Source organism: Onychostruthus taczanowskii, unplaced genomic scaffold (genome assembly GCF_017590055.1).
Source record: "Onychostruthus taczanowskii isolate IOZ18803 unplaced genomic scaffold, ASM1759005v1 scaffold58, whole genome shotgun sequence".
Lineage (NCBI taxonomy): Eukaryota > Metazoa > Chordata > Aves > Passeriformes > Passeridae > Onychostruthus > Onychostruthus taczanowskii.
Genome location: NW_024503457.1, coordinates 7,034,788 through 7,095,735, shown reverse-complemented (window position 1 = coordinate 7,095,735; position 60,948 = coordinate 7,034,788). Strand labels below are relative to the sequence as shown.

The following is a 60,948-nucleotide window of genomic DNA, read 5'->3' as shown; positions in this document are numbered from 1 at the left end:
TAGATGGACAGAGCCATTGCAACTCCATATCCACTGGTGTTGATGCACCAGCTGCAATAATATTTCAAGGCAATCCCTGATTAGTTAGGGGAAGGTCAGCTATTTCTGACTGGCCTCGCCCAGAGAGCGAAACAGAGCAAAGCTCTGCCATCAGTGTCCTAAAATAGAAGGCCCTTTTCATCTGTCAGACTTGAGTCAGCCACATGGAACACAAATTTGGAGACACAAATCGACTCACAGGGCATTGGGAAGAAGGACACAGGCAGAAAGTCAAGTGAAGAGAAACTTCTTCAGATATGAGCTGTTTTCTCCGTACAATTTTTTAGTTTCTTTCCCAATAATTTGTTCTAAATCTATTTTACTGCTAATCTTTTAAGTAATTAAGGTGTTTTTTGGTTTGTTTGTTTTTTTTTTCCTAATAACTTCAATAATGAAACTGAGTGTGGGGATATTTTTTGGAGGCTTCTTTGCAGCTTTGGGGGTTTTGCTTTTTTTGGTGGCATTTGGAACAGATTATTGGCTTCTTGCTACAGAAATAGGAACTTGTTCAGAAGCACCTGAAGGTGCTGGGGTTAGTATGAACTTTTTATTTATAATGAGAATTACATATGTAGAATTCTTGGATGCGTTTATTTTATAAATTTTTGTATATACTATTTTTATTTTCTAAGAATTTACTTCTGTATATACTTTTGAATATACTCATTTTGACCTTCTGGAGGCTTACAAGCCTGCCTCAAAACCTCTTATAATCACTCTAAAATGAATCTTTATTTTGTGATACTGCTTTTGCAATATGATATTCTTTCAAAAGAAGAATGACTGTTTATAAATGTTCTAGCTGACCTAAATTCAGACAGGTTGTGTGTCATTATGATGGTGGTGTTTTTTACATCAACACCTAATTGAATTGAATACTTTCAGCCATTCAAAAATTGTATGATAATGGCTTTCTTTTTCTTTTGTTCCTTCCTCTGTAGGGAGACAAGGCCACTTTCCATCATGAAGGTTTCTTCTGGAGGTGCTGGTTTAGTGGAAATGTAGGAGATAATAATGGCAGCATGTGGAAGTTTTGGTATAGTAAGTAATTTTTTCCTTTTACTTTATCTACAGTAAAGATCTCATAATTGTTCTCATATTTGCTGGGGTTTTGTGTGTTTTTTGTTTTTTTCTTCTGTCTTATGAATCATTAGATTTCATATGGCTTCTTTGGGGATCAGGTTCTTCAGCTACCCTAAAATAAATTCTTGACACACACTTTTGTAATCTATAGGAAACCCTAGGACAAAATGATACAAGTTTAGCTATCAGATTACACTGTGATTGTTATGGATGCCCTGTTAACCTGAGTCCATTCTTACCTACAAAATCTTTTACCACTTACTGTTAAACAGTTGGTTTATTTCTGTTAAGTAGGGAAAAAAGAGCTTAGTGGTTAGCCTGGTCCATGAATGTTTGCTTGGGGAGTTTCTCCACCTGTTCTTAACTGACTACAAGTGGGTTAAGAAGGGAATGGGCAACTCCACAGTGAAAATGGTGTAGGACACACCATCTCCAAAAGAGTTTCTTTATTACATTCACAGATAACCTGTTGCTTTCTTTCACTACATCCAGGATTCTAAGATAAATAGAATGACAAGATCAGATAGTGTTTTACAACCAAAATCTCCCATTTAGAAGTCAAGCAAAATTTCTTCTCCAGTCTTTGGTGCTCCCTCTGAGGTAGGGGGCTCCCTCACCTTATTGCAAAATTTCCATAATCCTTGTGAAAAGCAGGTGCCATCATACAAATCTGACTTCAATAGCCCATATTTTGCTAAATATATTGCTTTGTCTTGGGTGGAACATGTAATATTCACTGTAGTTAATTTCCCCTTGTTATTTGTCTGGAAAATTATGTGGTCAGGAATCTGAAACTTTGATGGGGTTTAAGTTATAGTCAGCTTTTGTCTTTTGTCAGGAAGAAGTTGATATTTTTAGAAGTATTTACTAAAAAGGGTGAAATTATCCTTTTCTGGAGGATATTCATTCCATAGACGAGACTCTTGCTTGTGGCCATTGTAAACTCTCTGAAGATGCTTGATATTTTCATTGTTCTTTCACAAAAGAAAAAGTAATTGCCTGGATTTTGTTTGTTTCATTGGTTTTGTTTTTTTGTTTTTTTTTTTTCCCCTGCACATGTAATAATGAGAAGAATATAATTAACCTAAAAATGAGAAAGGTACATATGCATGCAAAGGCATACATATGCATCACATATCAATTGCAGTGTGCTTTCAGCAGGACTCGTTTACTGTCCCAGAGTACAAATCTATATGGCTCTTTAAGGAATATTCTTGTTTGGATAACAAGGCTTGTATCTCTTACCAAACCAAATTCACTGTAAGCTGTTGCCTAGGAAAGGACCTGAGATCTTGACCCATGAAGCTCACTTTGACCATTTGAAGAACAGACATACAGTGTTGTTAAGGCAGTAAAATATTAATCTTTAGTTTTCTTTCATTTTTAGCCAACCAGTCACCTTCTAAGAATTGTACACATGCTTACCTGTCCCCATTTCCTCTTCTCCGAGATGAACACAACTCCACCTCCTATGACTCTGCAATCAGTAAGTATTGTTTGGTGCAAATGAATACAATGCCCATAGTTTCAAGAAAACAATTTAGATGCTTCAAAATAAAACAGCCTTGTTGCTCCACACAGTTTAATTAACAGAATTTTGGTATTTCATACGTCTCATAATTTTAAAACATGAGTATTTAAGCCACTGTTTAACAAAGCACATAAAGAATGCTTGGTTTTAAGCATGATGGCAGCATGGAGGTAATTTCTGAAAAAAAAAAAAAAAAACACCCAACAAAAAAACTGGAGACGTTTCCTTTTTAGTGCTTTTTTTCTCCAACATAGTAATTATCTTCCTTGGGCTGAGCGCATTAAACAAGTACTTTTTGTCATGTATTTCAATAAAACTGGTTTTGGTTGGAATTTTTTATTTTGTTTTGGTTTTGGGGTTTTTTGGGGGGAGTTTTGTTTTTGTTAAATAAATAAACACATATGGAAATCTACTGCATTTTTACTTTATGTGGAAGGAGGAGCAGAGCTTGATGCTATCTGAGTTTATTTAACTGACTCAGATATACTTCACTGAGAAACTCTTGTACTGCAACAGAGATACATGTAAGTATATATTTATATACATGTGAAAGATAAGCATTAATAGAAAACTGTATGTTTGAATAGTGCCTATAAAGCTCTGTCTTTACAACACTTAGGACTAACTTAAAAAATGTCAGGAACATTTATTCATATTAAGAGCTTTACACAAACATATTTGAAGTAAATAACTTCTGATATCTATTTCCCATGACTTTTTAAACAACCTGTGATGTGTACATGCTACATGTCTCTGAGCTTGCTGACTAAGGGACTTAAGTGATCCCTTCCTGTCCTGAAGCTGTAATTATCCTTTTGCTAACCTTGAAGTGTCTTTAGAATCCAATTTTTATGCTGCAGACATGAAAAAGAAAAAAACCTAGAATTATAATGATTCTGTTAATCTTTAGAAATTATGAACTGTTTGTCCAGGAAGAATTCAGACCTCACCATTCAGAGATCTAATCTGTAACTTCACAGCACATCTAGAACAGTTTATCTTTCCATTTGAAAGTGACAGAGTCATCAGCTCCTAATAGCCTAGACAGAGTTTGTATTCCACTATTCACTCATACATTCACAAAGGTTCCTCAAATTATATTGTATGATCACACAGAAGTGGACAAACAAAGGAAAAGAAAAGGAGAAGAAATATCATCAAAAGTTTAATTAATTTTAGTTAATATTTGCCAAAAGAACCACTGCTCAAATATAATTTTCCTATCTATATTTCATATTAGGAGATTAAAAGTAGGCAGAACTGTACTATAGATGCTGGCCCAGGTAGAGTATATTCAGAGCCATTCCTGCTATATAAATAGATACAGTTGGATTGCTTTTGAGCTCATTAAAACTGAAGATGGTTTGGGGGTTTTTATGCCTACATTTCATTTTCAGCATCCAAGCTGAGTTATTTATTAGAACAGTTATGATTGTTCAAGAGTCTTTCACAACTTTTTATGAAGAAGGTTATGTCATCATCTCTTCTGTTGGTTCAAAACTTGTTTCTCCTTTAGTCTAATTTGACAATCCTGCCCATGATATTTGGCAAACAGGTTTTAAAAACCTTTCTTCAACTGCAGTTGCTAAATTAAGACATGCTAGGTTATCCTCTTCTTCCTGATTCCCAGTGCAGGAAGTGGTTCTCTATAAAGCCAATGGCAAAAGGCTCCAGTTTGGTTTCAGGAAGAACAAGATTACATTTATGATTTGTATATCCAGTTGCCTGCATCTAATACTTTGCATCAGCAAAGCATAGAATAAAAGGGCACTACCAAAAAATTGAGGTTATTGTCCCCTTTTTTTTTTTTTTTTTTTTTTTTTTTTTGTTCTGCTACTGTTTCTTGATAAAATATTACCATTTTCATGGCTCATAGCTTTCTTAACATATTCTCTTTTGGGGATGATAAAAAGCCCAAATCTTCTCCCCAGGTTTACAATTGTATTTTTAGTGAGTCAATCAAGTTCTTTTTTAACAAAATATAACAAGATAACAAGAAATTTTCTGTCATCTTCATTTGCTCTTTCATAGAAAAAGAAACAGCTGAATAAAGAGCTTTAAACTTCATTAGAAAAACTAAACACGTATACAACACATTTTCTAAAAATCCTTAACTTTCTGTTCAGTTGCCGAGCAAGCATGTGACTTGTTTACAGACTCTTTGACTTAAGAAACCTTTGGATCTTATCAGAGGAATTTGAATTCAACTTTAGCCCCTTGTGCAGTCCTTTGTGTGGAGACACAAGTGTGGTTTGTTGGAGTGCTGTGTCACCATCTAGCTAGAAGAGCTCAGACAAAGATAAATTGCCTGAGGAACATGAAATCTCTGATGCTTTTTGAGGGCAGTATCTGGACCAAGTTCTCTGTTGATGTAACTCCTTTGGCTTTAGTAGAAATGTGGCTCAGAGCTTTTCTTTGCCAGAATTCAAAACAGGCTCACCTATCCTCTCAGTTTGTTTACGTATTTTTGTATGTTTGGTTTGTGTTTGTGTTATAGTTCCCAAAAATCTTAAAGCACTGAGGACAGGGAACTTTAGTGTTTCAGTCTGCCTTCCAAAGCTTTAGACCAAAGGCTGGGTTCATTCTGGTGTAGAAACCTAGACTATGAGCTCTTGGTGTCAAGAGGACTACAGCCTTAGATGGAAATGTAAAGAAGAAAAGCTTATGGGGTGCTTATATTTGAGGTTTGAATACATGCTTTAATGTATCAGATATTTTTTAATCATTACTGTTAGATGCATGACGAGGTTCACAGGGTTAGATAGCACTGCTTTGAAATTGCAGTTTGCTATATCTTTTAATCATGGTTATAATGTTTCTGTGCATTCATTGGTTTTGTTAAATAATCTTAACAGAGTGGGGAGGACTTCCCCTAGCTGTAGTGTAAGGTATCATCAAAAACTGTGTGATCCATCATTTATGGTTAATGTACTTTAAGAAATTTGTAGGCCATGTCATTTATCTTAACCTGAAACAGGTTCTAAATGAACTCAGGTGAAGCCTGACTCTAGTGACTTTCTATGATGGTCCAGAGGTTTAGAGTGACAACTTTTATAGTGTGCAGCTCTTAAGTCGACTTAGCACCTCACTGTGTTGCTAGCAGATTAATTTTTATGATGATTCACATATACAAGTGCAGTAAACTACAGCCTAGGAATAAAAACATTAAATTAGCCCATGCAATAGAAATACCACAGCAACCTATATATTTTAAAATAGACATATTATTGCATAATTATAAACAGATTAGTTGCCCCATCAGGCTATTCTGAAAACATAATAGTATAGTATTTTTAATGTTAATTCACTGCTAGCTAGATTCATGCATAGTATCATGTCTTTAGGTTACTTAACACTGATGTTCAAGGGCTATCACACTTTTCTTAAGTTCTTTTACTACAGGACAATACTAGGGCTGTTTTTGAAAAATGTGCAAGTTCTTACTCATGGAAATAGTTCCATTTGCCATAGTGAGATTATTGGTAAGAAAAAGAAGTGAAAAATCAAACACTTAGTCACTAATTCATTATTTTTATTTTTGAGGGGATTTTTTTCAACTTAATTTGGAAATAAACAATAGTGCCCTAACTGTTGTATATCACCCCAACACCATTTGAAGCTGAAGTGGAAGCATTTTAATGGGGCAGCACTGGCACATAAGTTTAATACTCTGATTTGTAGCTGCCAGTACTTTTTTCCTGACTATTAGTATCTTATTTTGCCCAGTACTGGGCACATTGCCAGGATTTGAAGTAATGTCTAATGGATAATACACAATGTTTATGGAATTGAAGCAAAAATCTGATTCAGCAACTGTTAAATCTAAAATGGGGAGATCACATTTCTTGGCTGGTTTGTTAATGGGTTGAAATTAACCTAAAGTAATCTGGAAAATATCAGCCATGAAATCTGAAAATAAAAGTTGTACAAATGAAATGTTAGCAGTAGTCTATTTCTAGGGGGAAAAAATGCTCTTATGTAATAGTCATATAATTGCCCATGAGAGATTGTAATACAGTAAATTTATAAGTGTGATCTCTCTAGCATCCCAAGCAGCTATAAAGTAAGAAGCATTTTAAAAAGCAGTGTATCCATCTTGTGAATACTGTATTTGTTTTACTGTTAAAGTTATTTTTGAAGAAAATTATTACTAAGGGATAGTAAAGGGTGCTGAATGAAGCTGAGAAAATCTTGCAAGGTTTTGCCATGTGCATCTCCTGTGCTGCTGCTGAGATAGGTGATTTAATTTACAGCAGTTTATCTGCAGAGAAGATACTCCTGGTTGAGAGTAGTTCAGGCACTTTGCCTTTCACTGCATTGGCTCTGTGTGTGGCAAAACTCTTGTCAAAAGCATTTCAACATCTCTTTCATTAAATCAAGAGGTAAAAAACTACACATTCTAAAATACAATCCACTGTCAGATCACAGGAAATGTTCCCTTTTGGGTGTCAGCTTGTCCATGATAGTTCAAGGAAACTTTTCCAAGTAATTTTGCCTACTCCTGGAAATTTTTATGTGGCATTGTACTAACACATTCTTCAAGTGTGGATGTGTACTAACACATCCTTATAGTGCTTAATAATTCATATTGATATTAAATTTAAGATTAAGTAGCTGGGGTTTTTATGGTAGACCACAGTACTTGTATGGACTGATGGCTGTGTTTTGAAAACACTTTGAGTCAGCAAGGGCAGTGAAATGCTTGATATGCTTTCACAATGCTGATGTTAACATCTCCAGTAGTAGAAGGGTACTTTGTGACATTAGCTGGGCTGTTCCTGACTAACTGTTGTGGAGCTCCAGAGGTGTCCATGACTGCTACACAAGTGTGTGTTATAGATGACACAGCTCTGTAACTTTTCAAATGTATGATTGCTTCTCTTCTATATCATGTCTCAGTAGCACCTTAAAATATGAATCTGTAACTTCAGGTTGTAATCAATGCTGGGATCTACTATACTAGAAAAGAAGGCTTTTGGTAATTTTCACCCATTTCTCCAAAATTTGGGACTGCACAAACCCAGATACTTCTATTTTTCGAATAATGCAAAAGTCTCTGGAGGGACCTAAATTAGGATCTTTAGAGAGAAAAGCAAGTAGCAAGGGAAAACTAGAGGTCATGCAATTTTTGAGGAATATGATGTTTGAGGAAAATACAGGCCCAACAGTGGAGTTGTGTGTACTCCTGTTTTCCACTAAGTCTTTTTTATTTTTAGGCCTGCCTGTCACTTCCTAGGCAAATGTTGTATTCAACAAAGGGGTGGCTTACCAAGATGAGTTACGAAACCTTCTGTTTAGCACTCTTGCAACACAGAGCAATGGTATCCAAGATTCTAAACACTGCAGATATGTTTACTTTGCACTGTGCAATAGTGCTTGCACTTTATTTCTTCTGTTGTAGGAACTGCTTGGAATAATGCATGTATTTGAGGTGGGTAACTCTAACATATGTATGAAGTATCTGGAAGAGACAAGGTACTCCTTGTCATCTGGACCAGAACATGGGCTATCCTATGAAATACCTGGTTGGGACTTAAATTATGCAAACTTCTGTGAACACTGTGTATAGATACACTTTGTATGGGCTCACCAAACCATTATTTCTTGAAACAGACTGTTTGGATCAAGTGTCAGCCTTTTTCATGAGATGTAAAGAAGAGTAATTCAAAGCAGCATCCTCTGTTGCATTTTATCTACCATTGTGTCTCAACCTCAGAGCAGCAAAGACTTTGACTTGAAGAATAATTTTATTCTTAGGAAGATTTAATTTCAACCAGCTTTTTTTGTGTTCATCTATAGATGACAGCTAAGCTAAATGACAGCAGTAGGCCTGAGTTGTTATTTTGAATGACTAGCCCTTTAGAAATTGATCTTGCCCATCTAGGCAAAGATGATGGGGAATGTGATCTAAGCAAAAATGATCAGATTATAAAATAAGTGAAGCCATTTTTGCAGGAAAATTATGGCTTTTTAATTCCCTTACAAAAGTAAAAGTCTAAGTGTTCATAGGGTGTTTCCTCAGACCTGTGCCACAAATGAACCAAATGACTTTCTGCCTTGCAGATTAAAGGGGGTAATATTTTGCTTGAAAAGTCACAGATTTGTGAGCAGACTTTGTACCTGTCAACTACACCCTATTTTTTAATTGATGTTTAATGACTGAATTGGCTTAATGAACAAGTATTAGGATAATCAGACTTTATCCATGATTCTTTAGAGTAAATAACTGTTTTGGAGAAATAGAATAGAAGCTTCTTTCAGGGGATAGCTAGGTGAAATCAGTATTTCCCACATAATGTATAAAATAGTGTAGTCTTGTGGTCTTGTATAGTTACAGAGGTTGAACAAATTTTCATCAGTTGCATTTGTACTTTTTTTGTGCTCTGTGTTTCTAAGAATATTTGAGCATCAAATCAAGCTTTTCTCACCTCAAATCTCACTAAAAACAGACTTCAAAGCTTCCTGTATGAAGAGTAGATAATGAAAATGGATATTGTTTTTGTAATGCTGGAGAATCTTGTGTCCTCCTTCATTGAGAAAATAGAAACACTGCTCCATGACTTAAGTGACTGACCATAATAATATACAAGAAAGCTTTTTCAAGCTTCATTTTGGCCAATGTGTCCTATAATGTAGTATGACTTTGAAGTACCTTGGGCCACCCATGTAAAAGAGTTGGGTGGTTATAGATTGATTTAGTGGTATTAGGCTTTAAACGAGGAAGTAATGTCCCATGGACTTGGAGACTGCAATGAAGCTTATCAAAGTAGGCCCATGAGTAAAATAATATGAAATTGCTTCAGAAACCCAAGACTGAAGGACTTGAGAGATTTACCTTTCTAGGTCTCCATTTACTGTCCATTTGCATTAAGTGAATAATTTAACTATGTGTTTTACTTTAAACAGGTGCCTAAGTCCCATAAGAGGTATAGTACTTAAAGCAACACATTTAACAGCTTTGCTGAGCCATAGCGTTATTTCTTACCTACTACTCCAATAATTTTTTGTTTATGTGAAGTGAAGACTTGGATATGAACCAAACCACAATTTTAACCCTTCTGCCAGGTATTTTCAGAGACATTCATCCTTTTTTATGCCCAAATCTGCTCATCAGTGTAGCGGAAAATTATGTCTCTGAATGTTTGCCTGGATTAAAAAGGGTGTTATTTAAAAAGTGTGGCTAATGTAATGTGGCGAGCGTGATCTAGCTAATACATTTACAAGGCTGATGATGTATTCTTTAACTTGTGTTAAGCTGGTCAAGTTAAAAACCGTATACTTTTGGAATACATTAGTGGGAAACGTGAGCTGCTAATGCCTAGTGCGCCTTCAGATTTCAGATGAGAGTAAACCTGAATTATTACTGAATAGCTGTCTCTAACAAGCTGTATGAATTTGAATCTTTCAGGATATGAACCAGTATAATAGTTGCTTGGTTGTGTTTTTCCATAACAGTAAGTAGGTGCTGTCAGATGATAAGTGGCAGTTTCTTTTGTGATACACTTTTCCTGACTTGCCAGCTGGCTTATATGCTTTCCCTCAGTTGGGTGGAAATGTTTTTCACTGACTGAATTGTCAGTGCTTCAAGATTTTCAGATCTGACGATGGAGATCTTTACAACTCATAATTTTACTAATGGGTTGTGTTAATGTACCAATTTTTAAATTCATGGGAGAAATTTATGTCACTCTTGTAGCATTTGTAAAATGATGACTTTGTTAAATGGATGTGCAATTAACCAGCTAAAAACTAATTGTTAGAAAGACTCTTTTGGCCAGAGTATGTCACAAAACTCTCAGCTCATTTATCACCAGCTGCATCCATTAATTCAGCACTGCTTGGCACTGCCTAACGGGCTTCTGAAACATCACATTTTAAATTTAATAAAATACAAAGAGCTTTAGAGCAGAAATAGGCTGATTTAAGACACTTAGCTGTTTTTCAGAAATACAGTTTACATTTTTTTAGTTTCTCCCTGTTCCTAGCTGAAGTTTCTTTCTGCTGAATATGGCTATATATAAGGAGCATTATCCAGCCATAAATTGTAAAGAACTTAGATTGTTATTGGTGATACAGTCTGGGCACTAGGAGTGTCAAGATGTTGCTGTTCTCTGCTTCTTCCACACAATTTTGGTAAAATAATTGTATCCTGTCAGTCCAATCATTTATCCCAAGGAATCACTTCTATAGCTTTGTTGTACCATTTTCTAAAGAGTGTCAGTTTGGTCAGGTTGCTATCTTACAAGATATTGCTAAATATTCAGCAGATGGATTTCATCTACAATAACTTACATGTTGTTTTCCTTGATCATCAGGTAAGGACTGGTAATCAAACCTATTTTGATCCACATGATATATAATGTATATGCAAAATAGAATTAATGTTTCATTTTTTAATAAGGCAAGCGATAAGCGATGGGGAAAGGAAAATCTTTGTTAACCAACTTGAATAAGTTCTAAAAAGCATTGTATTCTTTTTCTTTTTTCTTCCTTTTCTCTAGTTTATCGAGGTTTCTGGACAGTTCTGATGCTCCTGGGAGTACTCACTGTTGTGGCGGCTAGTTTCCTCATCATCTGTGCAGCTCCTTTTGCCAGTCACATTTTATACAAAGCAGGAGGAGGCTTTTTCATCATTGCTGGTGGGTACACTGTTTGCTCAGTCAATTATAGAGTAGAAAGGAAGAGTTATTTCTTCCATTTTCCTTAACCAAAATTATATCAATCATGGTTAAAAGAAAGAGAAAGCATATACTTCTATCCTTTGGCTTGTGGAGTGCCTGTCTTGGAGACAATTCTTTGCACAATTATTTAGTAATCAAGCTATTATAAAAGCTATTTTTGGGTTAAGGTTAAAAAACCCCCACATCCAGGACAAATAATGGAATTACATTGCAATTTCAATCTACTTTTTTAACAGGAAAAAGAATGTATATTTAAGGACGTTGCCTTATAGGATTCTCAAGGGCTTTAGCTAAGGAGAGGGTTTCGTCCTTTATCAGTGATGCAAAAGATGATTACAGTGGACTCTGAAGAAGTTGGGAGATAAAACACATTTACATGACCAATACAGGAAAATGCTTTGGTTGTGATGGGACTAAACAAAGTAGTTGTCATATATGAGTAAGTAGGAAATCTAAACCTCTGCGAATGAAAGATAACAAATAACAGAATTCCCTCCTTCCTCATAACCCACACATATGGTGGAGGATGCACCCTCCCAGGATTCAACTGATACAGACAGCTCACTGGCATGCTGTTTGCTTAACCTTGAAAAGTCTGTGAAGATGTCACACTGGTGTGTAAGATATAAAGGATGTAAATGATAGTATGTGCTCCATCTCTGTTCTCCTTGGTTTAAAGTCTGGTAGAGGCAGCCCTGTGAGAACATATTGTGTTACAGGGCAGAGCCACCCGTGTCAGGACCACAAGGCCTGGGCTCTCTTTTTGCTTCTCATACTGACCCCCTGACCTTGCTTATCTGCTGCACCTCTAAGCTCTTCATATGCAGCTAGTGATCATTATTCCCTTCCAAAGGACTCTCAGTGAAGTGTGGGAAGTATTTTATAATGTTTTAGTTGAAGAAAATCCTGCATACTTACATTTTATCTCTTGAGGATTACTCCTCCACACTTCTAAAAGACATACAAAAAATATTCATAGCCTGACGGAGATTCTAAGACATTTCAATGCTTTTTGTCACTAATTTGCAGGGCAAGAGCCCATGTGAGTCTTGCTCTTTTTCTGCATTTGTAATGCATGAAAAACCTCAGCTGTCACTAGAAAGTAGCAGAAGCTGTTGGAGAGGAAAAGGGCACTTGAAAGATGTGGAACTGACTGGCAGAGGTGCAAAGCGACACTTGTGTTCTCCACTCTGGGTCAGTTCTTGTGCCCTCATTTAGGTAGGGGAAAGTTAGATCCCCAAGCCTCAGCTAGCCTCCCTTGGCTTCCCTAGAAGGCCTGCAAGAGGCAATAACATTCAATGGCAGTAAAAATGGTAGGTATGTAAGAAGTTCCCCCAGCTGGGGATTCATTTCACACTGAAAGAGGGGCCTAATTGGATCAGATGAATGTGCTATGGAGGAACCCTACACCACTCTTTCCTTTGCTAAGAGAATCTAGAGAGACTATTTCTTGAGGTATGTGAAGTTAAGTGAGCTTATTATCTCAGTGTGTGACCTTGGGTCTCTGTCTTTGCCCCTTTCACCTTTTGTCCCTATAGAGCAAATGTTCTTCAATGGAAATCCTGATTTTTTTACTCTCTCTATATGTAGCATATTTCAGCTTTAGGACTGTTCTCAATCAGGGCTTTAGAAAAAAGCTATGCTATTTCTACTATTACCATTTCTGTTGTTGAAAAGCAAAGGTCTGTAGCAAAATCCTGCTATAATTTGTCAAAAAAGTGGTGGTGGCAGGAGAAAATAGGACCCATTCAGCTTGCTCAAGACAGAGCAAGATAAGATAGACTCTGATGCAGAAGAGGGTGATGTGCTCTACTGTCACGCTGCTGCCCTGATCCCTTCCTGTGCCTATCTCCTTCAGGATTAGAGAGTTCATTTAACTGCCTGCCAAATCAAAGCAGGGCATGGAAGGGGAGAGTGACGAGAAGCGGTGCATATTTATCACTTCTCAAACATGTGATCAGGATGCAGCTAGGGTGTGCATCTACTTAAACAAAGACCTAATGGGAAAATGAAAAGATGTAATATGACTTAGATTAATGTGACTTAGATTTGGTGAAGTTAGAGTTCTTCTAAGACAGAAACAGGTTGTTTTGAAGAAAAAAAGGAATTATACACATTGTTTTGAAAGAGCATATATGATGATATCTTACCACAGAATTCAAGTATGTGTTATACTGTAGAGAGTAATCTTCTGAGAAGGAAGTTAGACAAGATGATTGTTCTTTGGAAGTTAGGAAGAAATTCTTAGGAAGAAGAAAAAGTAATTTTCCTACTTGTCTTAAAAATAAGTTAGATGAAATAATTTTGATAATTTTGATAAGCAGCAGATAAAAGCTCTCCCTCAACTGAAGAGTGCAGCTTGTAGCATGATCTGCTGTGACATCTTAGGGTTCAGGAAGTAGCTGAAGTTATTATTGGGAATGAGATTCTTGCCAGCTGTTCAGCCATCTGAAAGCTGCTTTGTATGAACCAACTGCTTAAATTTCTATTGTCAACAGTAAGAAACACTCAGATGGACACCTCACCTCTGTGATAAAGCTGACAGACCTGCCATTTGGAGGGACCCAATCAAGAAGCCTAAATAATGACACAAATAAGTTTATGTTGAAAAGGACCTCTTGTGGCAGTCAAGTCTGACATCCCATTTAGAGCAGGGTTGTCTTCAAAGTTAGATCAGGCAGCTCAGAGCCTTATCCAATCAAGTTTTTAAAATCTCCAATAAATGATGTTCCACAGCATCTTTGGGCATTTGTCCCAGTTTGACCAACTTCATTGTGAGAAATGTTTTCTTTTTTCTTTGTTTTTACCTGATATTGCCCTTGATGCAGTTTGTGACTATTACATCTCATCCTGTCAAGTCTGTAGGTCTCTGCAAATCTATCCCCATCTTTTCTATAACTCCATTTAGAAAAATGAAGACTGCATTCTTCTCTAGACTAAAATTCCCCAGCTCATTCAGCCTCTACTTGTTCTCCATTCTCCTAACCATTTTGGTGGTCATCACCTCAGTTTATCAGTAACTCTGTTTCACATGGGGACCCCAAACTGGACATAGTTTACCACATATGATATCACAAGTGTTGAATAAAGAGTGATAATAGTATTTTCAAACCTAATGACTGTGTTCTTGCTAATGCAGCTCTGTATGAGGTTAGTTTTCATTTTTGTGAGATCTGCTTGAATTCTTGTATACATAAAGGGACCATTCTTGTACTTTAAGGAAATTGTCTATGAGCAACACCAGATTCTTCTAGGCCCCTTTACTCTTTAAGGCAGCCTTTGCCCTTCAAGGCAGCCTCTCTTGGGATCTTGCCTACCAGTTCTCTGCACAGATTGAAGTGTGTTCTCCTAAGTTCTGGGTCTTACTTTCCATATTCCTCCTAGGATATTAACTTTTTCCATTCCTTGGCTATTGTAACTACAATTAACACCAGCTATCCTTTTCCTGACTCATTTTTCCTTAACTGGGAGTAGCAAAACTTTGTAACCTTATTAACCACCTGAGTCCACAGGTAAAACTACACCTGCAAGACCTGTGGGGAAAGGTGAGTATCAGTTCAATGATACCACAGTCACTGACTTGAGTCCTGCCGTTGCAGCCTCATCTCCATGTCTGCAACATCAGAGGATGGTCCAAGAGCAGCTATGGTACTGAAAACTGTAAGAAGCCTTATAGTTGCTTCAAAGGTCTTAGGAAAAGAAGGGAGCTTCCATAAAATGATCTCTTAGAGCAGCCTTCAATAAAGTTCATAATTACCTTGTTCCTCTCTTTCTGCCTGGTGGTGGTGAAAACTGTCCTCTTGTACTGATGCCAATAAGCAATATATCAGAGCATTACAGAATCACACCCTGGTGAAGAAGCAAGATTAGAAATATGATTGCTGCTTCCTGCCAAAAGACCCAAAAAGGATGGTACTTTAGTCTGAGATCCTAGATGAGGACAAAAATCTGTTTTCAGAGACATGTACCTACTCCCATAACTTTTGTATGGGATCCTCTGCATGTACTTCAGCAAAGAATGCCAAACATTATTTTTAAATAAAGATCACAATAGGCCAAGGTATGTGGTAGAATCTGAAATAAGGACAAGAACAGAAAAATGCACTTAATAAAAAAATACACACACACACACACACACAGAAGTTTTCCTCAAGTGAGATAAAGAGTTCTAAACTTCCAGGCATAAGTAAAAAGCTCACATCATTCTTTCCAGCACCTGTTGTCTTCGTGTCTGCATAGTAAAAGATTCATGCCATAAACAGCCATTCACCATTGACAAGTGAAAGGCATTTCTACGTGGGAAGAATCAGTACTAAAGGCCAGCAAACTGCTTCTTGAATTCAAAGACATTTCTAAAGGTTCTGTATTCTTTCTCCTCTACAATATGCACAAGTATTTGTTTGAAAGAAATTCAAAAGAATGAATGTGAAAGACAGAAAAGAGTGACCTCAGAGAAGTCCGTGTCTTATCACACTGCACAGAGCTGTGTTTCAAACATGTGTGTTTATAAAAAAAAAAGGAAAATGGACAAAAAGAAAGAAAAAGGAGTAGGAGGGAAGTATTTATTTGTCTTAATCTCTCTCAGACATATTTCATGTTCTAGGAATAATTTCCCTCATCATTACTGATTCATGCAACTGCTGTTCTATTTTTTATTCACTAAAAGGCAAAGGCAAAAGGATGCCTGCACTCTATGAAAAAGGTCTAAATGCCAAAAATGTAGAAATATATCATAGCACGCACTGTTCATAAAAATATTTGTTTCAAGAAATTGTGGATTTTTTTTTCAATCTCAGTAATTTTGTCTTGGAGCTTGCCTTTGAGAGTTCACAACATTCACAATAGATTGTCAGTGCAAGACTGCAGGAGCAGATTTCTCAGGATAAATATACATTCAGTAAACTGTCTAAGTGCTTAACTCCTGTGAAGTCATAACTCTGTGAAAATTAGACAAAAGGAGTGCTAATGAATGAAATACTGATGGTGGCAACAGGACATGGTCAGTTTTATACTTAGCCTTATTCTATTGTTCAAGATATTTATTGAACATGCTAAGTAATACACCTATTAATTAGTCTCCATTAGCAGGTGATGAGAACCCTTAAATACTCCTTTAGTGCCTTAATTAACTAAGAGGGTTTATATACTCTTCCTTTCTTTTTCTTCCCTTTTAAGGAAGGACATTTATCTCTGCTTGACATACATTTCTTCTGAAAATTTCCATACCCGACAGTTTGCCACTCACAGGTGTAACAGCTTGCTGTGAAATCACACCCAATGGATAATAGAGTCCCTGAAGTTGTTTTACCACTGGCAGCCCTGGCTTGCTATTTTGCACCTACATGGTGTTGATTCTAGTTTAACCACCTAGGTGTTGATTCAGAGTGCCTGAAAAGCAAGGGGTGCCCATTTTTAGATTAAAGCACCTTTGATGGAATTTTGTTTTAATGACAGATGTTTTTGACTAACTGCTCTACATAACTTTGCTTCCACCCAGGATGCCAGAGGGCTTTCCAGATGTGCAAGGCCTGGTTATACTTACCTGCTGCTATAGTATGGGAATATATATCACTACTTTTTGTAATTATTATTGTTTTGGACTAAGTTTTCACCAATGTAGAGATTAAATAGAGGACTAGTTTGAAAATGCATAGGCACAGCCACTTGAAGAGATAAATTCCAATGTCCTTGTGGATTTTTTCAGATTATTAATGTATCTTTCAAAATCTTAGTGCTATAATTTTTTTTTGTTCAAATTTTGAAACCTTGAACAAAATCCAGATATCTAATAACTCCATTTATGAATGTGTCTGTGAATCTTTCTACTTTTTAAATCAAAAGTTACTAGCTCTGTTTTATTCTAATTTTCCTGTATTGGCCACATTACCTGTTATCATTAGATGTTCTGTTATAGGAATCTTCTGCTCAATTTGAATTATATTTGAAGAGTTTTCAATTTAATTTCTTATTCTTCTTGTCTGGCCCTAAGGCGATCCTTCTCTCTGATAGTTTCAGTGGTTTTATGTTTAATACAAGCACAATACTAAATTCCATCAAAATTGAGTTTTACTTAGGTAAAATACTTTCAAAATTGAATTTATGCCTCTTAGAGTTGAGTGTTGGGTTTTTTCAAACTTTGTTAGGAATTTGAACCTTAGCAAAAAATGTAATCCTGAAAGTGTATTTCATAGACATGAAATGTGTCTGTCTCCTTCTTTATTTAGTTTTTGTACTATTATTTCAACCTCCTAGAAATTGCAGATCATTTGGGAATGTTTTGATTACGCCTCAGCCCTTTTTTTGTTGGCCTTCAAAAGATAACGTTTATAAGGATTGAGCCATGAGCTCTCACCTGTCAGGATGACAGAATGTATGTAAAAATATTATATTTTGTCCATAAAGCAGTAGCAGGAAGATCACCAGATCACCAGGTTAAGCTGATGCATCTAACTTGCCTGCATCAAGTGAGGGAATGAGGACAACAGCTGTTCCTTGGTAAATGGGCAGAAAGGGTGGCAAAGGAGGTTGTGAGGCAGCATCTCAGGTTGGGGATGGAGAAAGGTAACCATCAAAGGTTACCAGGACATGTGGATATGGAAGCAAATGCCTGGCCATGGGTGCTTACAAGTGCACTTGTGGTTTTTGCCAAAAATGTCACATTTGTTCAAGGTTGCATTGCAAGTATTTAGCAGAACGGAGAAGAGACCACAAATACCTTTGACTTACAGCCTGTAACCTCAAGTTTGTCAGTGAATGTTACCAGGACTGTGCACTGAATTGTGTTTTAATGAGGCACCTAAACATTCTGGGATAAAAACGTGATGGGGTGGTGTCTCAAGTATTTGGTCCTACTGCTACAACTTTGCTGTGACAGCTGGAGCTCAGGGAGCAAATGGGTACAGGCTGAAGCATGCAAAAAATTTAGACTCGTGCCCTCAGTCCTCCAGCAAATCTTCTTCTGGAGCATCTGTTCTGCAGGCTTGCATTTCTCAAGTGTCCACATTCCTCTAAAGTGAAATGAAATATTAGGAATGCAACTGATACTCTGGAAAGCACTTTCTTCTTGTATCTCCTTCTGGTGTATAGTAACAAGGAGATTATCAAAGTTTGTAAGGACATGTGCTCCTATTACTATCATGTATAAACAATTCAAAGATTCAAAGGCCTTTCAGAGGAGTGGTTGGGAAAAGGCTGTGAATTATGTAGCAGATTAATTTCAGGAAACTGTTGTATCCAGTTTGAGGTTATTACTAATAGCCTGCTTCATAGTTATTAATTATTGTTGGGTTTTTTTCCTCTACCAAGAGCTTATTTTCTAAAGGTGAATGACTTTGAATTAAATATATTTGAATTTTTATGCAAAATATTTAAGTAGAATACTCTGAAGTTTTGTTTTCCAGACACAACCCTTTTCAAAAGAATAAACAAGCAAATACAGACAGGTGAGATAATAGAAAGATTTCCCACTCCTTTCTATATCTCATCCATAAGACTGATAAAAACAATGCCAGAGTTTGGGAAGCAAAAGTACATTTTTTTCCCAGACTGTTCCATTCCGTTCCTCCTCCTTCCCCCACCTTGACCCCTGAATTCAAACCAGTAAATACCTGCATGAATTTTGTCATCAAAGTCTCCCTACCAGAACCAGATATCACCTTTGTCAGGGGAGCATGCCTTTGAGTGCAAATCAGGACCAAGATGGAAGTAGTGCTAGTTAGAGAAAGCCAAAGGCAAAAATTATCCAGTGGTGGCTAACTGGGCCAGGCAGACAGGACCTCAAGCATTGATGGATTTTCAGGTAATACAGTAAATGCACCCAGCATCTGTCTCACACTGTTCTTAAAACTTGGTGTTTCTTTTCCAGGTGTCTTGTTTTCGCTGGTAGTTGTGATGTATGTCATCTGGGTCCAGGCCATGGCTGATCTGGAAAACTACACAAACATGAAAAAAATGGATTGCCCAGACTTTGCTGTTTATGTACGTTACGGCTGGTCGTTTATGTTGGCTCCTATAGGAGTATTTTTTGCTTTGTTAGCAGGAATGCTGTTCTTGTTGGTGGGGCGTGACATTTATTTACACTCAGACTAGTCAGACGCTGCTGAAGGGAATACAGCAATACTTGTGAAACTTTGTGACAAGTGTAAACTGGAGCACAATTTTGTACATTATTACTATTATAGCAATCTTAAATGTGCAGGCAGCCTTCTGGAAGTTCTTCTATTACTTGTTTAAGGGTAAGGGACACAAAACTCAGTACAGGAAGAAACGACGTTTAGTCCCAACTAGTTGTTTTTAATTCTTTAGAAAGTACACATGTGGTTCTTCACATTGTACTACTAGCAGCATTTTTGTAGGTTAACAAACAGAAGAAAAAAATCTTCTGCAAGTAAAACATGAACATGAATTGTCTGAAATCAACATTTCATGCATTTATCTTTTAGCATTTACACTGTTCTTCTGTTTGTAGAGAATGGCACAAGGTAGAGGAGAAGGCAAACATTCAAACACAGTAATTCAATCTACCTCCTCTCCTGTTTTCCACTCCTTGCCTTAACTTTAATGGCAGCAAACATGTCTGCACTTTATAAAAATAGAGTGCAGTTGTTCATGCAGCATCCATAGGAAGAGGACTAGAGAGAAGACAATTGCCATGAATATGTAAAAGTTTAACTGTTCTATTACCCATTTCTCTTCTCTGTATGCATTTGAAAGTTGTATACTTTTGTATTCTGAAATCCATGTGTTGCATGATTCTGTAAGCCAAAATGCCATAGTAGAATCACTATCTGAAGTTATGCCAAAATTGTATTTTGAGTTATAGCATTAATATTTTAATTAAGTTTTAACCCTTTTATTTTTCAGTGGAACAACTGGCTCCTCTAAAAATATTTTCATGGTTGTGTAAAATTAATTTTTTATTAAAAAAGGTTTATTATCAAGACAATATTTAGGACATGAAAATGTGTGTCTTGTGCAGCCTTCATTTTCCCACATGTTAAAAATCTGCATTATAGACCAAATCCAACTTTCCTACTAGGCTTGCTAGGGAAAGCAATGAGCCTAGCTAAGACAGCCAGGGAGATGGATTTGGTACTGCATTGTAGGAGTGGCTGGTTCTGTGTGTGTGTGTGAGTGCACATCTGTGTGGAAGATGGGGTAAAAATTAGACTGTATGCCTGGTATGGAAAAGATGGGGTTGAGTTTTAACAATGGGGAAACTTTGTCTGGCATTGGGCCCAAACAGAAATTAAATCCATGTGAGAGTGTGCTGGTTTTCACTTTGTAACTCAATGCAGAATAGTTTGGGGCTGATGGGGAAAAGTAAAGGCTGCATGTCGGTTTGTTCTTGTTCATAATGCTTAATTCCACAGCTGTTACGAATACTGAAAGCATTGCTAAAAGGCAGGAAAGGAATGCCCACAGAGAAGATGTGGTGAGCCAGATTGGATGTTATTCCATTTTGGGAGGTTTTGTGATTGGAAGCTTTCCAGCCTTTCCTGCTACTTATTTATTTTTCCCTCATCAAGATTAGTGTTATACATTATAGAACAGGAAGACAACAAGAGTAGGAGGTAGGGAAGCTGGGACTGTGAGGTTTAGAATAATTACCAATTCACAAAAATATTTTTATTGGCAAATAACATGGTGTTTTTAATTACTGTGTCAGAGAGTATGATGGGTGAATTTTTACCAAGCATTCATAAGCATATATATATACATGTATGAACCCCACATAAATGATAGCCATCCGGAGAACATTAGGGTTACACCATAATGCCGTTGGTTAGTCAGGAAATGCTGAAATTAACCCAGCCCGTTGTGCATATGGTATTATATTCCTGCCCTTAATTACACAATGACATACTGTTTCTCAAATAATACATTCTGTTGGTTTTTGCCCTCTTTATAGTCTAGGACACTTACTGCTAATTGTGAAGGTAAACTCAATAATCAAGAGTTATTGACTAGGTACCCCATCCCAAACCCTGTCTGCTTCTCTGCAGGGGTGAGTCCTTCTCCACAAGAGCTTAAGGGGGCAATATGCTTGAGCCACTTTCTTGCAGCTTTTGGAAGCTGGAGGAATTGAGAGGTGCCTCAGAGCTGGACCTCTTCCAGCAAACCCAACCATGTGTGCAGCAGCAACTAATAAACTCTGCAAGGATTGAGCCAAAGGCTCCTGTGGCGCCCTTAATTCAGCCCATGTGCATCTTCAGAACTCTCTCCATTATGCAGCAAAATTAGTTACACTTTTGTGTGCAAGACATCCTCTCTTGGAGGCAACCCTTTGGGTCAGACTGTGGATGTAATGGCCATCAAGATCCAAGGTGTTTCTGAGGATTCCCTTGGAAATGTCTGCAAGCCTTTCCAAAACCAGCAGAAATTTCTTGAGTCCTCATAAATTTTTCACTCAAACTCATATGTTGGCAGCTGTCTGTAGCTCTATCAATTTGCTTTAATTGGATTCCCTCTTAGTGGCAGAACTGAAAGTCAGGTTCTTTCTGAAATAGTGGGGTTTGTTTGCTCCCTCCAAAAAATGTATGTAGGTAAGCACGTGATATGTAACAAGTAGTTGCTGCAGACCAAAGAATGGTGTTAAGGGTGGTGGGGAGGCATTTCTGGATGATTATTGCCTGAAAGCACAGTTTAACTCTTGTTCTTCTGATTTCATTAAAGAGCTATGTTCAGGGGAATGGGTTTGTAAGAACTTGGGGAAGACAGGCCAGCTAAGGAGACTTGCTTTGTGGCATTCTTCCAGATATGCTTTTGTCTAGAAAATCCTTGGCAGGGATGCAGGGATTTTCATGAGAGCTGAATAAAATATTGTAAAGAGGATTAAATACGCTAATCAAAATATTCTGTGAAATTGGTCAAAGAACTGTGTTCCTCACAAATCCATAGGAGTTTGGGAGTTCAGTTGTTTTTTTTTTTTTTTTTTCCTTAATAATTTCCTAGCTGGCTTAATAGCCTGTGATCATATTGGAAGAAAAGAGATTTATTTTTTAAGAAATGTGTTTGGAAGAGTAAGGAAGAAGAGTAAATAAGAAGCATTTTCTGATTACTTTCAATCTGTAAATCATCCATTTGTCCAGTGCAAACATGGGAAGGACTATGACTGCCCGCAAAGGAGACAGTGTGAAAATAAGGAGAAGGAAGTGAGAAAGGAGGGAGAAAAAGACAGGTGAGTGTCCCTCTGTTGCTGCCATCTGCCAGACCTCTGTGCAGCTGTTGTTGATCCCTGGGGGATACACCAACACAATGTGGCAAAGGCAGCTGCAGACAAGACCAGTCAGAAAAGGATTTTACCCATTTATTCTTTTTACTCATTTGGATAGCTGCTGTAGGTTTCACTGGAGCTGGCCTTCATGAAATTTGTGGCTGTTTATTGGCATTTATATTAATGAGGTAAAACAGTGTTCTCCTCTGAGGAAATGCAAAAAAAGCCTGCTTTATTTCTCTGCAGGATGCCTACCTACTGCCGCTGAGACTGTACTCTGTAGTGTGCTAGTAAACTGCTAGTAAACAGTTGCAGGTAGTGTCTATAGCTGTCTTCATTCCTGCAAAATCCTGGCTGTGAAGTATGTTGTGCTTATTATCTTTCAAGAAGTCATACTGAATATCTTAAATGAGCTATTTACCTTCTGATGCAGCAGCTGGCTCTCCTCTGGCTCTCCTGTTCTTATTTGTCCTTTTGGCAGTGTGATTCCCAGGCAGTGAAGGCTAGATAAAGTATGTTCACATGAAATTCTGCTGTTAACTTACAGTAAGTCTGAACTGATGCAGCTGAAGTTGGGGGAGACACTGAAATTGGAAACAGAAGTCAGTCATCCATAATCAAAAGTGACAGAAGGGATGAAGAATCACAAGTACTTACAGCACTGCTTTTCCCTCTGTGTCTCTCACTCACATTACCAGTTTAAGACCAAAACTGGTCTATCTTTCCAGTCCTTATGTGCCTTATCTACTCAGGAGACATATTTACAATAGTGGTCAGGAGAGCCATTTGACAAGAAGGAATGGAGGGCTGGCAGCAACTCCTGTGTTAGACATCTCCAAACTGCACCTGATTTTCTCCTGTGTCCCAAAGAGCCCAGAAGGGCCTCATGGAGTGCTGCAAGGTTCGACATTTTGCTGTGAGAATAAGGAAAGGACTTGGAGTACAAATCACCCCATTTTACTTGCTGTAGCTCTTTTCCTTTTCTGTTCCGAAAATCTGGCAAGGATGCATTTGGTACAAACTAGGGAGTTGGGGGGATGGTAGTGGGGTTGGGGGGTGGAGGTGGAGAGCAGCTCTGTGCAGGGAAGGTGCCTTTCACACTGAGAGGCAGCTACTCTGTACTAGGTTAAATCAAGGGAACAGTCTCCGTGGTGTTACTTCACATTTGTCACACTGTTACCCCCCACCTTGTACCCGGGTACCTCAGGAGATGTTATCTGAAATGACCTGGAGATGGTTCAGGTTTTAAACCAGTTAAGAGAAAGAGCTTAAATTGATGCATCTTTGAGTTGGAAGATGTTTAAACCAGAAAGAAACCCAGAAGGATAATGAAAAACGTTCCCCCCTCCCCTTCTATACCACATCAGATTGACTAATCCTCTGTTATGTGGCTTTACTTTGAAACAGATCATTCTCGTTGCAACACGTTTAATGCTGCCAGCCACCACATGGTTATTTGGCAGCTATTTAAAGCTCAGATCATATTACTCTGTCGCAGTGCTAGGCACCCATGTTCCAACTGGTATACAACTGATCTAAAGAGAAATCAGCTTCAGGTTTTGTTCTCTGAAATTAAATGTGACGGCATGATCTCTATGATCCCTTTACCCCCTTTTTCTCTTTTTATTTATTTATTTATTTTTTTTGTATGCATTATTACTTTTTGGAACAGCATTTTGCTAGCACCACAGGGGAAATTCAGTTAGGTTGTCAGCCTGATATAGTGTATTATCAGACACGTTAGCTTTTCCTCCCTCTTACATTTGCTTAAGAGCTTATAAACCACAGAGAATAAAAAGTGCTAAATAGAATGAAATGACCTGTCAAGGGTAGATATAGTATTTGTGAATGACTTAAAAAAATTCCAGCAGCTTCAAGCACTCCAGTCTCACTGACTGTCTGCGTTATCTTGAAATTTGGCCTCTTTCTTTATTCCTCCAAGTAAAGCTCTTTGATGGGCATTGATCTTTGATGATTCTGTCTTGAAAAGGACTAATTTTGTCTTTTCATGTTCAGTCCAGGGTGAGATTTTGTAGCAGGAGAGGATATCTTTATGAGATTTGCAATAGATTTGAAACTTGCTCTTAATATCATAAGACTAATCTTGAATTTTTCAAAACATTGAACAAAGTCAAGAAAAGCTAGTCCCAAGAAGAATTAACCAATAAATACACTGTATTTAGTAGGGAATTTAGTTATTCTATTAATGTAAAACAGGAGAATTTTCCATGGAAAACAAAGAGACTGATCTCATGCCCAGCTCATTGTGAACTCTGATAGATGTATTAAATTCAGGAGCTGCGGTGATCATCTTGCATTTAACCTCTCTCAGGAAATATGGGATAGTGCTTGCAAAGAAGCTCCAGTGAGTCTTGATTAGGAAACTGAAGGTTTTTTTTTTTATGTAATTATTTTTTTACTCCTATTTTCTGACGTCCTGCCCATTTGTACGTCATCATCCTCCCCCTCCCCTCCCCTCTGCAATTACGAAAAAAACCTTCTCTGGGTTTAAATCTTTGCCCTGAACTTTAAATAACAAGTTGCTAGTCAAAGCAATATGTACAGCATATTCCTGTATGTTCTGGGACTAGTGTTAAGTAGCTTGGTTCTTTGGCTTGTACATCACATAATCCAGTACAAGAGCACCCTTTCAGCCTTCCCTGAGAAGCAGGCTTTAGGGAGGGAAGTGTTAAGCTTCCCTTGAAGCACCTCAGCCTCTGAGGCACTGGCGTGCTGTGCCATGCACAGAACAGTCCTGCACATGCCTGGTGCTGAGAGGAGCCTGAAGAGCTTTGTGAGCTGCGGCAGGACCCACACGTGGGACAGCTTAGAATGCAGTCTCCAAGACATGTCTATGCAGCAGTGCATGTGGACAACTAGCTTTGAAAAGTCAGCTTAAGTACTGTACTGTGATGGTGGCTGTGCCTGTGGTGTGCACGACAAAGAGAGGGCCAAAGAGAGAGGAGGAACAATAACCTGGATTATGCTCTCTGCCTTCCCCACAGAAACAAGGCCCAGTGTACCAGTGCTGTGGTCCTGTCACTGCAGCTCCAAATGCCTTTTATGTTTTTGAAGTTGCAAATACACCCTCAGTTTGTGGCTTTCCCCAGTGTTAGTTTTGCCTAGGGAAATGAGACTGGTGGGATTCAGAACAGAACAGGGTATGTGTAAGTTGTAGCTCTTTAGCTGGATTGATACACTAATACAGAAAAGCTGTGCACAGTTTCGTATTTCCTTGGAAGATTTTTCTGGCTACTCTCCGTATCTATAGAGAATGCAATCCATAGGAGGCGCTTGCTTCTACTATCAGAAAATAAAAGTTCCAGCCTGATTTTAAAAAAAAGCAAACTCCTATCAGCTTAGTTTTTCTAGCTCTAATGAAAACTTAGGAGTATCTTATTGTACAAATGATCCTGAATAAATCTGTCACAAGGCAGTGACATACATACTTAAAGACAGGATGGTGACAGTTGGTTCTGTTGTATAAGACCCTCTTATAAGTCTAACCTGTGATTCACACAGTGAATCTTTCGATAACCTTTCTGCAATAAGAAGCATTACTTATAATTCAGATGGATGGGAATATTAAGCAATTATATTCCAATTATGAATTGCTGTAAAAAAGCATGTCTGACATTTTTGCTCGGCAGAAAGGAACCCAAACAAATTCTATGCATATTTCAGTGGCGTTGAAATACTCTTCAGATTGCTCTTGGTAATCTGTGTCCATACCTCTGCTGCTCCAGTGAAACAAGCACATCCATTGAAGAGTCTGCATGAATCAGCTATGGGCTCTTTAATTAACTGAGGGCTTCTGCAGTCAGAGTAAGAAAAAAATTCATGAACTCCATAGTCCAAAGCAGAAACCCCATTTAGGAGCTAAGACCCTACATTTTCGTATCTGAAACTCCTTGATCAGCCATTTGCTTGGGTTATTTGGTCAGATCCTTATTCCAGCAAAAACAAACTGCCTGTTCAGTTGTTGCCTGTATGCCTACATGCAGGAATAGCAGTAGATGCAAGACTTGTCTAAAAACTTCTCAATAACAGAAAAAGATAGGGCTTTGAGAGAGCAATTTAACATAAATCATTTGGCCCACACCAGCTTTTCAGTGAACTTGGATCCTGTCAGTGAAGAATGCCAAAGGTGTAGCTTTTAAGTTTTGAAAGAACACTTGTACTGTATCAGTGTCTGAACTACTCCTGCATCAAGACAAATGGTTGGCAAAACCAAACTCTTCCTCTCATGAGACTGTGACACCCGCCAATTTCCTCCTCTGTGAAAAGGAGAATCTGCGTCGTGTTTGTTGAGATTTATATTTGTTGTTTACCTAAGAGGGAACATGGGTGACATTCACGTCCCCCTGTACAACCTGCTGCAGACAGGACGGAAACCTCCTCGGCTGAGAGGTCCTTCCTCTCCCTTGGCCGCTCGGGCCGGGGAAAGACGGCGAGGGGATGTGTGGGCCGGGGGCGCGCTGCTGTGTGGGCCCGGCCGGGCCGGGGTGAGGCCTGGGTGGCCAGCAGAGCCGCGGGTCAGTGAGGCCGAGGCGCCGGCTCCCGGGAGCGGTGTGGAAGCGGTGCGGAGCGGCGCGGGAACGGTGCGGGAACGGTGCGGGAGCGGGAGCGGCGCGGGGGCGGCGCGGGGGCGGCGAGGGAGCGGCGAGGGAGAGGTGCGGGAGCGGTGCGGGAGCGGCGCGGTGCGGGGCTGCAAGGCGCCCGGCGGCCACTGGGGGGCTTCATCTCCCCTCGAAAGGAGCTCTGCCGGAGCCGCTTCCCGGGAAAGCGGCTCGTTAGCGCTAATGAGAGCCCGGCTGTTCTGCTCCCGCGGCTCTGCGTTTGCTGTTGGCTCACGGGTTAGCCATTTAAAGGTATCTCGGCCTCCCTGTTTATTTTGAGGGTCTCACGTCTGTCAACCTTCACCGAGTAGCGGCTAATACGCTTAAGTACGTTTTACCCTTGGCGAGAGCCTTAATAACAACCAAGGCCATTAGTGGGTCAGGACGGCCCCAAATGCTGGGCTAAATGCTCTTTCCAGCCTGCCAGGCTCCTGTGGCTGCAGTGCTGCTCTACTTTTTGTGGTGCTTCACTAATTTCTTGCTTAAATAATTATCCATGAGAGTAATACATGTTCACAACTATAATACATTGTTTTTTGTTTTTTTTTTTTTTTTAAAGCTTATATTAATTCATAAGATGTCAAAGTGCTTTATAAATGAGGTCAGTGCAATTAACCCTATTGAGCCACTGCTGCGAAGAAATTCCAGATGTGCCCATAAACTGATGCTGTCGCTTGGCATCAGCCGGACAAATGGTCCTGTTTCTAGCACCTTTAATCCAATCTGGAATCAAAACCAAAACAGCGGAAAGCCTCCATATTAGATAAGGTTTTTTGGTCACAGAAGCTGCCATTGCCTTGAAGGCAGGAAGGAAATAGTCTGGAAGAATTTGGAAACTGCCCTGCTGTGCTTAAAGTGGTTGGGGATCACTGAAGAACTGAAATAAGGAGAAGCAGCAGTTGGCAAAAACTGGAAGAGGTAGCAGTGAGGAGAGTGAAGTTTCTTAAGTAACATGTAGCTTAGAGAGCTGTCACCGTTTTTGAGAGAGACTCCTGCCCTTCCTTGGAGGAAAACGTTCCCAGTGATCTGAAAGAGTGAGGGGGCTAAAGCCCTAAAAGAAGGCCTCCAATTTTAGAAATGTCTCTCCTCACCATAATCCCTCCACTTTTATAACATTTTCTACGTATGACATTATACGAACTGCGTAACTGACAAATCCTTCATTTGCATTAGATTTAAGTGGCTTCCCTCCCATCACTCCTCACGGTTAAAAATACATTACAGAAATTACTATCCTGCCTAGGAAAATGTGTGATGACTCTGGTGTCTGTCGTTTATTTCTAAAACATTTTGGCACTTTTCCTCCTGAGTTGTCTTTCCCCTTCAGCTTCGAGAGGGGAAAAGGAAAGTGCAGGGTTAGGGCAAGATTTTTCCATTTCCCTGGTTATTGCATGCATGCATTGCAGCCCACATGCCAGGCATGACGGAATCTAAATGCTGGGCAGAAACAGTGAAATCCTCAGGAGGAAAGGAGAATAGAAAGCACAGAGAAGCCACAGTTTGGGCTGCCATCACAATGACCATATCGAATCAGACCAAAGGTACTGGCCCAAGATCTTTTCTTCCTACACTGCCCAATATTTACAGAAAGACTGTCAGCAAACAGCAAGTGGAGCATGACCTTTCCATTCATATGACCTTTCAGCTCCTGCAAAGAAGAAAAATTCAACCCTGCTTTCACCTCCTTGCTACATGGGCTAAATTTGGCCCTCTGCATGCAAACAGCCCTCTGATGTTCTTCACTCCTTTCTCCTGCAGGCCGACAGATGATGCTCCAGTGTCTTGTCTCAGGGGCTGCTCATGTGGGGTGTTTCTGAGCATTAATCATGCTGCAGACATCCGTTTTCCCTCTGATAAGAGCCTGGCTCAATCTGTAAGGAAAGGAGGGGAATCAATCTGCCTGATTGCCATAGACCCTTCATTTTGCACTGCTCAGCCCCTTGCCAAGCAGAGCAGCAGGGGAGTCTCCGCTCAGTTGCTCCCAGCAGGTGTCACTATGGAATGGGAAAATGCAATTCCAGGGCTGGGAAAGAAGTCTGGCAACAGGTGGAGCATCCTCTGACACTGCTGCCGAGGTAGCATGCCACTGTGTCCCGGAAACTTTCATAATTAGATCTTAAGCAGACGCGCTGCCACCCTCTGCCTTCCCTCCTTTCCCCCACTCTTCATCGCAGCAACCATAATAGCAGGTTGGGGGAGATTGTGATTTTTTTAAGGCATTGCTTAGCAATGAATGCAGAGACACCCATCTTCATGGATCACTACCCTGTGTAGTAACGCAGCACAATAATGTGTAAAGTTTCCAGAACTGTTGGTAATTACTGATAAGCCCAGTTCAGCTTTCAGTTACATACAAAGCTGGGTAAACAATGGGAGGAAAAAATTAATTAGAGCCCATGTTTGCTAAAGCTAGCTAGTGATTCCATCTGATCACGTTCCTGCTCCTTTTATTCCCTTTGCACAAACATTTGGGTGGTCAGGTTTTTCTAGCACCTAGGTGTGCAGGGGGGGCTTTAGTCTGTGCAAATAAAATGTCTCTCTCTAAGGGCATGGCCCCTTCTGGCAAGTGCTTGCCCATGCTCTTCCCTTGTGTTTGCAGCTGGGAAGGTGTTCGGAGGCCTGGGAAGGTAGAAGTGGAATGGTCACCTCTCCCAAGCAATACTGGGAGTCTATATATCAGCAAAAGCTGATGGGGGAAGACAGAAGAGAGGACAAGAATGAATGGGAGACAATGCAAGGACACTCATCTGGAGATATTTCACAAGTGTCTTGACCTCAGAGTACCTTTGTACAGTATGTCTTCTGTGACAGGAAACACAGAAGAGGCAGAGGGGAATTCACCATCTCACAGAAAGTTCCTCTTAGGCATGCTCTGAATACACTGGTGATGTAAACATTGGGCATGGCTTCGATTGCCTCACTTGATGGGAAGACTGAGGTAGACCCAGTTTTTAAGAGTTTTATCCCAGTGGGAAGGCTCAGTAGGTGCTATGCAGCAGCTCGAACACTGCATGGGCCCTTTGTCCCTCCCTGGCTCCTCACAGGGACTCAGACAACTTCTGGGTGTTCAGGGGGACTGAGGGTGTCAGAAGATGCTGCCAGGGGTCTAAAATCCATATTGTCCTTTATGACCTGTTGAACACCCTCACTACAGTAGGTCTGATTTACTAACAACTGGTCAAAGCAAGACCAGTCTTGAGAAGGTAATCAGAGCAGATGACCTCCAAATGTCCCTTCCAGCTAAAATAACTCTGTAATTTTTTTAATGTGGGGTCATATTTACTTATCCATATCCTTGAACAGTGCCCTTATTTTTCCTGCACACCATTTACCAGTTTTATGCAGAATGCCTATTCTTCTGCTCTGCCATTCTCAGAGATCAGGAATGTGATTAGGATGAATGTGACATCTCCTCAACTGGTTATAAATATTGTGTACATCTTTCCCTCTTCTGCATCCTCAGAGAAACTCAGATACTTCTGCTGGTGAGGACCATGTTTGGTCAAGGATAAACAGAGAAAGAACTTGAGTGTCCTCAGCATCATCTCCTCACATTTCCGTTCCCTGAAGTGCTCCCTCAGAGTCAGTGCATCAGTGATTTCTTCAGATTCATCTCCAACATGTAGCAACCATGTCAGGCAATTATAGGTATGGCTTGATGTTTTGCTGTCAATGAATAGTTTGGTGAGACCTGGCATCTGCTTAGACTCATAATGTGTTTTTCTTCTCTTGTGAAAAAATGTTTGGCAGATGGATCCATAAAATCCCACACTTAAGTGCACCCCTTTTATTGCTGTTGTTCATGCCCTGGTATGCAAAGCTGTGTTTTATGGGGTGTTGGGAAAGGCTCAGATCAAAGCTAATGTGATTTACCCATATACCTTCAACAAGAAGAGGAGTTCAAAAGATAGGAGATCATCTATGATGACAATCAGACTTCACATATCTTTTCCTGTTGGGACACAATAAAAAAAAAGGGTTCTGGGAAGAGGCCTAATATCAGTCTCTCCTTTTCCCACTAGCACACTGGACAACAAGGATCCCATCTAACTTAGCCTGCAGGGTCTCCCCTTGGCCTCCAGCCACAAGTGTCTGCCCTGGCAGTATGTTTCTAAAACAAACTCACAGTGTGTGAATGTAAATACATTCTGCCCTCTCCCTATTTGAGATACTTTCAGGAAAGAAAATATCCCTATGTTCTAATTTTTGTTTAATCGGAATACAGTTGCTGGATGTAAGCCATTCTAATTAAACTGCAAACTTTTTTTGTAGAGAGCTCAGATGTTGAAGAATTTGATTTCAAGCATTACACAAGTATGTATCATTTGTACTCATCTTTTAAAATTCCGCTGGCATGAAAGAGTAGCAAAAACCACCACCAAACTCCAAAACAAGGCCCCCAGATCTGTTTTCTCTTGCACTTTGGCTGTCCCTGGGGTCTTCATGGAATTTACGAAGCCGGGAGCAGAGCCTGACGCAGGGTGTCAGCTGGCAAATGTGGGTGGTACTTGGTTGTCAGATAAAGATTCATTTAGAAATGCAGCCGAGGAGAAGGAAGCTCCTTCTGTACCCAGCACAGCCCCTGCAAATCAGGTGTTGAATTTGCTATCATGTAGCGAGCAAGTGCTTGGCAAGTTGTTCCTGGTGCGTAGGTTACAGAGGTGCTGCTGCTTTAACACGGATAATTGTGCTGGGTGTCCGGCAGCAGACCCCGAGCCACTTTGCTCGCTGTGCGGTGGAGCCTGGGCCATCAGCCAGCCGAGCTGCTGCACTTGCTCGTGCTCAATTAGCAGGTTCAGGCTGTGTATGCAATCCTCGCTGACTGCAGTGCCAAGGCACCAGTTGCCCTCAGCAACTAATAATATAGAACTGCAAAGCACAGTTAATTAAGTAGGTACAATTTATTCCATGGTGTGTTCCCTACATGTGAAATGGTGTGTGGTTTTCTGCGAACGATGTAAGTTGCTGCTCCCAGAGTTGTCCCTTGGGGTCCTGGTGTCATGTGCTCATTCCTTCTTTCTGCTCTGTGCCAGACTGTTCAGGAGGCCATGAGCAAGACCAAAAATGTAAAGTCTTCTTTTGAACTAAACTCTTGGGGAGTATAGACTTTGGCTGGTTTTTCTTTGGCCATCTTTGACATCTTTTGCCTTATCAGCTAGGATCACAAAGATCTAAATAGTAGTTCTCTGCTGTTGGAAAACAGGCTAGCATCAGGATTTATGTGAAAGCTTCCTGCTGATCACTCACTGTCATCCCCACCAGTGTATTTTCAGTGCACTGAAACACACAGCAGCCTAAGCTAAGCAAGAGATTCTTGCTTGGCTTCAGTCGTTCACAGAGGCAGAGAGCTATGACTTATATGTCCAGAGGATGTATGGGAAACACTTTAAAAATAGAAAGGTTCTTGTTTTATAAGCTTCCAGTGAGTCCCCTCTCAGAGAAAAACATGTTTCCCAGACTGTGCATCATGTTTGAAGGAAGATTTTTTACAACTGCATTTTTAGTTTGGGGTGAAGAGAGATGCACTGGTGCTTTATAAAGGGACTTAAAATCATTAAAGAAAAAACAAAATCAAAACAACATAGTAGTAATTTATGAATTACTGATGGTCATCTGAGGCCAGTGTATAGGCAAGCCTTACTTTCTCCTCTGTCTTTGCTTGCTACAATAAGTTTTTGACAGCATCTGGGTCAAGGTGAAATATCCATTTTGCTTTGAGGAGGAATCAAACACTTTTACAGTGCATCTCAGTTAAAATTTTGTTCTTAGGTTGCAAAGAAACCTTTACTGCCACACTGTGAAGAAGGTGTAAGTCCACTGAAATAAACTCAGAATAAGCAGAGACCAGAAAGCACTACTACATGTTTCTTTTAAAAGGAAAGAAAATAAAAAAATCAACTAATAAAGCAAACAACAAAAAAACTGGGAAAGACAGTGAAAGATAAAGATATTTGAATGATCTAGTAGTTATATCCACAGCAAGAACCACTCATTCATTAATCTAGTCTTGCTTTGCTGACATTGTTGAGCAGGTAGAAACCAAACTCTTCCAATCTTCTCCCTCATATGCTGCTTCTCACCTGCTTTCCAGTTTGGAAATCAAACATTTAACTCTCCGTCTGCTATGGACATTTGAAAGACTTCTCTTGGGTTCCCTTCCTTGAGTTCGCTTCCAGTTCAAATGGCAGTGGACAGGCAAGATAGGAAAGGTTAAATGGTTAATTGGTAGAACAGAATTATTAATTTCAGGAGGAAATAGAAGACCATGAATCCTGCGTGCTGGGGATGTCACTTGCAACGACGAGGAAGGCATCCAGATGCTAGTGAGAACTGATGGACACGTGAAGGACATAGCCCTGTGCTGCTTGTGTACCACTGGCACAGGAGTAATTGCCCTGCACACAGATCCCAGATGTCAGGAAGGCAAAATGTCTGACTGCAACAGTCCATGGTCTGGCACAGAACAAAACACAGCAAAGCTAGGCGGGAAAAGAGCAAGAATTAGGAGAGCAGTAATAAGATCACACAGTAAGTAGCTGCCTACATGCACAATTAGACGGTTCCAAGCCATTTTAAAGAGGAGTTGTGTGAATAATTGATTTTTCAGTTCACTGGTCAAACTGAAGAAAAAAACCATTCATTTTGGATTGACCTGAAGCATAAAATTTTATTGGCTTTCTCGGAAAAATTAAAAAAAAAAGGTTAGGGAAAATTATTTGGGGGTTAAAGTCAAAGTTAATTTATTTGGAGGGACTGAAATGCTCATTAAGTGCATCTTAAATTTAGAGAAGTTTAGAGATAAACTTTTTTACAAAAAATTATTTTTTGAAAATATGTGATGAAAAATGTTGTGGAAATATGAAAATAATTTTTCTTTTTTTGAAATCACAGTCCTTTTCCGTCAAAATTATTATCCAAATCCAGCCAATTTCAGAAACAATTTTGACCTGACTTATTTGCCTAGTACCTAACAACATTGCTTCCTCTGTCATTCAGCCCTTCTTTCACAGGAATTTGTTGGAAGGTAGGTTGTAAACAAATTCTGAAGGAAATGGTGGCTTGATTTTCAGATGAGGATTTTAAACTTACTTTTGTTGGACATGAACAACATAATTCTAAATCTGTTTCTCTGTTATGAAGCTAAGATTAGAGAGAAAATATTCAAGTGAATAAATAATTTAGTTTTTTATTTTTAAGTAATAAATTAAAAAATGTAAATAAGGCTTGACAAATTAAGAAATTTTTACTTAAGCATTCCATAACACTCACTACTTGCAAAATTACCCATCACTAGTCCTGAGGAAAAAAAAGAATAAAATAACCTGTGGTGTCAGAGTTTTCAGATAAGCATCACAGTTTTCCCTGTAGTTCCAAAGTCATCATTCCTGTGGCAAGCTGGGGGTTCCCCAAGGTGCAGAGGGTGTTTTGGGAGTCCTTTGTGGAGCTGAGGGTGGGTGAGGTCATTGTCTGATCACGCTGACTGCCCAGGTGTCAGCTCCCAAGGCTGGATCTCTCTTTCTCACTTCCTAAGGAAAAGCTGGCGTGCCTCCTGTGGGCTGTGCTTTCAAGCTTGCTCTTCTTCCTGCAACAGTTCAAAGATCAAAGAAGGAGCAGAAGCTGTTTCCCAGGAGCCAAAAGACGCCCATCACACAGATCCTGTGGGAGATGCCTGGCAAAGGATCGGAATTTAGTGATCATTTTGTTTGGTAGCCAGTTTCTTTCAGTCCTTTAATATTCATTACATTGAAAATATTTTCCCTCTTATAAATACCATCTACTCTTTATTGGTTTCTCTCTTAAGTGTGCTTTATTTCTGCACATTATACTTTATGTGTACACTTAATAGTTCCTGAATGAATCACTTCATCTTAGATTAGCTGAGTAACTTTGAGCAAGAAAAGGAAGGAAGCTGTCTAACATGGCCACCCTTCTCACATCCACCTCTCAGAATCACTGACCTGGTATATTTGATGCCCAGGGCCTCTGTCTGGGTCAGGGGGTGAGAGCTTTGCTCACAGGGACTGTACCAACCTCTCCTCACGTGGGCTCAGCAGAAGAGCACAGGCAGTTATTTATGGCTCTGAAGCCTAAGCAGCTCTCCGAAATGAAGACACCGTGATCTAGTTAGGTTACAGAAAATAATGGGCACTATACATGTGCTTTGATACATTTGCTTTTCTTTTGATTTGTCTGAAAGCCTCTCATTCTCTGTCTTTCTTCTCCCTACTGTCATTTTCCTTTTTTCTCTTCCCATTCCCAGTTCAAACCTGACTTAAAGAGTTTATGAGGGAGAACCAGACCCCAGAACAGCCATTGATCTTAAGAGGATAGGGTTTCTGCCTGTACCACTCTGTCCTTTGGGTGCTGCTGAATCAATTTATTTTATGTTAAAAGTTTATTAGAGACAAACCTTGCTTTTTCTTATGTGTTTCTATATTTTTTCCAGGAAAAATGGGAAGAAGCAGTCACACCCAGATGGATTCATAAAACAATTAAAAATGAGAAAAATACTATCCTCATTGTCATTAATGACCACATGCCGATCTTCCTTTTAAGGCAATAGATCACCCTATCGTGACTTCTTCGGTTCTCTGTGCAAAAGGAAAAAAAAAAACCAAAAAAACCAACTAACCAGCTTCTCATGGTGTATAAAGAAATTGAAACCTGTTTATTTATGACTGGAAAAGAATGAGCTGCCTCATTAATGTGGTATAAAATGGGTATAATTCAGCATTCTGTACAATCCTCCATGACGTGTTGACAGGTGCTGTCATGCACTATCACTTTTAGGTTATTGCACTCTAATAGACTACAATTATAGCTCATTTAATATGATATGACAGTGGGGAAGCACGTGCAAGGTTACAAGCAGTTACACTTACAAAACAAGCTGGTGCCAATGAATACAGCTACAGGTAAATATTGCAGGGGGCAAATCCCCTTTCCACTTTCACAGAGCCCGAATGTCTGCGGCTACAGGTCTTATGCATACAGTTCTCGCAGTGAAACATTTGTGCCTCGCTTTTTCTCTTATTTTCCCCACAAATGCCAATATTACTGCTTTCAGTTGTGCCTCCTAATGTTGCTCCAACAGTCGAAACCACAGCAGGGGGTGGAGTAGACTTGAAGAAAAGCCGAAGCTGTAAGTAGCACAAGATTTATAACAGTTGGCAGCCCAACATCTCATCTCGTACAAACAACTCGGTTTCCTTTTGGCGGCCTGCTGTGCCACTAACAAGGCAGGCTACAAAATTCACCCACTGGGTGATGGGGAAAGCCAGCACAAAGCACCAGCATCATTTTCATATGGTAGGAAAGCAGCAAAAAAGTTGGGCCCCGCACATTGATTTCAATCATTAGAGGGGTAACTGCAGAACTGAATAGAAATGCTGGATAGAAATATTTTAAACTGGTTAAAAACAAAAGTCCCCTCAGGGGACTTAAAGATTTTTCAACAACATTTCCAACCCTGCATTGCAGGGTTTCAACAGGGCAAGTATTGCACTGTGGCCATGTAGGTGGTATTATAAGCCAAAAAGACACCACCAGTCTGTGTTTTTTTCTTAGCCATGTACTGAAGTGAGTGATTTTGCTACTTTCTTGCCTAAAATGTGTTTTAGATATTGTTTTAAATGCTGAGGTCGTAGCTATTCTTGCACATAGGGCAATTGTATGATATATTCCTTCTGGGAGTGGCCACATGCTTAAATTCAAGGGTTTAAATATAAAAGCTTAGACACTGTGTCTGTGCAATATTTTGCACAGAAAACCAGCTTCCTGGCCCGTGCAGCCGTGGTGCCTCGACAGCTGGGTCACGCCATCTGGGTCAGGATGCCGCCTCTCCGTTTCACGCACCCGCAGAGCCGGAGTAGCACTCCTCAACCGGTTTGTAATGAAACATCTCCTTTGCATTACAAAGAATGTGCTTGTTCGCTGAAACTCTTTCCCCATTAGCAGCAGTCATATGCTTGGCATACCTCCTGGAAGAGCACACATGCAGCCTCCTCTGCTCCTCTTCTGCAGCACGGAAGTCTGGTGTGCCATTGCCTTCCTCCCTCCCTTCCTGAGCAGCCTGGTGTCTCCTTCAGAATACATTTTCCCCTGCCATTCCTTACACATTTCCCAATCTCCAGCTCCCACCGTGTTCTCTGTGTGTCTGTTTCGGCTCCTGCCGTGGGCTCGGTGAAGGAGAAGGGAGGTAAATCTCTGGTCATGTCCATGATGAGGCTACAGCTTCTCTGTGAACAGTAAATGATTCCCAGCCAGCCCTGTGTGCCCGAGAAAGTGGGCTTTTCTGACCACAGCTACTTTTCAGGGATGATGTCTATGCACATTTTAGCTTGATCATCCCAGCTGGTTGCTATGTCCTGTGGACTTGCCCAAAGGATGCAGGCTGGAGCCATTGTCTCATACAAACCCTGTTAAACTAACCGTGCCCTTTGGCTCTTCAAGAGATTGCAGTCCTAAGGAAAGCATCATAAATAAATCCCCTTCCAAAATTGGTGGCATGTTATTTTGCATTTTTTCATGCTATTTTCTGCCTCCAACCCAAGGGAAATATTGAATTAATTCAGTATACTGGGGTACTGGAGAGAAAATACAAGAAGTGCTGATATAATCATGCAACACTTGCCATTTAATATTACTGCCAATTTGATGCAGGACTCTGAAAAATTCCTGTTACTTTTTGGAGAAGAACTGCTGCAGACCAGTGACACAAATTCTGTGGTTCTCTCTGACAATCTTCCATTTAATGTCACTGTTGTTTTCAAATTCTTCTACAATAAAATGTAAGTTGTGAATGTTAATATAATATTAAGATTAACCAAATAATGTCTAAATATTTCTGCTATATTAATTAGCAATGTATGCTTTTAAAAGAAAGTTGATCCCATGTAACAGCTATCAGCCCTTTTGTTTGTGACTAATCTCAAATCTGATATCATTTTTTCAGTTATAAAACTACTAAAGTATCAAAGCTTGCATTAGTATACCAGTAATATCACATGGCTAAGGTCTACTAAGAAAGTGTGAGCACTAACTTTGTCTTGACAAAGAAACTCTGCAGGATAAAAGCTACAAAGAGTAGCATCTGTTATGCTCCAAAAAATATTGCTACAAAAAGGAAAAAAAAAATCTCCAAACCAAAAAGAAAACAGACTGGGGCTGAAGGGGCACAAAGCAGAACCTTCACTCCTGAATTTTCTGTAATTTTTCTTGTTTGGCATGAAAAGTTGTCTCTGTAAATTGAGGCACAGTAGGACCAAAACTTCTGCCTCTGATCAGTGTTTGGTTGGCAGGAACTGTATTATTGTTTCTGATTTTTTTTTTTGTCTATACCTGAATAAAGATTTTTTTTCACTGAGTGGGAAGGTTAGGAAAGCGACTAAGTGTTAATGCTGCTTGAAATAAAAATCCAAGTGAATATCTACAATTATCTACTGGGGTCTCCTGAGGGTTGCCACAGATGGCATGTGATCCTCCTGCCTTGGATGGCGCCCAGCACCAGTGGATGAGACTGAGGCAAAAGGAGCAGTGCCAGGAAGAGCATTGGACATGGAGATTTTCTGCAAACTAGTCGTAAAACAGCCCCAGCAACAGAGTCCCTGTTACAAAATTTGGTGATTATATAACTTCTTTAATACTTTATGCTTGTTGCTTGTAATAATTACCCTTCTTCCCCATTCTCACCATTACTTTCATAGTCCTGGGAAAGCAATTTATTTAGTGCCCTTTGCTATGTACAGAAATTCAATTGTAGCTGTGTGATTTTAGTCAAGTTTTCAGGAGTGAAACAATGTGTTTCACCCTGCTGCTGTAGAGTGATTTCTAACACATTTCATAAATTTCATTATGAAAGAAAACATCAAGTAGAGAATGCAAAGTCCTCTTTTTAGTGTCTGTCTTCGTGAACTGCTCACAGTGGATAATGTCATAACCTCTACCGGTATAATGGAGCATTATCAAAGGCAGACATTCGCAAATCAACAGGGTAGAGACCTGAAAGGCTTTTTTTTTTTTTTTTTTTTTCAGTTTTGACGAAGGATGATCAGCTCTTTGCAAGTACCTCTAGGTTTTAGACTTCGTACTCAACTTGATAAAACCATGATGAAGTGGTGAGCATTATCTTTTCCCTCTTTGTTCCTAAGGGCTATGACCTGTAGTTTTTGTATGAATAAAATATCTGGACCTATGTATGTGTGACAAAAAAAAGTCTGCTGTGTTAGTGAGGATCTTTTTGCCTACATGTAGAATTCTTCTATTTTGTCCTTACACAAGGAAGACTTTGGTGGTAACAAAGTAATGAATCTCTATTCATCATATTTGCATTACATTTTTCAAATAATAAGTTTAAGATTATTGAACACTTTTGAAATCAGGTTCCCTGTGAAATCAACATTTTATTCCTTGCCATATTCACCAAAATACTGGGAGTCATATTAAAATTTGTTTAGTTAGACAGAGTCCTTCCTTCCTTCCTTCCTTCCTTCCTTCCTTCCTTCCTTCCTTCCTTCCTTCCTTCCTTCCTTCCTTCCTTCCTTCCTTCCTTCCTTCCTTCCTTCCTTCCTTCCTTCCTTCCTTCCTTCCTTCCTTCCTTCCTTCCTTCCTTCCTTCCTTCCTTCCTTCCTTCCTTCCTTCCTTCCTTCCTCCCTCCCTCCCTTCCTCCCTTCCTCCCTTCCTTCTTCTCCCTTTCCCCTTCTTCTTCTTCCCTATCACCTTTATCTTTCCTTCCTCTTCCCTTCTTTCCTCTGTCTCTTCCTCTCCTCTCTGTCTCTTTCCTCTATTTTCAAGATAAATCCCAACCTTGCAAATTTATAACTGACAGGGCTGACAACTGGAATACTTGCTGGAAAAACAATAACACTGAGCAAGACTCAATGATTCTATTTCTCATATATATTTCTTTATAGCTTGCGTTCTGCAGTATTTGGTGCATGTGTCAGTGGAGATAAAAAGATACTTTACAGGGAAACTGAAATCTATTTCCAATGTCATTGCTATAGCACAAAATGGAATACTATGAATGACAGTCACTCAGATTTCCATAAATGTGGCTCCTCTATAAGCAAAATTCTGAAGTGATTTTTATTTCTAATGTCACCCTTGGAGGCTCTGCAATGTCATTCTCATTTTTGTCAGAATAATTATATTTAATTTTGGGGTTTGGTCTATCAGAGGTCTAAAAATTTATTTTATAAGTTAATACTACTCATTTGTCAAAACCAGACAAGAAGCAATCATTTCCCTATTTCCCTTCTATACTGTATAGACATTCTTTAATGGTTAAAATATTATCAGGAGGGAGAAAGAGAGAAAATGTCTTTTATGAGTCCTTTCCAGTGAGCTCAACAGTCTTTTTTTGCCTGTTGTAACCTGTGTTGCATGAAGACCTGAATACCTGCCAGTCAAAAAGGAACAGGTCACTCAGTGAGGACTCTGTAGTCTTGGAAGTCTAAAGTGTGTGTATGTGGGAAGCTAGATATAGAGATTTTTCTTTAGCAGCATGTTATGTAGGGTTTCAAAATGAGACCAGTGAAGTCAAATCAACCATCCAAGTCCATTTTAGGCTTTCTTTTTATTATTTTTTTTCCTCTTTGGACATAAAACCCTTCAAATAAAAGTTCTATTAATAAAGCTCTAACCAAAGATTAAATATTTCTGCTGACATTATTTGACTGATAATATCAATTTCAAAGTTCAAATTTTAATAAGGTATTACAAAGCATAGGAAGAAACAAGCTAATCAAGCCAAGTTTCATATTTCCCCTCTTTGTATAAAATGATAAGTGAATTTAAAGCTATGCTTTGTCTCTTTAATATCTGCTAAATATGGATGAATTACTGAATATATATTTATTCTTAGCCTCATTTGAAGGCAAATATTTACAAGGCTTTTCTGTTGTAATCTGATTTTAATATCTCAACTGAAAATGATTCATAACATGTGGCTTCAAATACTCTGTAGTTAAAGAGGCCAGAAATTAATTAGCTGATTCTAGCAAGGGTTTCTTGGAACTGACCTTGAAAGAAAAAAACAACCCAGTACTGTTTATCAGATCATTGTACATTGTTGTTGCTTGTGCAAAGAATTTCAGGAGTAAATAACAGAGAGTGGCAATAACTTGTGTCTGATCCTTGGTACTGATGTGCATCCTTTGGTTTTCTGTGGTTCCTGTAGCAGGGCTTCAAGGGCCAAGTGTCTTCTGTCCTTTTGGAATGGAAATTGTTCAGACAGTCATGGGCATTTGAAGTGTGTTAGTGACTGTTATGCAAGCAATGGGAAGCACCTCCCTTTAATCCCTTGTCCAGATTAAAATGCAATGAATGCGGAAATATTTGCAGGTCCTTTTTTCTGCATCTTATAAATATACTCAGGAAGCCATCTGGGAACAGAAATACTGCCTAAGTACCGCTGACCTGAAATGCAAGTGTCTTTGTGAAGTCAGTTTTTCTCTTTCCTTTGAAAGACAATCTTGCTGATGCTGACTGCTAAAAATAAGAACGCAAAATCTTTTCCAGCATCTGGAGTTTTCTGTGCTTTAATCCGTTCATTTCCTTATGTATTGTTATATAGGTATTTCTGTGCACACTCTGATTAATGTACAAATATATATTTTACTCAGTAGGATTAGAGTCAAGTGGGCCTGATTCTCCACTTCCTTGCAACTTGCATAGTTAGCTATAAGTGTAGGTACAACCCTTTTAAGAGCTGTCATTCTATAAGGAGCTTTAGGGAATTAGATTAACTCTTGCTTTGCCATTTTACAAATACTCCATCTATTGTGAGCTGAAAACAAATCTTTCTGCTGCCTTATTTTTTTAACTGCTTTTCTAGAAACCTGAACAGTAGGCTATCTTCTGTTCCATTGAAGCATCTGTTTCCAAAGGATATTGTGTGGTCCATGCCTTCCTTGGGACAACAGCATTCTTGTAATTGTGTAGAGGTATGTGTGGGGATATTAGATAGGTATTTACAACATCTAATTGCTAACCATGAAGGTGCAAATAAGGTGTTTAACAGCCCTTGCACAAACCACCTCAGACACCTCCAATTCCTGCCATGAATGAGTTTCAGTGTATCTGGGGAGGTCTCTGGATATGTTGACTGTCTGTGTTTTGTGGTGTGTGTTTGTTCCAGACAATGGTTCATTCAGCTTTGCATTAAGTCACAAATTTGCTTTGCTTGTGTCCATTCTCCTCCCCTCCTGTGAAACTGGGCTTTGTGGTATGTGTGTTGTCCTTGGTTGATACAGCCAAGTTATCTCAATGAAGTTGTGTCAATGGCAAACACTGCAACAGTAAGTGCTTTCATTATAATCCTGTATTAGAGTTTAAATATGTGTAATCTGCATATTTCTGATACTGCCATTTGCATATTAGGTTGGCAGTAATCATCCTTGAAAGTGTCAAACAGTAAAAAAATATTTGACATCATTTCTCCAGCAGCAATGAGCCTTGGTTTGTCATGGGAAAGATCTTCATGATCATTATGAGTATGGCAGGAATCTGGTACCAGGCTACTGATTCAGCTACAATTTCAAAAGTGTGAACCAGCTCAGGAAGTCTTTCAGGATTTCAGTTTTTCACAGAAAGGAAACCAGGACAAGGTTTGTGCTTTTAACCAAAAAAGGATGTAGCTTTAGCTGCCATGTTTGGGTTTTCTTAGCAGCTCAGCATCTGCTTTGGTCTTGATAACATTCATTTTGAAAGAGCTGGTGGAATTTGCTCAGTATCAAAGCATGAGAATTATGTGTGTAAATATGTGTAATATGTAAATATTAAATCTGTGGGATTTAATCTTTCCACATGGGTGTGTATGTGCACGTGTGTTGTGTGTCTCTAGGAGCCCTGAAGGCCCCATCTGCAAGAGGGTGTGCTGAGGTTCAATGATGCTGATGAAGCTCAGGTGGTGTGCACACTCCTGGTATCTGCCCCAGTGTGTCATTCATCTTAGGTTGTTCATGAGTAACCTTTCTAACAAAACATAAAAATTGAGATGTACTTGCAGGACTTTGCCAGTTTGATGTTATCCATGATTGTTGCATTATTATGCCCTGAACGAATGTATTTAACAGAAGTTCTTATGTCAGTAATGGGAAAAGTCAAAACCTTGCTGCTGCCCCTGCTTTATTGAAAAGTTTGTATTTCAAGGAACATGAGGGATTTAACCCCACACTTAGCACTTTGGATCAAGTTGCATCTAACAGGAATAATTGCATTTTTTTCAATGAATGGGTTCACTTTAAATAGCTTTTCCTCTTTCCACAAGGCTAGCTTTTTCTTGGTGTATAATTGGTAACTTTTCATCTTCTCTCAGAACAGCTTCTGGAAGTGCAAGATACATTTTGTTTGTGAATGAAGTTGAGGCCCAGTTTTAGGCAAGCTCATATGCTTAGTTAAAGGTTGTACATTTGCTGTTTAAAAGCTGTTTTTATATACAATGCCACATCTTCCATTTTATCTGTGTGATGTGGTCTAACAGCCACAGGAAAGACTATTCTGAGCTACCAGCAACTGCTACAGGGCAATATGATTTGGCAGAATCTTGTAATTGCTGATCCTGAGCTAAGCCAAGGAAATATGGATTAAAAAAATGCAAAATTAGTTCTGCCTTCCTTTTTTTTTTTTTTGGTAAAAATGTCACACGTTGCTGCAGAAGTCTGGACTCCTGATTTTTCAGTCCTTTTGCTTTAACAAAATCAAAGAAAGGAGAGTTTTGAGTGAAACTTTCTGTGTACATACTATCTGTGGTTTAGATATGGCCTCCCCGTTATGGGAGCCACATCCTTCCCGTCTCATAATAGCTGTTTTGCTCTCATCCATAACACCACTGGGGATTTTTTCCTTCCATTATCTTCTATAGAGGACTTATAGAGATGCTCTCTTTACCATACAAGTAGATGACCTAGGCTGGACTTGCAATAAAATGCATGTGTTGTGGGAATACCAGAGAGCTTATTGTGATCTCTGACCAGTGACTTTCTGCTGAGTTTGCTGCTGCTGTGTAGTTCCTTTTTCCATAACTCCCTCCTGCCTACTACCATTACCACCATAATTAAAAACTCAAACCAACCAAAAAACAGAAGAAGAAAGTGTTTCATTGCAATTCCTTGAAAATCAAATTTAGAATCCAAGGTTGTGTCCACTGGACGGTTAAGATGTTTTGACAAAGGCAGCTCCAGGAAGATAGCTAAATATACTACTGAATTAGCAGACCAATCCAAAGCCCTTGCACAAAGTCTGCCAGTTTATGGTTCCTCGAATGCTTTGAGGCATCAGATATTAGCCAGTTGTGCTACAGAGTTTACAGCACAGCATATACACTTCATGGCCTGTTCTAGCCATAATCCTTGTTTTAATGCTTTATGTCAGGCATCCCTGCTGCCCTCTAACCATTCTTTAATAATAAGACAAAAGTGATATTTTAGGGTAACAGTTAATAAATAATGTGACTCATCCAATCACACCTTTCACTAAAATATTATTATCTTTTGACAGGTTCATTACTGTAGAGACATCAGGGACTGATGAAACATTGTCTAATTCTACCACTAGTACATTTTCTGTAGTTGTCTTTCTTTTAATTTAATTCTCCTACTCTGAAAGCATACTGTCCATTGCAATTATTGAATGAGCATTTAATCTAGCATAACTAAGGCATTTTAATCTTTTCTTATGGAAAAACGATTAAATGGTCATAACATTGTTATGATGTGCACTCATCTACTCCTGACTTTGAGAATCAAAGTTTTCTTCTCTCTGATAACCAAACCTCAAGGAATATTTTAGCTTTAGTGCAGCATGCTGACTGCCTGAGCAACAAGAGGACTGTTATTTTTTCCATAATACTTCAAAGTCAGAAAAACAATTTGTGGTTATCAGCCACTTTGGGTAAGATTGTTTCTGGGCAAATTCTGCATATGTTGGTGCCCTTTGCAAAGTACTATTTAAAAAAATTACTATTTCTTAAATTGGAGATAAATTAATAGTACAAATGCAAAAAAAAAAAAAATAGATTGAAACAAAGCAAGAGGAAAAAGAAGTATGCTAAAACCACTTCCTGCATAATCATGTATGCAGAAAAAAATAATTTTTGATGATTTTTTGATCATGCCAAGAAAAAAATAATTTCTTTCCATGACAAGAAAAAAATAATTTCTTGCAGTCTAAGTGTCCTTTTTCTCTGACATTACATATACAAATTTAATGGGAAGTGGATTTCAAGTACACATATATACATGCAGTGAATAAAAAGCTTTTTTCCAATTTTTGTCTGTAAAATTTGGCTCAAAAAAAAAGCACAGTTCATCCCCATTCCAAAGCAGATTCAATAAGAAACCCAAGTTAACCACCCCAGAACAAAACAACAGTTCTCAATCTCTTCTCTTACTGAGATATGGCAGCTATCTGTCTAGGACAGGAATTTCTTTTGACATCGTGGAAAAGGCCAGTAAGTTCATTGCTCTTTCAGAACGTGCTGCAATCTCTAAATTCCCCTGGAGAGAGTATATCGGATATCCACAGAGTTCTGCTTCAAATCAATTCACAGACTTGAAAAGAGATTTTAATAATGGGTAGAATTGTGAAAAAGAAAGCTAAATTTAATAGTGATTTACTGCTCATTCCAGTCTCTGAGAAATCTGTTTTTTAGTGGCTCACTATTTTGCTCTTAAATAACTAAATCTGTAATGTTATAATAAAGGGGGATATTTAGTACCTAGCATTCTACCCACATAATAAAAAGACCCCTAGGAATTGAGTCACTGTCTTTGCACAGAATCATAAGTAAAATCATAGTTCTAAATTCAAGGAGAAAATGCTGGTCTGCTTGTAACAAGCTTTAGCACATACTAAAAGTATGACTTGAGCAGACTGACATTCAAGTTGTCATCATTCAGTAGTTTTTCATCCCAAGGAAGAATAAAACATCTTAGTGCACCCCTGCAGGAAAATACAGCTGTTTACAAAAACCATCTAATATTAATGTTTTGGTTTTTTCCATCTAATACAAATTTTGTTTTGGAAATGTAGTGAGCAAATGGTCAAAGGAGACAAGTTGTGCATTCAGAGATTGTTGCTATTGCAGCAGACTCTGACACAAGAGCCTCACTAGAGATTATAATGCTCCAAAATCCAGCAGAGGTAGTAATGGCCAAATTGCATCAGCTCCTAGCCTCCAGAAATGTCTTTTGATTTCTTCCCTAAATTCTTAGCTTCTGGTTTTGGGGAACAATGGTCTTTTGCTGAAAGATGCTTCATGAGCATATTTACTGTCATGCTAGGCAAAAAAGGGGGTAAATTCCTGTTGCCATTGAAGGATTCATCTAATATTTCTCTTTCCTGACAGATGCTGATTAAAACTGTGCTTTCTGTGAGAGCAGCCTCATCATGAAACTGGGTAAAATTTAGCTTTAGCAGAAGCTGTAGAAAATTCTCTTTAATTTGAAGGTAAATACTCATAGGCAACTTCTTTCATGCTGACAATGTAAGTCTGAAAGACTCCTCTATTCCTACTAGCAATGAATGGAAAAGACTACTTCTGCTCAGTTTTGAACTTGCTCAGTCATTAGGAGTTTGCAAGTTCAATTCAGACTTAAAGGTTACAGTGCCTGCATGCTACTGGGAAAAGATCAAAGCACAGAAAGGAACAAACACCTAAGTCATGTCACGGAGGAGGGACACTTTGCAGGCTTGAACATTTACTATGGTATTAGTTCATGCTTTTGATCTTTGAAAGAAAAGGGTGGGTAACCTTTAAAAACATCAGGGAAGACGTGCATTAGCTTGGCATTAATTGATTTCTTAAAACCTAAAATGATTATGAAATAAGCAATAATTGTCCATATCTTCTCTCCTACTAATACAGAGAATTCATCTGCTTTTAGATCCATGTTGCATTTTTAAGCAGAATAAGATCTCTCTTTATGAGTTGACAAAGGGCTTATCAGGAAAGGGAAGACTTGCTAAAAAAACAGAGAGTAGGCTCTCTCTGCCCCTTGATCTCTGGCAAAGTGAGCATCCCAGGTGTTTTCTTTCTTAACATGGATAGAAAAAAAACCCACGAAAACTGTTCACAGTATATAGCTGGAGAACATGCTTCCTAGCCATGGCTGCTGGAGAGGAGGAGTTCTTGCTGCATTCTGCCCCAAAATGTGGTAGAGAAACAGTATTTCTGCCTTGCAATGTGGTGGACATAATTTTTGCATTTTTTTCACCATCCCCTTCACATAATCAGTGGTCTTGATTTTTTTTTTTTTTTTTTTTTTTTTTTTTTGTGTCTATGATCAAAGGAAAGATGAAGGATCACTTATATTTTATTGTGTTGAGAGATGGACATTGGTGGGAAAATGCTAAAAGAAGGCTGCCGCTCTTCTGTCTAGCTCTCTGTTGTTTCTCCCTCCATTTAGGAAGTAATTTCAAAGAGGAGATGCTCTGACTGCTTCTATCATTCTCTACAAAGCTAGTCAAGGATGTGGTGCTTCAGTATTTCACTCCCAGCTCATAAGTGTGCTGCTGAAACAGATCTGTCCCTGGCTCTTTATACCAGTTTGGCTCAAATGATGGGCTAGATTAAGGATCTGTGGAGCTGCCCCTTTTGGTTGAAACTAAACTAAGAGTCACACAAGGCATGCAGTTAGTTGCCATTACCACCCATGTGGCCCATTTCAGTGCTCTCTTATGACCCTGTGGTTTTATGACTGAAATCCAAAATAAGGGCAGCAATTTGCTTAAGTCATAGCTAGCTTAGTGACAAAGTACAGACTTCATATTTTCTCTCTTAGCCACAGGTGAAGTCACAGTCCTTACCAAAGCTCTTTTTCTTTTCTGTTTTCTGCTTTGACATTCCTAATTTTGTTAGCTCATTTTATTTGCTTTTTAATTTTGTCCTGATCCATGCCTGATTTGAATCCTCTGATCCTATACAAAATATACCTCTGGCTACCTTCCCTCTCCCACTTTCACATTTCCCTCAGTCACTTCCTGCACTAAGGAAAAGCTTATTGGCTTCCCTTCTAATCATAAAACATGTATTACGTTTGTTTGACATTACTCAAAAAAGTTTTCAACTGAAATAGCACTTATTTGCTAAATATATTGATTCATTCAAATTCAAACTTTTCAAAAAACCTGATAAATTATCAGTCTGTTCTGAGCTTAGCTGTATTACAACTATCACTGTTTCCAACACAAAATAACTGATTGCTTAGTAAGCTAGAGTAATTTACTGTAAACTTTTTTGAAAGTCTGAGACCTAAAGGAAATATTTTAACTGCTTTAATACAATTTTTCCCTGATTCTCAATGTGGGAAAAATTTCAAAAAGCTGACATTTGTCCCAGCTTGAGGATGAAAAAAATAGAAATCTAGAAATATTTTGCTTAGCAGTAAAGCCATATGGTTAAGAGCAGTAAAACGCACATATGGCAACAAGATCATCTCCTGTAGTTCAACCCATTAGTGCAAGAAATTTGTTCAGACAGGTATGGAGTTGGATTCTCATTTATGTTTCTGCCAGCCCATTCTTATCCACCTATAAAAAAAGGTCCTGAAATGCTAACGGCAAAAATAGCATATGCTCCCAATAAAAGGTGTCAAAATCTTCTCGCTTCCTTACACCAAATTAGTGTGTGTGTGTGTGTGTGTGTGTATGTGTGTGTAATGTACATGTATTTAGGCAAAAGCTGAGTCTCTTTTCTGTTTTTCCTCTTTTTTTTTTTTTAAGTTTTATTTATTTTATTTTATTTTATTTTGTTTTCCTTGGTCTGAAATTAAGCAACTTAAACAACTTTAGAAAAGCCACAGGATGATTGTGATATTTTTACACTGAAACAGAATGAAAATCAATGTATTCTCTACTTGTGCATACTCCCATTTTCCTACAGGGCAATCCCTGTTTTGACAATTCCTTCTTGTGCAAGGTGTCGATCCTACTGCCTGTGGAGACACTTCTTCATGATGAAGCCTAAATGCAATCACAGATTAACATCTTTGGTGTCAAAGGTGTTTTTGGTAAGGGTGCTCGTTGGTCAGTAAAGCCAACAAAAATATGTATTTATTCTATATATCTTAGTCTGTGGCATTCACATTCTCTGAAAAATCCCTTCGCCCAGGATTTTTCTCCTGGGAAGCTGAGAAGCCTCACAGAAAATGGAAAACAATTCTTATCTCATTTGCTTCTCCTGTGTTTTGCTCCTTTGGAATGTGGTTGGAGACTTTACCAACAGGTGATTGTTTCGTTGGGTTTCTGGTGTGAGTTATTTTGACTCAATGGCCAACCAGTGCCAAGCTGTGTTGGGACTGTGGAGTGAGTCACGAGTTTCATTATTATCTTTTTAGCATTCTGTAAGTATCCTTTCTGTATTCTTTGGTATAGTATAGTTTAGTATAGTAGTTTAGTATTCTTTAATATAATATAGTATCATAAAATAATAAATTAGCCTTCTGAGAACATGGAGTCAGATGCATCATTCCTTCCTGCCATGAGGGTCCCCGCAAATACAATATCAGTCCAACTGTTGGCTTTGTGGGCATTTCAGTATCTTCATCGTTTCTACATGTTTATCCCAGTTTCCTGGAGCACTGCTGACAATTTACCTTGACAAAGCTGGAAGACTTGCTAGTTCAACTGTCAGGTTGAACTGTGACAGGAGGGATGGGAAAGAGTATCCTTCTGGTCTGATGAGGGATTTCAGGTGTCCCCTCAACTCTCTGTGCTTCAGATACTGTGATACTAAAGCACTCTACTGTCTCTCTAAAGCCCTTGCAAAGCTGGATACTATTAATGGAGAGCATTTAAGTAGAGCTGGTATAAGGTCATGCCATTGCAGATGGCAACAGCAGTATTGTTTCCCAGAGGGAATCCTCAGACAAAGTTCTACTGCTTACAGTGGGAAATATTTATCTCCAAGTAAACTCTCATAGTTTGGGGCTCCTACATACTCCATCTCCAAGTTTCAGTAAATCCCTGCCTTCCAAACTCTGCAGCAAATCCCTGCCTTCCAAACTCTCCCTTCCAGATGAAATTGAGCTTTTACAGTTAGCAGTGTAATACTAGAATGTAGTAATTGCAGAGAAGCCAAATGGGAGAAGATAAAGCACTTGACAAAGTAAGATATGGAGAGCACAAGCAGGACACAATGCTAGGAACACCCCCCAATGATTGTTATTATCTTATGGAAAATATTAAAATTAATAAATTATGCTAAAATTCAACAGAAGTTACAGAGCTCTGATATTGTGAAGGAGAATGAAGTGACAACTGAACAGTGGTTGGTTCTAGTGACTGAATTTTGTGTATTTATATTCAAAGACTATTCAAATCAGACCCTTCTTCTCATCTTATATTCTTTGTAATAAACTTCCTGGCCACTGCAAAATTAAAGGCTGAGCTGAAAATAATAAGGCTTCCTAAGCCCTTTCAGAAAAAAAATTATCTATCTAACAGAGTAATTTTATTTAAAAAGTAGCTCTGAAAATCACAACAGAAGTGTTTAAACACATTGCCAAATTGTTCCATAGATATATCTCATTTCCTTTTGTTTGTTATGTATTTTCATGTTCAACAGCTTACTATCATTCAGTCTTTGCCCTGAGGTTTGTTTGGGAACATGGATTAAGAAGACTGTCCCAGGAGTAGATTTTACTGTCAAAACCATCAGGATCTGTGTAAATCCATCGCATATGTTTTAGGGGACAAATTAACAATACTATCTAAGTCTTTGATAATGCAATAGCTAGCAGGTATGCGTAAGGAAAAAAACACAAGAAGTATCTGACATTATTCAGAGTCAGAAAAGGGTTGTTTAAACATAAGAAAATGTTACCAAAGTTTGTCTGATTTTTAATGCCTGAGTCCACAGAACAGCTAAGAGAGTAAGTGAAATCCATCACAGGATATGAAGATTTTTCTGGGCAAGAGGCTAGAATGGCAAACCACATGCATTTTCTGAGGTTGTGGAAGATTTTAGCATATATTTAACATATATTACTTCTACCTTATGTATGTATCTACCTCCAGTTTTGCTCTAATGCTGCTTTTGCATTGCTATGTGCCTTAAGATTTTAGAAGGTTGTCTGCAAAAATTTTTGTGAGAAAACTCCCAGTGAAAATGGTCTCAAATATGTTCACCACATGAAACCAAGAAGGCAAGAGAAAATGACCACAGAAGCCTAATTTTAATTTTTTGTTTTTTTGTAAACAGAACCTCTTTTGACTAAGAATGTCAAGAAATATTGTCATTGGTGTTATGGTAAATCACTGTGAAGGTATTTATATAACACAGGTCCCTGACTCGTGCTCTAGCCTCTGGACCATGCCAGTTCAATGTCATTCTGCTTTCTCCTGTTTTTTTTCAGAGAGCATCAACTGTGTTTTGGCTTGCTTCCCAGACAATGTTGTTCCAGAGCAGAGATTTCGACCCTCACTAGAGACAAAGACATTTGAAATAAAAATAAAAAAGAGATAGAAAACAAAACACTGGAGATGCAGGCACAGTAAGAAAATTGTGGGTGGTTTGAATGATAGACCTTACCATGAGTGTGACCTCTAAACTTGTGTCAGACTTGCACACTTCTAAATTTTGCCTTTGTTTTTTTCATGGCCATTGTTTCTCCTTGGGATATCTTGGCTTTGAATTCCAAATATTCTTAAAGACAAAAATCTTTTTCAGTTCCCCATGATTGGTCACTTGGGTTAGTAGTAAGGGCCCCTGCTGATCAGAGGTACTTTGAGGGGTCTGCTGAATCTAGCCTAGCTAGACTTTACCAAAAATGTACCTATGTTTTCAAGTGCCTGCCTTTGGGAAGACATTAAGCTAGGTGCTTAAGAAACTCTTCAGTTCAAGCTGTAATGTGCTTGAATTTACATGCTTGGAAGCTTAGGACAATCTGGGACTAAGGTGAAAGTTCAATGTCTTTCACATACAATTTATGGACTAAATCAAATGATTTTTAAAAGGATTAAATGCATTCCACTCACTTCAGGAAGCAACAGACAGGAACCCAGTCCAGTGAAAAACACTGACTAAGACGCCCCTCATTCAAGAAAAGTCAGTACAATTGGTGGGAAGGAAGGCCTTCAAATGACTTTTAATGGAACCCCATAGCTGATCCAGTACTAGGAATAACAGTGAGCCATTTTGTTTAACCTATGAAGGTACTGTATATATGTCTGTATTAATTGTCATCTCCATCAAAAGATGCCTGCTGGCACTGCCAACATTTTGAAGCATGCATGTAGGAATCAGACACTTCCAGGCCTTTGCCCTTTGCTTTTGTGAAACTGATGTTAGTATTAGCAGTATGATAGAGAGAGTTGGTGTAGAACAGTGCAGTCTATGGGCCGATCAAGTGCACTCAGGCTCTTAACATGTGCATCGGTGTACATTGTTGTAGGAGGATTGGTGTCAGATGAGTATTGAATTTCTGATTGCTGGATATCAGTGTGGCATGGAAAGGCATTCAGTGTCTTGGCTTTGTTTCTTCATTAGGAAATATCATCTGATCTTAAAAGCAATATCAGCAGGAGACTGAATGCTGTGAAATTAGTCCCCTTTATAGAGTAGACAAAGGCCCCTGGTTAAAAGAGAACAGCTACAGACTGGAGAACGGGCTGGCTGAGGAGTGTGATAACCTGCAAGGAACAGTGCCCCTGGTTCTCCTCTTCACAAGCTGTGCTGCCAGTCCTCCGTTTTCCACCTCTCCCTTTTTGTTCATTCCAGTTGTCAAATCTCCCCTTCCTCAGCCTGTCAGTTCCCTTGTGCAGCCCTTTGTGTTCATTGACTGGATGCTGCCCTCTCCTCCAGTATCCCTGTCTGCAGCCGAGCCCTCCAAACCAGCCTCTCCACCCGCCTGCTCCATCAGCCCGCTCCACCAGCCCCTCGCTACCCCTTACCCTGGGCTGTTGGCATAATGAGGGCTTGATTTCAATACTTCCCCTCATTTCTCTGTTCACTGCTCTGCAGGTTAATGCAGATTCCAAACTTCAACAAGCAGCTGTTAAACATGTCATTAACACTGCTTCGGCTGCAAATGAAACTCTGCTATTGGGATTATTCCGGGAGCTATAGTTTTGTGATGAGCTTTGTCAATCACAGCTGACCTGCTGTGTACAGAATGAAACTCAGATTATCTTCTTTCTTCCTCATACTCTTGTCATTTTTTCACAAAGAATTACTATTCTACTCCCCGAAAGATTGATTACTTGCACAAATAAGAGAGTCTGAGACATTAATACAAAATTCACAGGCTTTTCTTTATCTCAAACCTGCAACTCCCTCTACATTTCCTCCTGGTAATTATATTAGAATTGTGTACACTAGGAATTGCCATCTGATTATTATGAAACTAGTTTTGTCATGACAAAAATGAGCTTAAGTCTTGTTTTTTTGGAAAATGATCAGTACAGTGCACTGGATGAGAGAGAAGGAGATTAAATCCAACTTGCTTTCATCCATGAATGCTTTCATCTCTTTTTCAAACACAGGAAATGATTACCACTGCTATAAGCTGCAGTTCATATGAGTGAAAAAGGATAAGAAAATATTGAAAATTCTGTAACCAACAGTAGGACATAATATAGGTTCCTGCTACCCACTGAGAGACATGTACTTTATTTTTCTATTCTGGCAATGTCAAGGGTTTCACATTTTAAGAGTTTCCTTCTACTGAGGTGTCACTAAGTACTGGAGAATATGTTAATTAATTTGCCATTTCTCCAGGTTAGGATTTTCTTTTATTGTGAGACAGAAAAATATTTTTAAAAATTCACTCAAATAACCTGTCCTCATCAGTCACTTAATGAACTTTACTCTTGTTTCTTCCAGTAATTCTAGAATTGTTGAATATCTCATAACTGAGCCCAAGCTGTCCTTCTTGTCACAGTTCTTGGGGAATATTTGAAATTCAGAAACAATTTACATTGGTCAATTAACATGAGGCTGACATCAGTTCTTTCATGTCCTATTTTAACACATATGTCTAAATATTGATTTGATTTGGTTTTAATTTCAAAGGTGAGCAAATTGTTTGACATCTTGCGCAGCATTTTGTCTTTTACTGAAGCATCAATCCCAATGAACTCTGTCCACCATGATATAAAACTAAATACTTGGAATCAGAAGCCACTTAGGGCAGGGGATGTATTTAAATTTGAGCTCACCTCCTCTAATACTGCAGTCCAGTAAACAAAACCATTTCAAGTTTCATTGCCTTTGCCCAACAGATTTCGCTTTACAAGCCCTGTTGAGCGTCTGCTGAAAAATATCTCTTGGTATTATTTCCTTCAAATCTCCATTTAAAGCATTTCAGTTTATTAAATGGTGTGTTCAAGTCAGTAAGAAATTCAATCCCTCCCTGGCACCTAAGCCAGGGAGCTGCTAAATGTAAGGACATCTTCAAAGTCAGATCATCACTTCATGAATCATGATCACACCCAGAAAATGTGAAAAAAAGACTGAGAGGAAAGAGAACATGTTTCAGGGAGAGAGGAAAGGAGCCAGCAAGAAAGCAGCAAGCACAGGGTCTGAATCAAAGGGAGAGACCAGGATGATGAAGAGCAATGGGTTGGTGAAATCTGGGTACCTCTTCACTCTAGGAACTGGAACTTGAGCTGCTAATTTTCTTCTCTTTTAACCCTTCTGTCTAGAAGAGAATGAAGGGAGGAGGATGTGAAGTGTGGAGTGAGTGACAAAATGCTCACCAAACAAAACCCCACAATTATTAGTAATTGAATATTTCATATTTTGAGTCATTCAAGCTCTATGAACCCCAAATAGCACTTTTAAGTATTCAATTTTTTTCTCCATTGACTTTAATTAAGTTTGCCCCAGGCTGGCAATCCTGATGAACGTGGAAAAGATTTTTTATAAAGGAGTAAGCTTTCTACCAGTGCAATTTTTTTCTTTCTGAAATCATTCAGCTGTTATTTAAACTCAAACTCTTATTATGTCATCAGGTACAATCTTAGAAATATAAAATACAGATATATTAAACTACTGCACCATAAATATTTTCCACTTGGTGACTGTGAAAATTACCATATTATTTCCTGATTTAGATATGCCTGATGAAACCCAGTATTAGTGATAAGTGACTGTATGTATGGTAACTTCTGTGTAGGGACTAGAATCAAATACTTTAATGATAAGCTTCACATACACATCTGCATTAATGCACCCAGTCTCACATTTTCTTCTCTGTCTCTTAATCAGTACTAGAGCCTTAACAGCAAAATGTCCAAAATGACCAGAGGGTAGGACCATTTGGAAGCAAGTTTTCCCCATTATCAGTGACATTCTTTTGCTGGCATACAGTGAATTGATTGTGTTCTCCAACTGTTGAACTCACTGACTAAACTGCCCTCGGTGGCAATGCACTCCTGTCACAAAAGCCAAACAAATCCATGCTGACTGCATTTATCCCCCTATCTGTCACAGAAATACAGCCAGTTTGGTAACTTTGATCTTTCCTCTGAGATGTTAGATATTCCAGTGTTAAAGCATGGCCTTAGAGTACATAGGGGTCCTGCAGAAACAGTGATACAGATATATTGAAAGGGAACTTTCTTAATTTCACCAAGTTGGATTTACTGTCTGGATTCTCTCTCAATACTACTTGCTCTAACTATTGACTTCAGTCTAGCTATACTGATTTATACTGATGGTGATCTGATATTTAAAAAGCACCATGATCTGGAGTGCTAAAAACCTACAATAATGACAGAGTGAGACATCAAGGAGAAATAATTGCTGCAGTCATGCAAAGCTCACTGTAGACACCAAGGACGAGCTTTCATGTGATTGCTGAGACAGTGCCAAGCCCAGTGCTAAGGAAATAGGTGGAATATCTTTGGGGGTCCTAGAAAGCCCAAGTTCCCCATGAGATCAATAGTAGTGGTGTAGAGGTATATGTAAGAAATTGAGACTTTGGGTGATTGAGAAATTCCAGGGACAGTGTAATATGCTGGGTGAGGGTCCTGCAATGAACAGGTAAGCCTCAGCACCCTGCGGCACAGAAGGCTTGCTATGAAGAACTATTTTCTCTCATGGCCTCCAAAATTATTTTTGTTTCACCTAGTTTTTTTTGTTGAGATAGTTCAGGAAACAAAAGGATACTGTAGGCTCCTCCTGAGATGCTCGAACATTACATTAGAGCTAATCTGAACAACTCTGACCCTCTGCTCTTTTCCATTTCATTCCATCTGCTGCAAAGCTTCAGCTCTTTCCAGTTAAATGACATGGCATGTCAGCAATCATTTCCTCTGGAGATAACATCAAACCAAACTCTCCTCTCTTCATTTCTGACCATATGGAATAACTTCTTTGTGGGCTTCTGAGACTATGGATGTTTCCTGTCCTTGTATTTACAGAACTGGACTTGCCTTTTCAATCTTTCAGTGACCCTTTTAGCCAGATTTATGCCTGGCTATGCTGAGACACTGACTCAAAAAGGGGAAATGCATATTTTCAGCAGGAGTATTTGCAATAGTGCCACTTACTAAGAGGATCCTGAATCACTGACTCCTCCAGAAATTGCCACAGCTTTTGCTGCCAGAGCTCTGTTACAATGAGCCAGGCAATCAGTGGCAGGGCATTGGGATTCCAAAATGTGGGCTGCATAGGCTGGCTTAGCAAAAACTGCTTTATGCACAACCTTATATGAGTACTTCTCTTGCTGATGTGGTTGAGCCTGTGGTGTGGGGGTAGGGGGGGTCTTTGCTACGGATCCTGCTTTGTGCTGATGCTGCATTAGTAGGATAGAGTATTAGTAGTATTCAAAAGCAGAATCAACTTTGAGTGGGTGGCTTTGCAGCTTATCCATATAAACTCAATTTCATCTGTGTACCAGTCTGAGCTGATATCCATATTGCAGTTAATGCTAATTAATTTTCATAACAGGCAAAATGGTCACACCAAGCCTGACACTGGGCTGCCTTGTTCTGGAGTTGTCTGTGCGAGACTGTGGATATTTTCCTTTGAAGTGAAGTCCTTGAACGTGAAATGCCAAAGGTGAACATGAAAGTCGAGTATGAAAACCTCACTTACTACATCTTTCTGAATGTTTTTCAAAGACTTTATTCATGGAAATAGGGCTAGTTTCTTTCCTTTGGCCAAAACAGAAGGAGTTAGGTGGTCCCAAAGCCTCCCTATCCCTTTTTTTTAAGCATTCAGGAGCCTTAACATTCAATTTCTCATATTTTCCATTTTCCCACCTCTAAACTTTTGAGATTTACTGGCATAGTCAGCAGCAACACAACTCATCCCATCTCCTTTATGCTAAGGGGGAGACCAGCATAAGAATCTGAGTTTCTGTTGAGCAAGCAGAATTTAAATGGCCCTGCCCAGGCTGCTGACAAAAATAGACACAAATATGTTCAGAGTGAAAAAAGGTGAAGTTTATTTGCTGTTGCCCCGTGCTGGTTTTGGAATATTTGGAGTTACCCACACTTACAGATCTCATCATACCAAAATTATAAAACGCAAAATTATTTTACTATTTTCTATGTCAAAATACAAAATATTAAAAACAAGTCACAGATAATTCTTTTCCTGTAAAGGTTAGGGATTCTCAATGTACATTCAGAGCCATACACACAAGTGCAAATAAGTCAACTACCACAGCTATTTAATCAGGAGCGTTTGTTGATTTGAGCAGAGCCCCTATGCTGTGAAATGAAAAAAGAAAACCAAATTTTCTTGAGCAATCTTGCTGTTCCTGCTTCAGGTGCTAGGCCATTTCACTAAAGCAGCTCAGACGAGAATGTCATTAGTTCCTAAGCCCCAGGTGAATTTGCCACTGTTCCACATGATTAAGCCAGATAATTGTGTGTTGATAGCGAATGTGGTTGGTGAAATACAATTTCTAGGACCTTCCTAAACAAACACAATGTAGAAGTGAGTCAAAGTGCTGTCATTTCAGTCCTTTGTCACAGGCTTTGCACTTGCAGACATTTCTGGTGAGGACTGGCGAATAATTCTGTGGCATGTCACTGTGCTCTTAAAGGTGACCTGGCTCAGAAAGTGGATCATACATCTTTTGCCATGCGGTTTAGGGAAGGAAGGGGGGAAAAGGCCTGGCTAATGTGGCCATGAGCAGCACAGACTTCTAATGCTAGCCCATTTTAAACTATGCATGCTGGAGATTGCTTTGTCTTCAAATAACTTTACAATTCCACACAGTACTTTCAGAAGTGATTAAAATGCCACAGTAATGTGCAATTATATATCCTGAGAAGCTAGTTGCTGAAAACTTTTTAAAAGCTATTTTAAATAGTGTTTCTCTATCAGGATGATGCAGACCCAGTAAACAAACTTTGGGACCACATCCTGCGTCTGCTGACATTCTCTGTGACCTTGACTGGGTAAATAAAGATTTGATTTTTGATCCTGATCCTAGAAGAGGTAGAACCCTATATGCAAACAGAACCCTATATGTAAATTATTGTTTTTTAGATTATAGGTAGATATGCAAAGGCAGTGATGGCTTTAGCAGGCATAGTACTGCCCCTTGGATCTGCTGGCAAATTTTTTCTGCCCTGTTGCTGTCCTGGCACAAAAATGCATGGTGAAACTCAGCTGGGGACTGACTGCCTTGGCTGAGACACAGGTTCCTTTGCCCCCAAAGAAAGGTAGTTTTTCAACATATTTAGTTCTTTGATGCTCTCTACCACATGGCTCACCAACATTTGTGCAAGACATAGAGGGCAGAACAAATATATTTGGACCTTGGAAAGGGAAAAGGGGAAAGCAAAGGGGTTAATTATATTTCCACTGCTGCCAAAAAGCAGTTGTGATTTTACTTGTAAAAAGAGTGGCTCATACTCAAACTAACATTGTGGGGATTACATATTGTAGTAGCATTCTCTGATAACTTTAGATGAAAGTGACAGTAGAGATGGAGAGCATTAGTATACTGATTCTACACACTTACTGCTGGTTGCAAGAAGCGAAAAGTGAGTAACTCTTAATAAAGCAATCCATTTTTACAAAAGGAAACAAAACAGAAATAAGGGGACAAGAGAAGCTCATATTTTTTTTACCTACATACTTTCTGTATCTGGCAGTGCCAGGAAATTCTGTCTCTTGGTTTTTAAACCATCTTTGTTTTTTTAATTACCATGTTTACTTGAAGCTAGTAAAAGTGAGTCAAAGTGGTGCCTCCAAAACACACTCTAGGTGTGTGTTTGTCCTGGAGATGCATATTATTAGTCCACCAGACTTTGCACAGCAGCCTTTAAAACAAATATCCAGCTAAAACCTGTGTGCATGCACCGAAGCATGTGTGCATTTCTCTGTGTGTGTGCATATTTGTGTCTGCACCTCACCAAGAAAGCTGTGTTTGTCAGCGGAAAGAAGAGAAGGGAAAAGACTGGAGGTGCAGGAAAAGAAGGCAGCTCCTTGCTTTTTTAAATACTGTAGAAATATTTATCAGATTATTATTTTTAGCTCTCTCATTTCATTCAATGAGCAGACATATACTATGTACAATCAGAATCCTGTGGTATTAACTGGCAGTCCTGGTGCCAGATGAGGAGTTTTGCCTTGTGATTTATGAAGACATTAGATGTTGGTTGTTTGTCTATGCAAGATAAACATTTTCACTGTCCTTTCCTCATTCTCGAGTCTGTCTTCCCCATCTATTTCCCTACAAACTCACTTTCTTAAATCACATTAACCATGTATCTCTCAAGACACTGAAGGAAGAGTCCCTGAAAGACCATTTCAGCTTCATTTCATGACTTGGCTGAGGTCTCTGGGTAGTATGATTACTGTTTTTTTTTTTTTTTTGCAAGTATTACTTTCATTCATTACTTTTTGAAAGATTACTTTTTCTGAAAGTATTTTTCACCAAAAGCAAAGCATTGACTGAGAAAACTGTTCTCACCTGCCTTCTGGGTAGTTTATTAATATTCAAAGACAGGAGAAGAAGCCAGAATGTGTGTACCTTTAGCAAGCAGGTACGGCTTTATCTACAATAAGACAAACTGATCACATTGACAGTATGGCAAGCTGGTTTAAAGCATGTGCTTTCAATTAATTTTAATTAGATTGGAGTAAAAGGAAATTTTAATTTTGATGTAATTACTGGAAACTTTGTTCATTGTATTTTAACTATGTTCCCTGATTCAGGACAAATTAGATTTGGGGAAAACATTATTGTAGAAGTTTTTGAGCAAAGGTGCTCAGAACTGCCGCAGGGATTGATAAGCTCTCTAAAACCTAGGCAAACTATATTATGCACCAAGCTGAGTATACATTTAATTAATTTTGGTGGAAAAAAAAAGAAAAATAAATTTTTAGTTTTACCCTGATCTAAATTTTGTCAACATTCTTCCTGCTGAGGAGAAAAAAATATTGCTAACACCAACTCTTTTTAAAGACAACTTTTCTGTTGGAAAGATTTTGGGCTGTAAGTATAGTCATCAGTATCAAAAGACAAATGAATTTCTGATTCTTCACAAATTGCTACTAATAATTCTCGAAGGAACAAGACAGATGTAGATACAAATGGCCAGTCCTTAACACAACTCCAAACAATATTAAAAAAAAAGGTAGAATTCATTGTCTACACTCCTGTCAGAGCTGCCCTAATGACATCACAATGTTCATTTTAGAAAAAGAAGAGTCATATTTTAACAATTTGAAATAATTTCCTGAAAATAGCTTTGATCTCCTTAAACTGCTAAATCTTTTTAATGCTTCTCAAAAAAAAAAACAAAAAAAAACAAAACAAACAACAAAAAACCATACTCCAAATGGCTTAATGGTTTTGAACAGCTTTG

General features: G+C 38.9%; 1 protein-coding gene across 1 annotated transcript; it reads left to right on the top strand.

Moving 5' to 3' along the window:
• The first annotated feature begins 207 nt into the window (after positions 1–207).
• TMEM182 (transmembrane protein 182) lies at positions 208–20,295 on the top strand. Its single transcript, XM_041417982.1, has 5 exons — positions 208–571; positions 981–1,080; positions 2,510–2,608; positions 11,155–11,292; positions 19,199–20,295. The coding sequence occupies exons 1-5, from the start codon at positions 431–433 to the stop codon at positions 19,420–19,422; spliced, it is 702 nt and encodes a 233-aa protein (XP_041273916.1). The 5' UTR covers positions 208–430; the 3' UTR covers positions 19,423–20,295.
• The last annotated feature ends 40,653 nt before the right edge of the window (positions 20,296–60,948 follow it).

Coding starts and splice junctions, on each gene's coding strand:
- TMEM182 (XM_041417982.1), top strand. CDS start 431: ATGAAACTGAGTGTGGGGATATTTTTTGGAGGCTTCTTTGCAGCTTTG. Junction 1,081..2,509: donor CATGTGGAAGTTTTGGTATA/GTAAGTAATTTT, acceptor TTTCATTTTTAG/CCAACCAGTCACCTTCTAAG. Junction 11,293..19,198: donor AGGCTTTTTCATCATTGCTG/GTGGGTACACTG, acceptor TTTCTTTTCCAG/GTGTCTTGTTTTCGCTGGTA.